Below are 61,912 nucleotides of genomic sequence, written 5' to 3'. Positions count from 1 at the left end.
AGTTTGTTTTTCCTAGTTAGTACACATCTGGAACATGAAATATAGATCCCCTGTTTCAATTACCTTGGCTTACACAAGTTCTAATTTCCAACTCGCCAATTTTGCCCACCGTGAATCCGGTACACATTAGAGCTGTGGCTTCAAGTACTTCCTTCGGGATCCGAACTCGAGATTTTAGAGTTAGCATTTGTTCGCTCTACCATGTAGCCACGCCGTCCCATCTTAATCTAATTAATGGAGTAAAATTAAAATTTCAAATTGATGTCCATAGTTGAAATATTCACAAGCAAGTCGGTTAGCTGTTGTATATTGCAATGCTTAAAGTGACCAGTGACTTTGTAGGCATCGACCTTCAAGCTTGGTTAGTGAAAGAAATCCACTACAAAAATTAAACTTGGAGAGGGGGTCGATTCTTGTGTTTTCCCGGTCGCTTAAAGACAATCAGTCTGCTCAACTGCGTCACAAATTTAGTTAACATACGCGGAGTGCCTTCCCCTTGTCGATAAAGTTTTCGCAAAATTAGAGCTAATTGTCGAGGTTTAACAACAAATGTTTTTTTTCTAATTAGAAATCTGTGCCATAAAATAATTGTTGATGTAGGCCATTCGTTACTAGCTCAAAAATTTGAACTTTTTAAAAATAGTAATGCAATCTGAATCCCAATGTGTGCCAACAGGTGTATAAAAAAACATCATACAACTGATAATAGGCATGGTGTTGACCACACTATCCCTTCAAAGGCCGAGGTCGCTGAAACAGATAAGCTCTACTTCATCTGACCCATGTGTCTTGGGAAAAGATGAGGATGATGATGATACAACTGATGAACGTAACATATTTTAAACAAAAATTATAGTTTTTTATAACGCAAACACTGGTATTTTGTACTACTAAAATTTCTATAGAAATATAGTCATTTTTTTGGGAAATACTAAATGCTAATCTATCAGGATTAAGGCTTCAACATGACTATGTGTGGATAAAAAACTTCAGAGAGTAAAACTGCGATCTTTAAATTCATACTTACCCACCATATCTTCATAGCCTACGTCAATTATGATCAATATATTAATTTATGCTTATTAAATACGTAACACAATGTTAAATATCTATTGGTTGACGATGGGGCTCTGTTAAGGGCCAGACCTTGACGGATATTCATATAGGCCGTAGTATCTGGTAAATAAGTTGATTATGAGTAGATTACTGCGTCGCGATGGATGAGTTTAACTTCGAACTGGAAACTGCGGTTGGTGTATTGGTAGCTGTTGTAGTTAGTTGGTTCATCTATTGCTGGATCTTTGGCAAGGATAGCTGGGACCAATATGGCGTCAAGCAGGTTAGCCTGGGTAGGCTTGCATTTTCTGATTTTAGGTAAGTCTTGATCAGGGTTTAATTTCTTTTTTAAGAAAAAAAATATCAATAAATATGAAATCATTAGGTTCTTAGTTAATTTATTGGCGATTAACGAATGCTCTGGTTTTTCCCTAAAGTTTAATAAATAATCGCATGGGACAGGTGTAATTTGTTGGAAATTGCATCTCTAAAATCCACTTTAATTTAAAACACACATTTTAGTTTTAGTAGTATTTTCAAATCATTGTCGGATAAGTCAATATGGATGTTTTTAAGAAAAACAAAGCGACCGTACATTTATGCAGTATCGTAAGGAGTTGTTTCTTTCTGTCACTATCGCAAATATAACCATTGGTAGTAATAATAGTATTTATACTTTTCAAAAATTCCACTTTCGAACTTTGTTATGAAATGTGCAGACGAAGTAGAGTTAACCTGTTTCTATGACCTCGGCATTTGAAAGAATAGTGTGGTCGGTTCTATAGTTGTATTTTTCATTCACATGAGAAAAGTATACATTGGGGCTGAATGGATTCAGGAACATCTAACGAACTTAAGCTCGGGTTGATATTAAGTTATAGATTTATGTTATTGTCAAGACTAGCGTAGCCATGGTTTGTTTTGCTGGGTCGGGCCTTTGTTCGGACGGTGAAAGTCATACAAATATTCTTTTAAAACCCAATACCTTCCTGCTATATCTAGTGCCACCTTAGTTGAAGTAAGTATATTGCAGCAAAGAAGCCAAAGGGAAATATAGGAACCGATATAACGTTATATTTTAACAATGTATTCATCTAATGGCTGCTCACATGTTCATCTTTTATGTGAGTATAATACAATATCACATTTCACCGTTGTACATCAATGATTTTTTTTTCTTAGGGCCATCTCCTCAGCTTTGGTGGCCAAACACGGCGACACCGTTGGCCTCAAATTTGGCCGGATGGTGCTGGTGACGCGTGACCTTGATCTCTTGAGACACGTCATGTCCAAGGACTTCAACAACTTCGTGGACCGGATGGGCGTGCTGACCACCACCAGCGTGAAGGAGGACGGCCTGTTTTTCACACACGCCAAAAACTGGAAGCGGATCCGTCACGTGATGTCACCGTCCTTCAGGTAAAGACCTCAGCGGTTTTCATACCTGTATTCAGGTAAATACCACAGCGGCTTTCATACCTGTGTTCAGGTAAATACCACAGCGGCTTTCATACCTGTACTCAGGTAAAAACCTCAGTTGCTTTCATACCTATATTCAGGTAAAGACTTCAGCGGCTTTCATACCTGTATTCAGGTAAAAACCTCAGTTGCTTTCATACCTGTATTCAGGTAAATAGCTCGGCGGTTTTCATACCTGTATTCAGGTAAATAGCTCAGCGGTTTTCATACCAGTATTCAGGTAAAAACCTCAGCGGTTTTCATACCTGTATTCAGGTAAATACCTCGGCGGTTTTCTTACCTGTATTCAGCATTGGCTTTCATACCTGTATGCAGGTAGATGCTTTCATACATGTATTCATGTAAAGACCTAAGCAGCTTTCATACATGTATTCATGTAAAGACCTCTAGACTTTCACACACGTATTCATGTAAAAACCTCTAGACTCACTCACATGTATTCAAGTAAAGCCCTAACGACGATTAAAGCTTAGTCACTTGGCACATTTATTATAGTAATACTGTATCCTTTTTTTTTTACAAAATCTTCAGACACAAATTAATTTAACTCAAATATTACACCGTATAATCAAGCGTAAACTATTGTTGTCCATTTATCTAAGTCATCCAATGTTTTTATTTTAGTACAGGGAAATTAAAGCAAGCTTGCTCAAACATCGAAGAGTCGGCCCAAAAATTGGCCACAGTTTTGGAGGAGTTTGCCAGGAACCAGACGCTGTTGCCAGTAAAGCACATCACGTCCCAGTACACGAGTGAGATCATTGCCAGGTCCGCTTTTGGTTTGAGGACAGACTGTCTGGGGAAGGACGACGACGAGTTCACTTACTACGCCAAGAATATTTTTACAGTCCGTAGCAAACTCCAGGACGTGATGCTACAGGTTGTTGTACGCTGGAAGCGGCTCCATGTTTACCTGGTCAAGGTGAGGATAGACCCAGTGGCGTAGCTACCGTAAAGCTAGCGTAAGCAAGGCATAGGGGCCCAAGGCAAATAGGGGCCTTTTTTCGAAAGTTTGAGGAGGGTGGGTGCAAATCGAAAGTCTGAGGGGGGGGGGGGTGTGCAAATCGAAAGTCTGAGGGGGAGGGGGTGCAAATCGAAAGTCTGGGGGGTGGGGTGCAAATCGAAAGTTTGTCCCCGGTCGCCGGGAAGGGTCGCTACGCCTCTGAGGGGCCCATTACACTTTTTGCATAGGGGCCCAAAAATCCTAGCTACGCCACTGGACAGAACCCGTCTGACGCAGGTAAAAAAATTAGGTAAAAACCCGCACAGCAGCTTCACTGACTCCAGGCTGGACTTAATGTCTACGTGGTCAAAATGAGGATATCCCACGTCTCTTGTAGACAAGGTGTCTGTTAATGTGCAGGTAAATTCCTCCTAGAGTATTCGATAGCACTGTCTCGTGTCCCAGCTCCAAGATTACTTTTTGCAAGGTGACGACAGCCTATGTGTATTGTAGACAAAAGTATGTCAAATTACAGGTAAAGACCACCTAGGGTGGTCCATAATAGCAGTCTGTAGACCTGGAAGACAGCATTTAAATACCAAACATCTTAAAGGTATATTGAGAAAAAAGTTTCCCATTTAACTATCAAAAAACCAAGCACATAAAGAAGGTAAAAACAATAGAGTATCCGGTTCTCTGTCCAATGTTTTTTTTTATTGATTAACTTATAAAGATATCAAAGCTGTAGTCAGTGTACAAGTCAGGATTAGCAAGCTAATGAATAGAATTGTACATTTTATCACACTACACATTCAAATTTTGGATAGTAATAAAAATGACGTGTTAGTATTTAATAATCCACAGCATACATACAATGGTCTTTTGCTTACTATTGTAAACAAAGTATCCGTGAGATAGAGAGAGCGAGAGAGAGAGCGATAGAGAGAGAGAGAAAGAGAGAGAATTATTTTTTATAACTGGAATTGTAATGCACTGATTCAAATAGTCCATCTTTAATTAACTGACAAGCTTTGAACAGCAACTTCATCACTATAACTAATGTCAGTTATGCTATCCATAAATCTCTTATTCTGTTGACTCCCAGACCCTAGGTATCAGCTGTCTTGATATCATCAACAAAAAAACAGACAAGTACTTCCGCACTGTGTTATCGCCTATCGTGGCACAAAGGATCGTAATGGAGAAACAAGGGGCCAGGAAACCAACGGATCTGCTACAGAGTCTTGTGGCTGCTAAACTTGCGGGGGATGAAGAGGCAGCCACTTTTAAACGTACGACACCTGATTGCATTGAGGGGGAGGGGGTGCGTGACAGTGGCGTAGTTAGGGGGTGGTATGCTGGGGTAGAGATTTTAGAGATCCCCAAAATAAGGGTTTCCGTACACTAAGTTATATTAATGAAGTTCCCTTTTAAAAAATGACGGTCCATGGGGCAAGTTCGTGTGACCTCTGCATATGAAGGGATAGTGTGTGGTGAGGAATCAGAGACGCTCTACCGACTCGGAATTTAACTCGAGAATTTAGGGTTAGCAGGCTAACAAAGTTATATTAAGTTACGCTTTGTATTTACAAATTCCGAATGTCATAAAAACAGCAACAAACATATTATGTTATATATATACGAGCCGACCCGCGGTGTATCATACGCCGCTATTTAGTTGTTGTTTTTTCTACTTTTCAGGGTTGCGAGGGGTGGGGGGGGGGTAGCGATAGAGAGACAGAGAAGGGACTGCAAGACACGCTTGCAGCTTGTTTTCTAACGTCTCCCAGAAGAGAATTATATATATATATATATATATATATATATATATATATATATATATATATATATATATATATATATATATATGGCCTGTATTACAATGAACAATAATGCTTAGTCTTTCCCAAGAACAAAAACCTGCCTACGTCATTGATGCTTGAAAATAGGTTTTCACAAAATTTTTGACATAAAAGTAACTTACTAATTTCGTTACATCATTAGTACTTAATAGCCAAACAACAGCATGACACAGAATTTTGAAACGTTTTCACCAGCCGATATGACAGAGCACCAGACTTGGGAAAAACTCCCCAAAACGTTGTCGGAACGAGAACTACTGGGACAAGCACTTTTAATTATATTTGCGGGGTTTGAAACTACATCGATGACATTAAAGATGTGTCTCTATCTGTTGGCCAAACATCCAGACATACAGGTAAATAGCTAACAAACCTTTATTAAATTAAACACATTTACTGGTTTTAGATTAGTATTTATTTTGAAAAAAAAAGAATCAATTTTGTTGGATAAACTTATGTACGCTTTTATGACAATACTATGAATGGTAGAAATGTGTTTTTACAAAAGTAGAACACGAGTTTGCTAGCCCGAAATGTAAAGTCTTGGTACCTTGGTGTGGTATCATAGAAATTAACCGTCCACGGTCATTTATGACATCCAGGTATGAGATGTACCTGCGGAGGTAGGTAAGACAGGTTGGCCTGAAACACTGCTAGTGGGTACCAGCTTGGGTGCTTCTAATGTTATATTGAAAGCATTGCTTAAGATAAGAGAGAGAGAGAGAGAGAGAGAGAGAGAGAGAGAGAGAGAGAGAGAGAATGAGATATGCACAGAAATAAAAGTAATATAATTTAACAATTTCCGATACTTATTTAAACTTCGAAAATACACAAAACATTTCACCACAGGAGAAACTTTACGCAGAGATCTGCTCCGTCGTGACCTCAAATTCCCCGACCTACGAAGAACTGAGTCAGCTGACCTACATGGAACAGGTCATCAACGAGACTCTCAGACTTTTCCCTCCGGTTCTCATCATCAACAGAACGGCAGCGGAAACTAGAACATACGGTCACGTGACAATCCCCAAGAACGCCGTTGTGATGATTTTGATCGAAGAGATCATGAAAGACCCCAGAAATTACCCCGACCCCGAAAGATTTGATCCCGACAGATTTTCACCAGAGAACAGCAAACACCGTGACCCCATGACCTTTCTACCGTTTGGTTACGGCCCTCGTCTATGTATCGGCATGAGGCTGGCGTACCTCGAGCTCAAAATTGGACTCGTCCATGTGTTGAGGAAGGTCAAGGTTGAGCTCAATGAAAAAACTGTACCGCCGATTGGAGGAGATGTCATCACGAAATTTCAGTTTTTCATCGTCGTTGAGACGCCTATTCAACTGGAAGTAAAACTAAGAAACAAACAGAAATAAATGAATAGGCCAATTATGTTTATTTACGATAAAAATAATTTAACTTTGATACCCAAAATCACATCAATATTCACATTTAACTATAATGTATTTCAATATACATTTGAAAACTACAACATCGACAGAATGTGTCTTTGAAATTGTTGGCTCATCCCGAAGATCACTTGTATGTTTGTACGAGTATTTCGTAGGTATCTATTTTTTCCTTCCATCCACGATCCCTATTTAGTTACAACTATATTAGCATTTTGTTTTCTTTATTAAAACACCTAAATGCACCGCTGTATAACTTTCATGTATTTAAAAATTATAAGTCTAGTCCTACACGATTATACATTCAAGTTTTGGTGATATGTAGCACCAATATAGTTTTGTGATTTTAAACTAATTATCGCATTTTTAAGGTAATGCTAGCCTAATGAGTAGTTTTTGTTTAGTGTGATTTAGTTAGACTTAAGAAATTGTTACTTTTTAAAGTTTAGATAGCGATTATATTATTGTTCCATCGATTTATGTTCAATGCGTGTCAAATTGCCTAGAATTCATAAAAGGAAATAAACAATAATACTCATTTAGACTTTGATCTACTAACTATCTAATTAATCATATTTAAGAAATTCACATTAATGCTAGTGTTTCTTCCAGACGTTTTTCTCCCGGGGGGGGGGCACTTGATATTTTCGGGGGGGGGGGGGGCGGACAACAATTTTCCAGGCGGGGGGAGGGAGGGAGCGGGCACTGGTAAAAGTATATGTTTTCAATATAAATTCCATTTCGATGTGTGTGTGTGTGGGGGGGGGGGGTGGTAGAATTTCTCCGGGGGGTGAGGGAGCTTCCCCGAAGAGATGCCTGGAAGAAACTCAAACTGATTAATGCATTAAAGTGGATATTGTGAATTACCCAAGTCAACGTTTTTGTTTCACAACTGACGAGGAATTCCTTGACCCACTATTTACATAAACGATAACGTGAACCCCACACTCGACAGACTTGGGTAACCTTGATACACACGTCCCAGCACAGTAGCAGCACAGGTCACGGTACAACTGTGTAGTGTGTCACACGGGAATCAGGCCGACTATTTATATAGGAGTCTTGTTGAATGTAAACATAATGTTTTAAAATGGCGCCTACGTTTTTATTTAAGTAACGTTGTTAGATCTGTATCTAGTAAATTTATCGGGATATATCAAACGTTCTTTCTAAATCATTACACTGCAACAACTAGAGGTAAGATTATATTTCATTGTGTGCTGGGAGCTACTGAATTGTGAAAGTAGTCCAATTACTGGGTTATTGCTTGTTAATGCTTAAAAACTTCAACATGTTCGTCTACATGTTGACTAGTAGGCATAACCTTCGGGGGAGAGATCGTTCTTGATTTGACAGTTTTAGCTGTGTTTTCAAGCTTGAAGTAATGGTTAGATAAAGGATTATTACTAGGAATAATATAAATGGATATTTAGATAGGTACATTGTTAACAATATAACTAATAGACAATTTGGACATCGCCTTTAGTAGTCTAAGACGTATTCATTCCACCATCTTCAAACAACTTCTGTTGTCACCATCAAAACGATTAACGATTAACTTTTCTAACCCTGTTAACACTTCTCAAAGTCATTCAAGTTCCCAACACAATTTTCAGGCCTCAGAGAATTGATAATGATTGCCACTTCAGTTTATCACAAACTGCAATACTTTAAGTTGATTTATTAAAAGAAACCTCGGCTATGACCTCATCGTTCAAATCTGTACATCCACTTCCAGTCATCTAAACTTCCACCACTCCACCCAACAATCTAAGCCTCTACCACTCCACCAAAGCTAAGCCTCCACTAACCCACCCACCACACCACCAATCTAAGACTCCAACACTCCACCCAGAAATCTCAGCTTTCACTACTCCATCAAACAACCAAAACCTCCTCCACTCCACGCTTCAATCTAAGCATCCACCACTCCACTCAGAAATCTCAGCCTAAACACCTCCACCCAACAATCTAAGCATCCACCACTCCACCCAACAATCTAAGCCTCCACCACTCCACCCAACAATCTAAACCCCACCTACGAATTAAATAAACACCAATACCCCACCCAACAGAATATACACCACCACCACCCCACCCAGCAATATATACAACCACCACCACACCTACGAATTAAATATAACACCAATACCCCACCCAACAGAATATACACCATCACCACCCCACCCAGCAATATATACAACCACCACCACACCTACGAATTAAATAAACACCAATACCCCACCCAACAGAATATACACCATCACCACCCCACCCAGCAATATATACAACCACCACCACACCTACGAATTAAATATAACACCAATACCCCACCCAACAGAATATACACCATCACCACCCCACCCAGCAATATATACAACCACCACCACACCTACGAATTAAATATAACACCAATACCCCACCCAACAGAATATACACCATCACCACCCCACCCAGCAATATATACAACCACCACCACACCTACGAATTAAATATAACACCAATACCCCACCCAACAGAATATACACCATCACCACCCCACCCAGCAATATATACAACCACCACCACACCTACGAATTAAATATAACACCAATACCCCACCCAACAGAATATACACCATCACCACCCACCCATACATCTAAGCCTCTCCACCAGCAATCAAGCACGCATCCTATATGACCATGGACCAAAATGTACTCACCTACACCGTGGCTGTGCTCATCATCGTACTCACTCTCATCTACTTCAAGCTGAGAAAGACATTTTCCTGGGAGCAACATGGGGTCAAAGAGGTCAAGCTAGGGTCACAGGCGTTTACGGACTTCAGGTGACCTTGAACTGTTGTGGTCATTGTGTTTTACAACTGTATGCTGTGACGTGAAATTTTGATGTATGTTTGTGAGTGTATGTAATTGTGCGCTTGTATGCATTTTAAAGATATGTGCTTGTAAGCCGAGTACGTGTAGATAAAATATAGTTTACGAGCCGACCCGCGGCGTATCATACGCCGCTATTTAGTTGTTTTATTTTCTACTTTTCAGTAATTCATAATTTGTGAATTCGACAGTACCAATGCTGTCACTGAAAATATTTGCTTTAAAACACTAACCCCCCTTTCCCCTAACCCCGACCCTACACCCCCCCCCCCCCCGTGAAAGCAGCCTCCTCTAAGTTACCTCCTGTAAGTTTAACATCGTTTCAAACTAAATTATCTGCCCCTAATAGCTGTCACTAAACCCGGCTCTACGATCTGTAAACATTTAGTGTGACCACAACTCACCAGACCATGTGGGGGTGGGGTGGGGGTGGTAGTGATAGAGAGGGAGAGAGGGGACTGTAAGGAGGCGCTTGCAGCTTGTTTTCTAACGGCTCCCAGAAGAGAATTATATATATAGATTTTGCCATTAGGCTTCGAACTTTGGCCTTCATTAGAATTAATGACAAGAACAAATATTAAATAAACTTAATAAATCAATATCTCCAAAACCTAGGTCTACATAATGACTTTTCTTTTCAACTTTCTATGAATAGGTTTTAAAGATATAACCTGATAATTGAAACGACGTTTAAGGGGTCGGCGTGGTCGAGTCGGTAAAGCTCATGGTTGCTAAACCGTAAAGTCTCGAGTTCGAACCCTCGGGCAGATGAGGCTCGTTAGCTGGGGACAGCCACTCTTCTAGGAGAAACAATTCCAAAAATTAAACAACTGCTGCCTTGTAGTTTGTTCTTGGTTGGACAAAGGCTATGGAAGCAAATCCAAAAAGAAAAGCAGGCTGAAATCGGAGTCAATGGCCTCAATGGCGCATAACCAGTTGACACGTACCGCTTAATTGTGTTGGAGGCGTGGTCGAGTCGGCAAAAAGCTCATGGTTAAATCCGAACAAAGTCTCGAGTTCAAACCCACTGGCAGATAAATCTCGATCCCCTTCAACACTAATAATTAAGAACGAAGAAGAAGAAGAAGAAGAAACGACGTTTTAAATATTTTAAATAAAATTTCATTTGAATATGTAATAAAAGTATGGTGACGCTCATTGTATCGTATTGTAAGAAAGTCTTGCAAGACAGTTCTGTAAGATTTACCTGTAAGACAGTTTTTCTAAGATGGTCTTGTAAGCCTGGTGTGTAAGGGAGTGGAGTAAGGTAGTCGTATACATGTAAGACACCAATGTACCTGTAATTCAGTTTTGAAAGACAGCTTTGTTAGATAGATGTGTAAGGAATTAGTGAAACGTGGCCATTAACCTGTGAGACAATCGTGTAAGATAGTCTTTGTAAGACAGTCTTTGTAAGACCCTCGTGTAAGATAGTGGTGTAAGACGGACAGTAAGACAGTCGTGTAAGACAGCTCTATAAGACAGCCGTTGTAAAACAGTCAAATTAGAAAATCGTGTAATAGTAAGAAAGTCGTGTACACATAAGACATCTATGTAAGACAGCTTTACCTGTCTCCTCTCACAGAGCGGCGTGTAGACAGGTGATCGACGAGCATGGCGACACCGTGGGGGTGGCGGGGGGCGACAACATCCTCATCACGCGGGACCTGGACATACTACGTCACGTCCTGGTCAAAGACTTCAACAACTTCACTGACCGGGCTGTGGGGGTCATCACCAGGAGCCTGCTAGATAAAGGTGCCTTCTTCCTTAATGGACAGGACTGGAGGAGGATCCGTCACATTATCACACCGTCGTTTAGGTAAGTTACTTTATTACCTTATACAACCTCTGACAAGTACCCAAGTCATTTTTTTGAATTTTGTCAGGGATGGGGGGGGGGGGGGGGGTGGGAGCACGTGAGGCTTTCGGGGGTGAAGACGTGCACTTCAAATTTCCAGGTGGGGGTGCGTACACCCGGGGGCGGGGGTAGGTGGATGTACCCTGAGGCGGTAGCAGTGTCTCCCCCCCATCCCTCCGCCATCCTGGCAGAAATTCTGGGAGAGATCTGTTGGAATCTTCGTCTCTATCAGTGAATCGTTCCTACATTTGTGAAGATGACAAATGCCTTACTTGAAATAAAAACAAAGATTGTATTGATGTTTTACCGGCTATTAAACCTAACAATAATTTCATCTTTTAATTCTCACGCTTACCTATAAACATTTTTTTGTGATTTTTATTTCGATGTTTCACCCAGCTCGGGTAAGCTCAAACAAATGACCGCCCCCATCAACGAGTCGGCACAGAAGCTGACCGCCGTCCTAGAGAAGCTGGCCGTGAAGAAAGAACTGGTCCCCATCAAGTACCTGACGGGCCAGTACACGAGTGAGATCATCGCCAGGTCCGCCTTTGGTCTGGTCACCGACTGTCTGGGGAAAGAGGACGACGAGTTCACCCGCTTCTCCAAGGGCATCATCAAGTTGAGGAGTAAGGCGATGAACATGGTGATGTTGGTCTTCCTCAGGTTCCCTGGGTTCCATAGGTTCCTTGTGAAGGTACGAACACATGGTAGCTACAGTGAGATATATTGAATTAGTAATAAAACAGATAGTGTTAGTTACCTCACAAGTTCAAGACAGTTACACGTACTATGGACGTTTTGACCCAAGGTCTTCGTTAGCACACAACAGTGTGGTTACATATTAGACAGAAAAGAATAAAAGTAACACAATTTTGGACTTAGCTCGACAGTGAAAACACGTCTTGACTAAATGCCACGGTATCCTAAAGAAAAGACACGTGAAAAAGGACGCATCGACACCGTATACTGGTGGGTTTGGGGGCGTGATGTATGGGGGGGGGGGGGGGGGGTTGGTTATGTGAAAGATACCTGTTAGTTTAAACCATTCGGGGTGCCCGTGTGCCAAATTTAAGTATAAGTCGCGTTTCAGTGTTTAGGCGGTTTCTAAAATTATGTAAAGGTACGTGACCGAAACCTGACTTAGTGGTGCAGCGAGGGTTTGGTTAAAGGAGGTTCAACTGGAACATTATTTACAATGAAAATTGGGAGCCTATTCATAAAATGTGTAACAGTTAATATTGATAACAATAAAAATGTTGGATAAGGAAGTCGACAGATGTATTTACAAAAAAAAAATGTTGATATCTGTTTAAATTATGGGACATTGCGTGGCCTTGCGATAGAGAGCTAACTCGAAAGTCTTCAGTTCGAATCCGGGTTAAAGTCAGAAGAAAATCCCTTATGGGTACCTAACTTACGTGAAGGAAAACAAAGGCGTCTGGTCATTGTGCTGACCACACTATACCTTCAAATGCCGAGGTCCTGAAACAGATGCACTCTACTTCGTCTGCCCCATTTGCTTTGTGCACGAGCGGTAAAAGATAATGAGTTATTTACAAAAGACGAGAGAAAGTAGTTGATGTCTACGATAAAGCGCCAGCGAACATTTCATTTTTTGAAATATTCAGTAGTTCTTAATCGCTAATAAATGAAGCGGGTCAGGTGACATTGAACTTTGCCTATAAACACATTGTTTATTAGGTTTTTTGAATGTGGCTAATTGAGCTTCACCTTGTGTAGCGTTCGGATCATCTATTAAGTAACTAGTAATCTGTTATATTACATTAAATACGTTGAGACATGACTATACGAGTATTTTTAAAAGTTTTACCACAAAAGTGTTTACAATTAAGAGCTACATTTGATGAAGCGAAGATCTTACGAAATATTTTATGTTTAAAATGTCCAGACCCTAGGCATTGAACCGTTCGATCAGGCCAACTTTGAGGCCGACAGTTACTTCAGATCTGTGCTGCACAGGACCATTGCAGAACGTGAGGCGATGGAGCGTAACGGCCAGAAGACTCCAGCAGATCTCTTGCAGAGTTTGATCAACGCCAAGAAAGCTGGGGACAAGGAGGCGGCGTCTTTTGTTGGTAGGTGGAGTTGTCTTTGTTTCGTAGGTGTTGTTTTGTGTTGGTAGGTGGTGTTGTCTTTTGTTGGTAGGTGGTGTTGTCTTTTGTTGGTAGGTGGTGTTGTGTTTTGTTGGTAGGTGAAGTTGTTGTTTTTTGTTAGTAGGTGAAGTTGTATTTAGTTGGTAGGTGGAGTTGTATTTTGTTGGTAGGTGAAGTTGTATTTAGTTGATAGGTGGAGTTGTATTTTGTTGGTAGGTGAAGTTGTATTTTGTTGGTAGGTGAAGTTGTATTTTGTTGGTAGGTTGAGTTGTGTTTTGTTGGTAGGTGAAGTTGTATTTTGTTGGTAGGTGAAGTTGTATTTTGTTGGTAGGTGAAGTTGTATTTTGTTGGTAGGTTGAGTTGTGTTTTGTTGGTAGGTGAAGTTGTATTTTGTTGGTAGGTGAAGTTGTATTTTGTTGGTAGGTTGAGTTGTATTTAGTTGGTAGGTGAAGTTGTATTTTGTTGGTAGGTGAAGTTGTATTTTGTTGGTAGGTTGAGTTGTGTTTTGCTCGTACGCGGAGTTGTCTTTTGTTTGTAGGTGGAGTTTTTCTTTATTTGAAATGTTGGGAGGGGGTTGAGTTTAAAGCGATTAACTATTTGCCATTTTAATAAAGATGGAAGTGGGTGTATGTATTGGAGCAATAAACTATTTCTGTTCGAAAGATCAGTATTTGTAACGGTTGGTACTGTTGCATGTTCTAGTCGCAAAAGTCGATATTCTAATATACCTATAGTTTTACTGAAAATGACAGAACTTTAGAGCTTCTTGATGGTTTAGTTACGGTATTAATTTTATTTACCTATTTTGTAAATATCCAACTTACAAAAACCTTGTTTCAATGTGCGACGTTATTATGTTGCTTTGTTAAAAAGTTCGACTTTCTGTTGATGTGTTGTTTGAATGTTCATTATTCTTTATATGTTATGAACAAATTCAAACGATATTGAGACTTTACTAAAAATTGTCCAAATTATTTCCTGAAGGTTCGACTGAAGGAGTCACGTGGGACAAGCTACCAAAAACCATGTCAGATGACGAGCTACTCGGCCAGTCCATCCTCATCATCTTCGCTGGGTTCGAAACCACGTCGACCACATTACAGATGTGCCTGTATCTACTGGCCCAGCACCCAGACATCCAGGTAAAAGTTAACATGATACAATAACATACAGCTACTTTATTTTTCGTGATGACCATTGACGTTTATAACAACTATCACGTTTAAATACCGATTTTGTCAGCAAGTCTTAATTGAAATGTTACACGTTAAAAAATAAACGTATCGACAAAAGATATTTTGGGTTAATTAATTGTTAAATATAACACCAATGCCTAATCCTTTCTTAACAGGCAAAAATTTAAATGAAGTTTATTTTAGCTATAATTATCTCTTACAATCAATTGAAGAAATTGAATTTCGGCTTTCTATTCAAAAGAAAGTCTTAAATATGTGTTATCCAGAACAGAATAATATACCATTTACAATTTGACGCTATAAAGTTTTGAATTTTAGGAAAAATACTGAAGTTGAAAATCTATCTATAGATCTATATATAATTCTCTTCTGGGAGATGTTAGAAAACAAGCTGCAAGCGCGCCTTGCATTCCCCTCTCTTCCTCTCTATCACTACCACCCCACCCCTAGATGGTCTGGTGAGCTGTGGTTCACTCTAAATGTTTACATTCGTGGAGCTGGGTTTAGTGACGGCTATTAGGGGCAGATACTTTATTTTGAAACGATTTTAAACTTAGGGTAGGTAACTAAGAGGAGGCTGCTTTCACGGGGGGGGGGGTATAGGGTAGGGGTTGGGGGAAAGGGGGGGGTAGTGTTTTAAAGCAAATATTTTCAGTGGCAGCATTGGTACTGTCGAATTTATAAATTATAAATTACTGAAAAGTAGATAATAAAACAACTAAATAGCGGCTTCACGCCGCGGGTCGGCTCTTATAAATTAATTACTAGACTGAAAGTTGAAATAATAAAAAATTCAAATAATTTCAGCTTTTAATTAAACAATATTTTCACCTTTTAATTGAAGTTACTGAAAGCTTTTTCACATGAATAATATGTTGCTTGTGTCAACTATTTAAAAATATTTACACATTTAAATGAAACGTTTCAGGAGAAAGCCTACCAGGAGATTGTGAATGTGATCCACTCGGGCAAGCCGACCTACGAGGAGCTGTCACAGCTCCGCTACCTGGAGCAGGTGCTCCAAGAAACCTTACGGCTGTACCCGCCCCTCCCCCTCATCACACGCAAGGCCCTCAATACTTGCACCTACGGCGCAGTGACCATCCCAAAAGGGGCATGGGTCATCGCCGTGCTGGACGGTGTCATGCTTGACCCTAAAAACTACCCCGACCCGGAAAAATTTGATCCCGATAGATTCTCTGAAGAAAATTCTTCCGCACGAGATCCCATGACCTGGTTACCATTTGGATGGGGACCTCGCCTATGTATCGGTCAGCGGTTGGCCATGTTAGAGCTTAAACTGGGCTTAGTTCAAGTGTTGAGAAAATTAAAAGTAGAGCTTAACCAGAGAACAGAGCCGAAGAAGGGGGAAACGCCCAAGATGTCTTATCAAGGAATAATTGTGGTAGATAAACCAATCCAGTTGGAGCTGACAGCCAGAGAGGACTAGAGAAAATGTATAACCTGTTGTGATTGGTTGATAATAAACATGTGACAATGTTTGTAAACAAACTAGTAAAATTACCTCCTTTTTAGGAAAACAATTGAGGTAGGCTAAAAAAAAGAAAAACCCATAAAATTAGTTTCATTGAAACAAGCATCACTATAGTCAGCTGTATTTTAGTTTTACGTAGGGCTATGTTTTTTTTATATTCCAGTTAAACATCTTTTAAAATACAAAACAAGCAAGTTACTTGACATGTATGCTTAAAACCACTATATGTTTATGTTTGTTTATACTTTGAAATAGCATCCATTTTTAATTAATTTTTAAACAGTTTTAATTTTGATTATTGCAATATCGAATAAATATTGTAGAAATCCACTTAATCTTTTACAATAGCCTTTTTAGCACTTTATAATTTCATTTTTAATTAATTAATAAAGCAATGTCAAATACACAAAGTATTATTCAATTTGATATATTATAAAAAGATTAATATTCTGATATTTGATACATTGTGAGTATACAATCATTGTGTTTTATTAAGTTCCGAGTTTTTAAAGTAATATTTACCAAGAATGATCTGCTCATATGAAAGCAACTTCTTCAAGCATTGAAACGAAAAAAATTAAAACGTCAATAGGATTTGTTCCACTTGTACAGTTTGATTCTCTTGTTACATTTGGCACATAACATGCAGCGGTCTGTTGTGGATATCCATTATTTATTTTCTAGAGTTTTTATCCAGATATATATATATATATATATATATATATATATATATATATATATATATATGTATGTATGTATGTATATATATATATCTGGATAAAAACTCTAGAAAATAAATAATGGATATCCACAACAGACCGCTGCATGTAATATATATATATATATATATTTATATATATATATATATATATATATATATATATATATATATATATATATATATATATATATATATATAATTGGAGCCTCAAATCCAAACATCCTTTTCCCATAGTAAAAGTCTACAATCTGGTATTTTTATGTCAAGGCTTAATTGTACTCTCTGTTGAATGTCGTAATAAGTTAAGTTCTCTTTCAAAACAGTATATGCTGCAAGTGAAGTAGAGTTCACCTGTTTCTGTGACCTCGGCATATGAAGGATAGTGTTACCAGCACTTCGTCCAACCGCATAATTTGTGTCAGATACCCATCAATGCTAGGTAGACTAGAGTCAGGTACCCATCAGAGCTAGGTGGACTAGAGTCAGGTACCCATCAAAGCTGGGTGGACTAGAGTCAGGTACCCCTCAGAGCTGGGCGGACTAGAGTCAGGTACCCATCAGAGCAGGGTGGACTAGAGTCAGGTACCCATCAGAGCTGGTTGGACTAGAGTCAGGTACCCGTCAGAAGTGGGTGGACGTCAACAGATCTTTAGATTTTCTGGTTGATAGTATGTTTTACAGTTTGACTAAGAATGTGGTAGGCTTAGATTTTATACAGCACTAACAGGCGACATCGTGCTCATAGGATAACCCAGAGTGCCAAATAGCATCCTGTAAACAAGGTGCATATTTCGTCATTTGCTAAAGTGACACAAATGAACAGGATTTTTTTTCTTTAACACGTAAAAAAATTATTTGACGTGTTTTAAACATCAGTGTGACTGATGCAACATGCTAGCGTTACTAATGGTCTATTATTAGATGCTCGATCTCAATTTCTGACTGGATCGCCCAATAATAGATGCTTATTGCATCATTCGCATATATACTTGAAAACTGTGTTGTCATTATTGTTTTATTGCCAGCTGTGTAAGTACGCATATCGACCACTTATTCATAAATCAAACCAACAAAGATAAAAATGTAGTCTGCGGTTTTTTACAGTAATAATGCGATAAGTTACATTTAAACCTTAACACAGCTGTATAACAGGAGATATCGCTGGAAACTCCAGTCAACGCTGTTGTTTTTAACGACCATGTGTTATATGACCCACTTTAAAAAAAAACAACAACAACAACTGTGGAATAGTACGAATGATGACACAATAAAAGCCTGCCACAGACCAGGTCCAACTCAGTGTGTAGTGTAACTTTCACTCGGAACATTGTGGTTTTACTTGGGTTGGTAGAGAATGTATATAACTTTTTAAGATAGAGCTTATGTTTATTTAGAATACTTTTTTTTCTAATATAGGGTTACGTTTAATAAATTATTAATAGTATACATACATATAGTGTTGATAGTATTGTTCTAGTGTCTGCTGTTCAATGCCTGCAAATCTTACTATAAGATTTTATTGAGTTCTCACGATAACTTAACATTAGATCCGAAAAAGGTAATGTTATATTTACATAGTGTGCCCTCGCTTTCAGAAAGTTCTCAAGTTACTGACAGCTATTGCATCCTGTATGACCATGGACCAAAATGTACTCACCTATACCGTGGCTGTGCTCATCATCGTACTCACTCTCATCTACTTCAAGCTGAGGAAGACATTTTCCTGGGAGCAACATGGGGTCAAGGAGGTCAAGCTAGGGTCACAGGCGTTCACGGACTTCAGGTGATTTTGAACTGTCGACGTCATTTAGTTTTGCAGTGTATTTTGCGTTTTGCGGTTTTAATTTTGCTAATGTGTTCATACGTGAATTCTCAGAAGATATCAGGTGAGTGATAGTTGGTGCATTATACTAGAATTACATTTGCAAATAAGCCCTCCATTGAACGATAAAAAGCAAATTATAAAACGAAACGATAAAAATATGAATGACAACTGAGTACTGTAAGACAGTCGTGTATAAGCAAGCCGTGAATTTGTGTTAAAGTCATGCAAAAATAAAACAGTCGTGTACGTAAGTTGTCTTGAATGTGCTAGACAGTTATGTAAGAAAGTAGTGTAGCAAAGACATGTACTGGTGAAATTGACAGGTAAGACAGTCGTGTAGGACAGATATGTATTAGAGTCGTGTAAGACAGTCGTGTAAGACAGATATTTGTAAGAGTCGTGTAGGACAGACGTGTAAAACAGTCGTGAAATATGGTCTTGTAAGACAATCTTGTAAGACATCTATGTAAGACAGCTTTACCTGTCTCCTCTCACAGAGCGGCGTGTAGACAGGTGATCGACGAGCATGGCGACACCGTGGGGGTGGTGGGGGGCGACAACATCCTCATCACGCGGGACCTGGACATACTACGTCACGTCCTGGTCAAAGACTTCAACAACTTTACTGACCGGGCTGTGGGGGTCATCACCAGAACTCTCCTAGACAAAGGCGTCTTCTTCCTAAACGGCCATGACTGGAGGCGTGTCCGTCACATTGTCACGCCGTCATTTAGGTAAGTTACTTTCCGTAATTTCCATACACAAGTATTGACAATACTCTTCTATCGATAAGAAAAGCGTGCGGGGCCTGACCAACAAAGAACCAACGACGGGGGGGGGGGGGGGGGGGGGGGGTGAGGGGATACAAATAATTTACAACAACATCGGTTTCGAAACCCCAATCTATGGTTAACATAATAATTTAATTTGAATACATTTAGTAGTTTGTATTTCTTGTATTTCCTGAAGCGACAAGACAAGTATCCCGCGTCTTGGGACCTTACACTACTGATCAATTCCTGGCTATAAACTGTAACTTTAAAAGTGCCCTCCTGTCATTTATGAAAATAAACATTTTTTACATTAAAAAAAAATCTTTGATACCACCAGGTTTAGTTTGTTTGTTCTTTTCATGTGTATGCTCAACTAGACATAACTATCAATGTTTTTGTTTCTATCTTTCATCCAGTTCGGGTAAGCTAAAACAAATGACCGCCCCCATCAACGAGTCGGCACAGAAGCTGACCGCCGTCCTAGAGAAGCTGGCCGTGAAGAAAGAACTGGCCCCCATCAAGCACCTGACGGGCCAGTACACGAGTGAGATCATCGCCAGGTCCGCCTTTGGTCTGGTCACCGACTGTCTGGGGAAGGAGGACGACGAGTTCACCCGCTTCTCCAAGAGCATCATCAAGTTGAGGAGTAAGGCGATGAACATGGTGATGCTGGTCTTCTTGTGGTTCCCCGGGGTTCACAAGTTCCTCGTTCAGGTAGACTACATGGTTGAAACCTGATTTTCTGTTCAGTTGTGTTTAAAGTGGGTTGAGAAGATGTCGTCAATCACAAACAGGTTTTTACACACATAGGTGGGTGATAACATTCGAAAATTTGTTACCAGTAGTGTAGAATGAAAAGAAAGATTCTTTTTCGAACCTCATGAGAGCAAGATTAGTAGAGTTTGCTTGTTTCTGTGATCTCGGTATTTGAAGGGATTGTGGTCAGCACTATGCCCAGCCGCCGTGTTTATTTTCTCTATCATGAGTTAGTTCGCTTCAGAGCTGGGTGGACTCAGGGATTTATTCTGACTTGAGCCCCGATGAGAACTTGAGACTTTCGGGTTAGCTGTCTAGCTCTCTACCTCTAGACCACACCATTTCTAGTTTATCTAAAAAAATGAAATAAAAATTTGTTTAACACCATTTAATTATGTGCAATTCTAGGTCCATATAAGACGAGAAAGGGGGTAAGGAGTAGAGAATATATTTTCAAATTCACTTAATAACAGCTAAATGGTGAAGCAATTGAGTCAGCATTCTCTAAAACATTTGTTGTATTCTTCTTAATGAGTTTTATTGTGTGTATTCTTTTGGTATTCTAGTAAATAACTAGTAATCTGTTATACTACTGTAGTTACATCTAATCGTGACAATTCAAGTATTTGTAATCGTGTTATTAAAACTCTCAACAAATTGAAATTTTTTTTTGGGCCCAGATCGCACTTTGGCATAGTATTGTAAACTTACAATACAAAAATAAAGACGCGTTAACCTTTAAATCTGAACCGTCCAGACTCTAGGTATCGAACCGTTGGACGCGGCAAGTATAGATGCTGACAGTTACTTCAGATCTGTACTACACAGGACCATTGCAGAACGAGAGGCGATGGAGCGTAACGGCCAGAAGACTCCAGCAGATCTCTTGCAGAGTTTGATCAACGCCAAGAAAGCTGGGGACAAGGAGGCGGCGTCTTTTGTTGGTAGGTGGTGTTGTCTTTTGTTGGTAGGTTGAGTTGTCTTTTGTTGGTAGGTTGAGTTGTCTTTGTTTGGTAGGTGTTGTCTTGTGTTGGTAGGTAGAGTTGTTTTTTGTTAGTAAGTGGAGTTGTGTTGTATTTGTAATTTATGGTAAGTCGAGAGGGTATATTAAAGCCAATAACTGTTTTACTGTTATACAGATGTATATTATTACATACGAAACGACCGTGGCGTGGCATACGCCGTTTTTTGTGTGTTTTATTTTCTACTTTTCAGTATGGGGAGGAAGGAGATACTACCCCCCCCCCCCCCACACCCCCTGTGAAAAACAGCCGTCGTTTCCGATAGTTTACAGATAACTATGAAAAGATCAATCAGAGCTTGTTATCTCCCCTTAGTTTCAAATAGTTTTGAAAACTAAATTATCTGCCCCTAATAGCCGTTACTAATTCGACCCGCTCTACAATTGTAAACATTCAGCGTGAAACATAGCTCACCAGTCTGTGGGGGTGATTGCGATATGGTCTATGGCACATGCCTGGAGATCGAGGGAGGGCGCGGGAGGATGATAATATAGTCGGCTTGAGTCGTGGTGGTGTCCAAATTAGTTTTACTTTAAAATTTGACAGATTCTTAGGCCTTCTGAACCGTTTAGAATCGTTACTATAGGGTTTAACCTATCTTGATTCTTTACTAGAAAGTTATATCTATTTCAAGTTATTACTAGAAAGTTTTGTTAAAAAAACCTTCCGACCTAATTTCCAAAGGTTCGACTGAAGGCGTGACGTGGGACAAGCTACCAAAAACCATGTCAGATGATGAGCTACTCGGTCAGTCACAGGTCATCATCTTCGCTGGGTTCGAAACCACATCGACCACACTACAGATGTGCCTGTATCTACTGGCCCAGCACCCAAATATTCAGGTAATGTCATACGTCTGTTTACACATTTCTGTACTTGGAAATTTTACATTGTATGCTGTTAATAGTATGGTGGTGTTCATGACGACCAATGACGCTTACAATAGCTATTTTAGAATCTGGATAAATATATCAATAAACTATCCTTAATTTAAGTAAGTATTTTCAACAATTTTATAGTAATCCTCATGTTGTCCTTGCTTACTATTAAAGAGGGCGATTTTTAAAAAAAAATGAATATTATCGTTTGTACATTAATGAATCCTACACTATCTACTGCTTTAAAACGTACATATGAAGAAAATGTACCGTTCTCATTTAGAAGTCTTTAAAAACTGAATGATCGACAAAAACATTTTAAAATGTAAATGATATTTTCTTACGACTTTATGTTTGTTCTTAATGTAATTTATAGACTTGGTTTTAAATGTATATTAAGCCGCTTGTGCCAAATAGGTTATTAATTTTTTTCAATGAAATGTTTAGGAAAAAGTCTACCAAGAGATTGTGAATGTGATCCACTCGGACAAGCCGACCTACGAGGAGCTGTCACAGCTCCGCTATCTCGAGCAGGTGCTCCAAGAAACCTTACGGTTGTACCCGCCCCTCCCCCTGACCACTCGCAAGGCACTCACCACCTGCACCTACGGCAAAGTGACCATCCCAAAAGGGACATGGGTCATCGCCATGCTGGACGGTATCATGCTTGACCCTAAAAACTACCCCGACCCAGAAAAATACGACCCCGATAGATTCTCCGAAGAAAATTCATTACCCAGAGATCCCATGACCTATATACCTTTCGGAGCTGGCCCTCGCTTGTGTATTGGTCAGCGGTTGGCCATGTTAGAGCTTAAACTGGGCTTAGTTCAAGTGTTGAGAAAATTAAAGGTGGAGCTTAACCAGAGAACAGAGCCAAAGAAAGGGGAGACGCCAAAAATGTCGTTCCAAGGAATCATCGTGGTAGATCAACCAATCCAGCTGGAGATGACAGCAAGACACGCCTAGAGGAAATGTATTAGCTGTTCTGATTGGGTGATAGTAAAATCTATTCATGTTTATAAACAAATCGAATATAAATGACGTTTTCGGTTAGGCAAACTTTAGAGGTTAATTTTAAAAAAAAAAGTTTTTTTTTAGTTTTTTCAATCAATTTTTTCAGATAGTCATGTACTTAATTCTTCTGTACAATTTGATCTATCTCAAAGCTGTATCTACATGCATTGATGTATTTTTATGTTCTACTATTAAATATCTTTTATTAATAAACATGTGGCGTTACTTTACAAATATATCGAAAACTTCTTTAGGTTCGTGTGCCTTTATTTTAAAATAGTATCTATTTTCAAGTTGTTGACGGAGCATTATTTTATTTTCAAATTAAGTTTCTGTGAAAGCGCGTACACATCTGTTTGTTAGTTTATAACAGAGGAGTAGCGACCCTCTCCGGCGCCCGGGGACAAACATTCAATTCGCCCCTCCCCCCCCCCCCCCCGATGACAAACTTTCAATTTGGCGCCCCCCCCCCTATATATTTCATATATTTTTTTATATTTATAATGCAAAACTGCAGCTAAAATAACCTTTTAATTTTTTTTTCAACTCATTTTGGCGCCCTCTAGGGTCGGCGCCCGGGGACATATGTACCCCTGCCCCCCTCGCTACGCCTCTGGTTTATAATAAAGATTCCATGCTCCTGTGATTGATCATGCATGTATACCCATGACTTAAACATGTTACAGTAATCACAGTTAAGCATATTTTTCTTCTTTGTTCGTAAAACGTCACTAACTATACTAGAGACTTATTAAGCAAGAATGAAGAATGAGTGTTGAGATTTCATTTCACATAGTTCACACGAAAATAACTATCCAAACGGTCAACTTTCGCCAGAGATCGTCCCCGCATCAAGTGATCGTTTAGCAGAACCATTCGGTCAACTTAACACAGCGGTTCTCAACCATTCAGCTAACAATGGCCCCAATGTTTGAACCACGTCAGCCCTCGACCGTCGCTGTTATCGGTCGCTGACCAGTGGCCAATCTGCCTGACACGGACAATGGTCGACATCGTTGAGAGATGATGAGGCCACTTAACTGACCACTGGTCACTCAAGCTATTACCATCAATCAGATACCGTTTAGAGAGCATGTCATAGCAATGGGGTTAAAAATTTGCCAAATCTCTTAGCGGGGTTAAAGGTTAGTTGATGTGCGATGTCAAAAAAGAAGCAATCCATAACAAAACTCACAACATGATGGTCCAATCTATAAATATTTTCTCCATAAGAGCTGTTTCATCTCAAGAAAATAGTTAAACTGCATTGATAATGATACTAGGTTACGAAAACAATAACACTAAATATAGAAGAAAAACGTAAACAGAAATCAAGTCAATCATTAGGTGATAGCAGTTTAATCAACAGTGTCGATACAGTCAAGACTAAAGCTTAAAAAATTATCTTACTCAATGGTGAAATACTCATTGCTAGTTTTATATAAATCCTTAAGCGTATAGATATGTGTATTTGCATACAGTAAGGTCCCCATTCGAACCTGCCGGTCCATGAGGTAAATCAATTAGAGTAGACCTATTTATGTGACCTCGGCAAATGAAATAATATCAGAGACAGTACTATGCACAGCTTTCTTTGATTTCCCTAACGTGACAGGTAATGATCAGAGCTGGGTGGACTCAGGGACGTTCTATGTCTTGAACACAGATTCGAACTCAAGACTTTCTGGTTAGCAGTCAAACGCTCTACCATTTGTCCACTCCATATATGTATAGACATGCTTTTAATAATACTTTTATAGATACAGTTATATAAACACTTTCACTATATATATATATATAATGTATAACTGTTAATTTAAAAGAAAATTATAAGTTATTAAAGAAATTAGAGAATTGGGAAGTTATTTCTGCAATGGAATAAAAACAAGTAAAATCATTATTTTTCCTCGAACTAAACTCCATAACCGCTTTTAACATTCTGGCTTTCTAAAAATGCGTCTGTTCTAAATTAATAGTATTTAACCCCTGCATTTTCCCAGCCGTCTGCAAGCTCACCCAACATGCATGTGAACCTCCCCAGCTGGTGAGTACTTCAAATAAATGTCACGGTGACACGGGACATGCGCGAACCGTGGATAAAAGTAAACCTCGATAAGGCAGATACCCCGGCACAATACCCCGACTCAGCAGGAGTGGGGGGGGGGAGCTTTGTGTGAGGGCACTTTGTGTGGGGCGCTTTGTGTGGGGGGTAATCCGGGGCCCGTGGTTAAAGATGCGTGCGTGTGTGGTTGTGTGGGGGAGGAGGCGCTCCTTGGAATAACATGCGCCAGGCAGAGCCGTCGCGCTTGGTTGAACCCCGTGTGGGCGAGGTGAAGAGAAAGAATTCACGGACAGGACTTTAGCCAAGTGTGTCGGTGCGTGGAGACGGTTTAGATTCGGCTCAATGTCAATATTTTGTAAACGTTGGGTGCTTAATTAATTTTTTTACCAGTGGAAATGGAGGGTTTTTGTATTTTATATAGATAGCATCTGAGTGCTAATTTCTTCTTTTTTTTTTATAATTCTTTTTTTTGGAAATAATCTTAAAATCTCTAAATTAAAATCAGTACACTAAGTTCAATTTAACGAATTATTAAAATTATTTTTTTTGGCTTCAATAACTACTTTTTGTCTAGAGATTTTTATTCACATTTTTAAAAATTTAATTTTCTTTTTTTTTTACAAGACAACCCATTACCCGTAATATTTGTGTATAGAAGTAAGGGTGGGGTCGGGGTGTGGTTGATGGGACGTGCGGCTAACGTTTAGGCTTAAGGTTTTGTCTGATAGGGTTGATCAACGCGGACGTAAGGATTAACGTCATGTCCTTACATCTTTGTCGACAGAGGCGTGTTCAGGTCATCTAATCAGGTCATCTAATCAGGGGCGTAGACACGGACATTGTTGCCCTAAGACCAAGTTCCCGCGTATTTAGTCGTTTGTTAAATCATCGAGGGCACATGTAGGAGGGCTTTACAAGTCACACTGCTGTCCCCGTAAACGTGGCAAGCCTAGCGGTAGAGAGCTAGACTGGTAACACAAAAGTTTCGAGTTCGAATCCGGGTTCAAATAAGTAGAACGTCCATGGGTCCATATAGCTCTGATGGGTACCTAACTCACGTTAGGGAAACAATGGCGTCTGGGCACAGTGATGACCACTTAAGCCCCTTGTATGCTGCCGTCATTAAAACAGATTAACTCTACTTCATCTGCCCCATGTGTCTTTGGCACAAACGGGAAAAAAGGATGATACACACAAGCACACACAAAATAGTTACTCGTAATCATACAGACTCAAACAAATATGTACTAGTTTACATATACATATATATATATATATATATATATATATATATATATATATATATATATATATATATATATATATATATATATATATATACAGACAAGCTATATGACTAATTCGCCACGTGTATGTATATAAATATCCAGCACCCCCCCCCCACCCCCACCAGTGCCCTCAAAGACCACATAAGCACTCGTCCACCCGACAGACCACAGCGTCTCAAAAACCGTACCCCGCAGACGACATCTACCTCTCCCCTCGTCCCGCCCTCGACTCACCACAAAACCTTACCCCGCAGACGACATCTACCTCTCCCCTCGTCCCCTCGTCCCGCCCTCGACTCACCACAAAACCTTGCAGCAGACGCATAATAAAAGCAACACAAAAAATCCTTCCGTCACGCTTGAGTGGGTATAGAGTGAGTACGTGATAGCCCCGGGGTCCTTCTCTTTAAACACGACTCACACTGAAAGCGTAAAACAAAAGGGATTTTTTTTTATTTAAACCGAGACTTTCCCCACGTAATAGGCAGCTAATTGACCTAATGTTGTGACGATTTGCGTGCTTTAAACTATATTTTTTTGCCGTGAAACTATTTATAAATCTCGGTGACGAAATAGACCCAACTACTCAACCGAATTTTTTTTTAAAATCGATCTTGAATCATAATAATTTTTTTTTTTATAACTGTTCTAATAATTTGTTTAAAGGCCCTATAATTCAATCCATTAGACACAAAAATGAGAATTGTTTTAGTGCAAGCTGACTCAGTTGAGTTCATCTTTAGTGGTCCTACAATTATTTCGTTTCCTTAGAAATTTTCAGCAAAGAAATTATTTTTTGGGGGCAGAAGTTGGGTTTAACCGAGGTAATCGTGCAATTGATTTCACACAGGTAATCGTCCCATCGATTTCACACAGGTAATCGTCACAGACAGGATCTCATGATAGACATCGAAAAAATCGATTATGACTATAATTCTACGTCTAAATCGCCCATTTAAAAATTAAAACTGTTATTTTTAACAAGAAAAAAAAAACAAATTTTAACATAAAAAATCAATATAAAACTTAAGAACTGTTTTTTATTTTATATAATGATACATTTCCGTTGTTTTAAATACTTTACTTTGGGTTCTTAGAGTTATTTGTGGTCTCATTCGTTATTTTAAAAACTTCACTTCGGTTCTTTGAATAAAAGGTAAAAATTCCTCTCAAACGTGACGGTCTGTGGGACTGATAATGTTGAAATGTTAAGCGATGATGTAATTCAGTGACCGCTGAAGAGGAACATAATTGACTCACTTTTGGTATAATCATATCTTTTTGTAATCAGATCCTTGTAAAATCTCATAGTTGTGTAACCACATCTTTGTGTAATCACGCCTTTGTGTAATCACATCTTTGTGTAATCACGTCTTTGTGTAATCACATCTTTGTGTAATCACGTCTTTGTGTAATCACATCTTTGTGTAAGCCCATCTTTCTGTTATCACATCAAATTATGTGCATTAATGGACTTGAAGTGGTGGAGTTCTTATATATGTCCCCAAAACATAAAAAGACCTATACATCTCACAGTATGCGCACTCTACTGCATCTACGTTTGTACACAAACTGTAAAACTCTACTGCATCTACGTTTGTACACAAGCTGCAAAATTCTACTGCATCTACGTTTGTACACCTGCTGTTAAACTCTACTACACCTACGCGTTGACTGTCCTTTAAAACTCTACTGCACCTACGTGTTGACTGTCTGAAAAACTGTACTGCATCTACGTGTATACAGTCCTTATAGCTCTACTGCATCTACGTTTGTACATCTACTGTTCGTACATATTCTTCGGTATATTTAAACAGTGTGTGTAGGTGATTCCAATCCCCGCAATCTTCGCCGTCGTATTCTTGAAATGTGCAACTTCAAAAACAAAAGAAACACCTTTCCAGTCTTTTTAGTAAATTCCTTTTTAAATTCATCGTTTGTATTCAGTTCTATGATAAGTATCCAAATCTATTTTTTAATTACAATGTGTTCAATTAAATCAATGAGATTCCTTTGAACCGATTTTTTATCATTCGATTTTTTTTTAATTAGCCTATAAATAAAATATATTACCTGTAGCGCTTACAACTGCTAACCCGTAAGTCAAACTTGGATCCCGGGCTCCAGTCTATAGAACGCCCCCTGAGTCCACCTAGCTCTGATGGGTACCTGACTCACTATACTAAACCAAAGCGACTAGGCATAGTGCTGACCGCACTATTCCTTCGTATGCCAAGGTTACTGAAGCATATACACTCTACTTCATCTGCCTTACGTATCTTAGGCTTAAACTAAAAGATAGTATGATGAGCATATTATAGTTTGAATTCCATTATATGATTCGTTTTAATTCTAAATATTTGTATTCAATACTGTTGTTTTTTTCATTGACTCTATGATTTGTATTGCATAGCACTGCTTCATTGCCGTGTGTGCTATGTTCTTTTTGTTTACCCAGAGCGCCTTACATCCCCAGCTATTTTACAGTGTGTGATACGGGGCAGGGAGAGATCAAAGGTCACTCAAGACGCCGGGCGTGGCATGGCCTGTAATGACCCGCGGGAGTGGACCCTGGGACGGTCGCCCGCTGACCCGCGACGACAAGGTGAAATGAATTGTGCGACCTTGAGATCCTTCCGCGGATAATTTTCTGCCAGTGACCAGTGTCAAATCTGCCATTGACCGGTGTCAACCTGTCATGATCAGTGTCAATTACTGGACACACGTCAATATCGTCCATCCAGCCCCACACTATATTTTTTTTTATTATTGTTAACATCTGTGAAGAATAACTGAATATGTTCAGGGATTCGGAATTTACGCTTAAGGTTATTATCTGTGTTATTTCGCGATCTTTTCGGTGCTTAGTATAGCCTTGTAGGACTGCATATGACGACAATAGTGAGGGGACTACAACTGAATATTGAAATCCGATTCTTAAACTAGTGTTATACACAACCACAGCTTATAAGACTGGTTAGCTTAACAGATACATTGAAAAACATACGAAACCATAATCATACCATAATCATAGTATAATCATACCATAATCATACCATAATCATACCATAATCATACAATAATGATATCATAATCATACCATAATCATACCATAATGATTCTATAATGATACCATAATTCTAATACTAATCGTACAATAATCATACCTTAATCATTGCATAATTAAACCATATTCGTACCATAATCACACCATCATCAAACCCTTATCACACCATAATCATACCATAAATATACCATAATCTTACTATAACCCTACCACAGCACATTGTATAACTAGCTAGTCCAAGAAGAAGGTTTAATGGCTCAGGAAATGTTGGACTAAACTCAGGTGATTTTAACATTGAAATTAAACAACACTTTGTGCTTTAGTTGTATCCGTAAATTTTAATATCGATCAACATCTCTGGAAGGTCATGTTTTAAAAAAAAATAATTCTAGAAATTTGCTCTAAGTAAATATTTACCTAATTTAGTTACTCTGAAATATAACAAAACTTTTTAAACGTGTGTTCTATTACGAACAAAATTAGATTTGGAGAGCAAACAGTATTGTGTATAAAAAAAACGTATTGACATTAATTATTTTGATGAAATTTAAAAAAAAAAACGTGATTACAATATTTCTTGGCATGAGCCAGCCTTGATTATTATGATGGCCCTTTATGGCTCTCGTCATGTCAGTAAACAAATCCAACAAAAAAAAACTTGTCTTTTCATTAAGTCAAGTGTTTTAGGACTAAATCGTGACGTTTGTGTTTGGGGAGGGGGAGAGGGGGGAGAAATATCCAAGCCCGTTATCTCTGACACCTCCTTAAGTATGACGCGCGGCGTCGCCGGAGTCATGGAAGTTCCTTGAGAGTTGATGAAGACGGTTGTCTCAGACACCGTGACGCACGCGTTAAGAAAATCTGACCCACCGGGGGCAGAGACCCCTGGGTCAAAACGATCCGGGAACGATCGTCTTCGCGGAGCGTGGAGATGATGACTGGGGACGGTTATCGCTCCAGGGCACGAGACTTCACGATAGTTGGAGCCGCACGAGTTCGAACCCGGGCCAATCGGGTTATTGCCATATTCATGGCTATTGCTTTTATTGTCCCCACCGTGGGACAATAGCCCCTGGACTGCGCATGCCCGGGCGGGGGGGTCAAAGGGGTCGCGCACGTGATACCGCCCCATCAAAACACAATCAAACATGGCGGCAGGCCGGGGTAGAGGGGAGGGGCCGGGTCTATTGTTAGGTCCACGTGCCGATGACGTCGGAAAACCATCGATCTCACACAGGTGGGCGAGGAAGGCGGGGGGAGGCACGCGACCCGCCCGGGGCAGACGTCGGCCCGGGATCCCGTCAAGCCCAAACGTGTCCGGGCGCGCGCTCCTGTCTTTCACCCCCGCGCCCACTCCCCCGTCCCCCGTCCGCGTATTTTTTAAGAGCTGTGAGTAGAAATAATCCCCGGAGCCGCTCACTCTACTGTTTTCACGCGCACTTGTCAGTCGCGGAACGTACCGGGGATATTAGCCAAGAATTAACATTTCCGTTAGAGGGGACTGTCTGGAGCTGTGAGAATCATTACGTCTGCTCGCTCGGAGTGTTACGCCAGTTATCTAAAGATACGCATAATCCCATCGTGTGTTGTGTGAGTACTCACCCAACGCCTCGCCTGTCAAGGCCACGGAGGGAACCTGTGTTTAAGTTATTTGTACCCAAGCGTGGGGGGGGGGGGGGTAGGGCCGGGAAGAAAGGGGAGGCATGAAAGGCGAGGTGTTAATGGACAGGGGGGAGGGGGAGTTTGAACCCACTCCCTTGTGGGAGAAAGATGTCATTTTTTTTTTCGTTGACGTGGTATAATTGAACTGGTTTGTTTAGTCGGTTGCTTTCAAACTTTTTCAGCGTTTATTACTGAGCTTGATTGAGATAAGTCAAGGCTATTGTTAAATCACATTTGAATTTTTATATTTTTCTTTATAAAGAAGAGAAAAAAGTTGACGTCATTCTATTTAAAAATATATGTTTTAATCAATGGAAAATAATTATGAATAAAGAAAGGTCCATTTGTTTTATAACATTTTATTCAAAGTTTTTTTTTTTCATTTTCGTCAATCTGAATATTTTGTAACATGAGAGGCGTGTACCAGGCAATACTAAAGGAATATACTACAGCCTATACCAGCATGTCTACACGATATGTACTCTCTTATAGCCTAACAGAGACAATTATGGCCTAACTTAACATGCAAGTCTGACAGACAAGCGTAAGGTGTACTGACAGACACATGTAAGGTGTACTGACAGACACATGTAAGGTGTACTGACAGACATATGTAAGGTGTACTGACAGACCCATGTAAGGTGTACTGACAGACAAACGTAAGGTGTACTAACAGACCCATGTAAGGTGTACTGACAGACCCATGTAAGGTGTACTGACAGACCCATGTAAGGTGTACTAACAGACCCATGTAAGGTGTACTGACAGACCCATGTAAGGTGTACTGACAGACCCATGTAAGGTGTACTGACAGACCCATGTAAGGTGTACTGACAGATCCATGTAAGGTGTACTGACAGACCCATGTAAGGTGTACTGACAGACCCATGTAAGGTGTACTGACAGACCCATGTAAGGTGTACTGACAGACCCATGTAAGGTGTACTGACAGACCCATGTAAGGTGTACTGACAGACCCATGTAAGGTGTACTGACAGACCCATGTAAGGTGTACTGACAGACCCATGTAAGGTGTACTGACAGACCCATGTAAGGTGTACTGACAGACCCATGTAAGGTGTACTGACAGACCCATGTAAGGTGTACTGACAGACCCATGTAAGGTGTACTGACAGACCCATGTAAGGTGTACTGACAGACCCATGTAAGGTGTACTGACAGACCCATGTAAGGTGTACTGACAGATCCATGTAAGGTGTACTGACAGACAAACGTAAGGTGTACTGACAGACCCATGTAAGGTGTACTGACAGACCCATGTAAGGTGTACTGACAGACCCATGTAAGGTGTACTGACAGACCCATGTAAGGTGTACTGACAGACCCATGTAAGGTGTACTGACAGACCCATGTAAGGTGTACTGACAGACCCATGTAAGGTGTACTGACAGACCCATGTAAGGTGTACTGACAGACCCATGTAAGGTGTACTGACAGACCCATGTAAGGTGTACTGACAGACCCATGTAAGGTGTACTGACAGACCCATGTAAGGTGTACTGACAGACCCATGTAAGGTGTACTGACAGACCCATGTAAGGTGTACTGACAGACAAACGTAAGGTGTACTGACAGATCCATGTAAGGTGTACTGACAGACCCATGTAAGGTGTACTGACAGACCCATGTAAGGTGTACTGACAGACAAACGTAAGGTGTACTGACAGACAAACGTAAGGTGTACTGACAGACCCATGTAAGGTGTACTGACAGACACACGAAAGGTGTACTGACAGACCCATGTAATGTGTACTGACAGACAAACGTAAGGTGTACTGACAGACAAACGTAAGGTGTACTGACAGACCCATGTAAGGTGTACTGACAGACCCATGTAAGGTGTACTGACAGACCCATGTAAGGTGTACTGACAGACCCATGTAAGGTGTACTGACAGACCCATGTAAGGTGTACTGACAGACCCATGTAAGGTGTACTGACAGACCCATGTAAGGTGTACTGACAGACCCATGTAAGGTGTACTGACAGACAAACGTAAGGTGTACTGACAGATCCATGTAAGGTGTACTGACAGACCCATGTAAGGTGTACTGACAGACCCATGTAAGGTGTACTGACAGACAAACGTAAGGTGTACTGACAGACAAACGTAAGGTGTACTGACAGACCCATGTAAGGTGTACTGACAGACACACGAAAGGTGTACTGACAGACCCATGTAATGTGTACTGACAGACAAACGTAAGGTGTACTGACAGACAAACGTAAGGTGTACTGACAGACCCATGTAAGGTGTACTGACAGACCCATGTAAGGTGTACTGACAGACCCATGTAAGGTGTACTGACAGACCCATGTAAGGTGTACTGACAGATCCATGTAAGGTGTACTGACAGACCCATGTAAGGTGTACTGACAGACCCATGTAAGGTGTACTGACAGACAAACGTAAGGTGTACTGACAGACAAACGTAAGGTGTACTGACAGACCCATGTAAGGTGTACTGACAGACACACGAAAGGTGTACTGACAGACCCATGTAATGTGTACTGACAGACAAACGTAAGGTGTACTGACAGACAAACGTAAGGTGTACTGACAGACCCATGTAAGGTGTACTGACAGACCCATGTAAGGTGTACTGACAGACAAACGTAAGGTGTACTAACAGACTTACTGACATCACACTTAAGAAATAGGCCTACTGACTGACACACGTAAGATATACAAAGGCAATGACCTGGAAAATTACAAGTCACAATCTGAGACACCGACCAATACACTGGCCATTGCCTATAGCAATATCATTAAGAATCAGCGACTAGAACAATGGCATTGAGAATGGCGAGGACAATGTTGTTGATAATCATTGACTAGGACTGCCATTAACAACGACGACGACAATGTCACTTGATAATAAGTGAGTGGCTTGAAGAATGACGAAGACAATGTGAGCTTAAACCAGGTTGGACCGGGAGCTAAACCAAGCCCCCCCCCCCCCCCTCCCCACATAATGTGGCTACTGGCCTAAAACCAACAGTGGACAACTTGACCGGTAAATGAGACCGAAATTTTGCTTGTATATTCTGCTTACATCGCTTGTTACTAAGGTCAGACTTACAGTCAGAAATACGACTATGATTAGATTTTCTCTATTAACACAGTATAATGCCTGAATTTACGATTAGGGTTAGGTTATAGATGAAGTTGCTATCTATAGATAGCTCAGACCAGCTATTATACTATAAATTATAGTCACTAAGAAACAAAGCTATTGTATTTTTGATGTAGATCAATATCTAAATCCCCAGTACTGATTTGTTCGCTCTTTACTGCCTCAATGTATTAAAAATATTAGAACTTCATATAAAAACAAAACATTTAAAAATCCAATCTAAAAAAATGAAAAAAAAAAAGATAACATAAAAATGTTAACGATATTTCCTTTCTCTTCATTTTTTTTTTTTTACTTTTTATAAAACTGTTGTCCACGTGAACCTCCCCCCCCCCCACCCTGACACCTTAAAACCCCGTGTGTACGCTCCAAGATGCGTAGGCCATCGGCAATCACAATGATAATTAATCTCTAATCTTAAGGGCTATTAGAAACCAATTCATTCAACCCGAGACGAGCCGTACAAAAATCTACATGTGCACTCACTTCAAGCACGATCTTAGATCTTTTCACCACGCACGTGCGCTGTTCCGATCAGGTTCCGGAGTTGGCCCGGGCGCGCGCGCGCCGGTCGCGTGCGGACGTCGTGTACAAAAAGGGGCTAGGTACTCACCGGTGCACGCGAGCTGACGTTTAACTAACTCGAGTCCATTATCATCCGTCAGGCTAGTTTTACTTAAGTCCCACCCAGGCGTGGAGATCACTGGTTTAATCGTCACCCCCCTCCCCCACCCCTGCTAGCATCCTTGTTACACCCCCTCCCCCCACCCACTAAGCCATTGTTGTTACAGTGCAGGCGCTACCAAAAATTCCCTAGTTTTACTTAAGTCCCACCCAGGCGTGGAGATCACTGGTTTAATCGTCACCCCCCTCCCCCACCCCCCCCCCCCACCCCGCTACCATCCTTGCTGCACCCCCCCCCCCCTTCACTAAATCATTGTTGTTACAGTGCAGGCGCTACCAAAGATTCCCTCGTTGTACTGTGTATAGTCCGGAATAGTCCGCTCATCCTTAAGTCGGCAAACACACGACCCCTCCCCTCCCACCTTCATCCTCCACCTCCCCCGCCCCTTCCACACTCCCCCACCCATTAGCCATTTGTTGTTACAGTATAGTCAAACGATGACTGTCCAAGGGAAAGTGACGTAGAGTTCATCAGTTTCATTGACCTTAGGCAAATAAAGGGATAGAGTGTGAAGAACTATGCTCAGCCGCCTTTACTTTACCTAACTCACGTTAGGTACCCATCAGAGCTGGGTGGACTCAGGGGCATTGTACCGACATGAACTCGGATTCGAACTTTAGAATTTCGGATTCGCAGTCTATCGCTCTACCGGCGTCCCATTGAGCAAAATAAACCTATACAAATAAATTCAACCCCTTCACATTCAATTAGAAAGAAACAACATCCAATTTACAGGCGATCAAAATACACATGCTACGAAATTTTTTTTTTTATTAATTAAACAAACCTTTTGAACGAAGAGGAAAAAGAACTCTCAAAACCAAACAACACCAATGCATAACATCAAGACATTTAGATTAATTAACAGAGGAATCAGCGTGCTCCTAAATGTAAAGTTTTAACCGTGTTGGATACACTTCACTATTTACGTTAAACGGATTTTTCTTCTACACTCGACAGACACATGCTGTGTTTAGTATTCAATCAATCACTGTTCGATACATACGTTTTCTGTGTATGCAAAATTTGTATACTTAAGTCTTAAAAATGTAAATTACACATTTGAACACATTTCACTAATACACAAACATCTTACTGATCTTACCTTAAGATAAACCTGTTTTTTACATGCGTGAAATGTATTAAACTATAAAAGCAAATACATAATAATATGTGTAATTTATTAGCCTACGTTACGTAGCATCACACGTGATTTTATAATACACATCTCGTGGTTTGAATAATACATGTTTCTTTGTTGTATATGTACCGTGTCCGCGTAGTTGTTTTATAAAATACAGAAAAAAATTGTATCCATCTTTTCAGAGCATCATGCACACGAAGTGAATGTTCTACCTGTGATTTTGCTTCTTAGACGGATTGTTGTATTCCTCACTGTTGTAACTGGATTTTTTGTTGGCGGGAGGAAACACATTATAACGCCTTTTCTTAATACGTATTAATTGGTCAACAAGTTGTATTTGAATATGTGTTTGTTTGTTGTGTGTGTATGTGTGTATGTGTGTTTGCACGACTACTATGTTTCTAGAACCTGGCCATTACACTAACCTTAACCTAAAATCTATTCAAACAACCGAAAGTGTTTTGTCAAACGCTTTGGTCAAAGAACGGTAACTCTATATAAACGCTCCCCCAGGCAGGAAAATCACTTTACCACATACATTATTGTCACAACATTCTCTTTAAAACTACCAACGTATGCACAATTTAAAACAAAAGCTTCTCACTTGTTGTTTAAACGTACCAAAACATATTACTTTGGTTGTTATCTGTGTAAAAATAAAATAAAAAATATTAATCAAACCATAACATTGAACAAACCGATCAAGTACTTAGATCAAGAAAATAATAATTCACACAATATTGTTACAATTACAAGTAGCATAACATTTTATTCTCTAAGTTTTCCCGTTTCAAAGCTTTAACATTTTGTTCGATTTAGCTTTAGAAAATATAACTTGACCTGATTACCGTTACTAGAGCCGAATTTAACCAGTCCTTTATTTTACTTTGGGGCAGACCTAGTACAGTCAACATAACAATTTCATATTTTTTTACTAACGCCGATCCTAACTATTGTCCTTAATTAATTGTACTGCAGGGCATAACAATACCATATTTTTTGTTAACGCTGGACTTAACTACCACTCTTAACTTTACTATGGGGCAGCTCTAGTTCAGTCAAGATAACAATACCATATTTTTTATACGCTTCTTCGAAGCATGACGTTTATTCCTTGCCTATCGCACCGTTGGCCATCAGCGTCCGGCCATCCAGCGAGGGGCCATCCAGCGTCCAACAAAGCATACATTTCCACTCGGTTACAGCTTGATAAAGCAAACCCACGACAGACTGACAAAATAAAAGCACCCCCGCACGTCCGCACACACCCCCTCTCCCCCAATCGTTCCCCGGCTGAAAGACCGCCACGGCCGAGGACAACTCCCGTATGAAAAAGTGGACGCGCGTCGCACAAGGCGTTCGCTGGCTGTGGCACGCGTCTCCGCACCGTGTCGCACCATGGTGCGGCCATCCTCTGGCTAATGACCTGTAAGCCGTGTCGCGTCGCATCTACACCGCGGCGTGCCCGCCACAATGGCCCGGCCACCCCGGGGCGAAATCATGTTGGGATATTTTCTTAACGAGCTTCTCTCGAGCGGGGGGAAAGGGAAGGCGGAGGTAGGGCATTCAGGGGAGAGAATCACGATAATGATAGCCTGTTATCTCCCTTCCCCTTAATTTGAATCAATTATTACGTCGATCATGTCCGAGTGTGGATATTTCTTTTTTTTTTTTTTTAAATCCCCGTTTTCTCTTTCGTCCAGTTTGGTTTTTTACACGCATTATAAAAAAAAAAAAAAAACTAACATTAACCAAAACATAACGGTCTATACCTTGAGGCCATTGCCTCTAATGCACACATCAGACGCACGGTTTAAAAAAATCAGAAACAAAAAAAAAATCTCTTTGCTCTAAAAATATAAAAAGAGTTTTAAATTAATAAATTTTACATCCAGTTTAGGAAGATTCTAACATAATGAAGACACAAAAATAAAAAATAAAAAAATCAATAGTACATTATTTATTAAAAAAAAAACAAAAAACGAAATATAGTTTTGTAATATTGCAGCACGTATATGTTTTTACAACGTATTTTTAAAAATAAGGTATGTGTATGTAAGTGTATTCGTGTGTGTGTCTGTGTGTTTGTGTGATTTTGGGAGTGACATTCGGATTTTGTGAAGTATAACACATTCCAGCCAGTAACTACTAAATTAAAGTACCCTTTTTGAACCTGATGGTCCACGGGGCAAAAGAAGCAGAGTTCACCTGTTTCTGTGACCTCGGCTTATAAGGGGATAGTGTGGTCAGCAATATGGCCAATCACATCTAGGGACAACACAGTTAACATGCTGCGGGATTAAATCAGTTCTCTATTAGATATCTTAAATGATTTCATTCCTTAGATAGTCTCTCTAGACACTCCGTGTAACTTATTAGATCGAGCTATAAAACAGTATTAAAAGGTGACCGAATGTCCGTATCACAAGCTAATTACTTAAAGAAACAATCAAACCCCAAAAACAGAAAAATGTAAAGGAAAATATAAGCAAATATGTAATGCTTTTTACTACAGCATCTATTAAAAACACTTATGTGTTTACAGAAATAATGTTTAAACTTATAACTAAATTTGATTTTTAAAAATAAAACAAGTTTGTAGTGTTGTAAGTCATCATTAACTATTTTTTGTGGAATGACTTTTTGTAAAGTATATTCTAAGGGACGCTACAATGAAATAGCAGAGTACAAAACAAAAAATGAATTCTTTCCCCTGGATTAAAAAAAATAGATTTTAGGTGAAAATAAAAAAATAATAAAATATAACGTTAAAATTTACATAAAAAATCAAAATTAATACCAGAAAAAGATATAACATTTATACTGACTGAAATAAACAGTATAAGCAATTTAATTAAAACATTTAAAATATAAATGTGCTAAACTGTAATATTTATAATAGGCTGTCGTAATAATTTACAAACTCAGTCACTTAGGACTCTGAAAAGAACAACTGAAGATGAATCAAAGGATAAGATTGATAATATGGTCTGAGAAAAAGGATGTCGTCTGTAAATCGAGTTTCGCGGGTGCTCCTTCTATCGGTCCCATTCATACATGCGACCGGAAATATAAATAAAAACCTCATACATGTATTACAATACAAACACTCCCTTTAAAAAAAAACATATATTATTATACACTGTAGCTGTTGCGACAGCCCTCGCAGTATTTTCTTTGAGCTGAAATGTTGTGATTTTGCTCTGCAGCAGGTAGTCAACATCACATGACTAAGTAGGCAATATGCTTCAGATATCACATGACTTGGTACACCCCTCAAACATCACGTGACTTGGTACACCCCTGTAACATCACGTGATTGGGTACACCATGTGCACTGTTCTTACCTTTCAAATATTAATTTACAGTTTGTTTTTGTCAATGTTTCTTTGAATCTGTGTATCGATGAAAAAAAAAAGCATAAACTTTATGCAGCTCTTATTTATATGTCACTGTTCCATTTCTTTGTTATTCTTTTAATCCATCGAAATTTTAGATTTTATAAGATTTATTTTTTTCCCGAATCCTAGCTTTTGACCTCTGACCTAGAATCTCGATACGTCATCTGCGTAATAAAAACAGAATTCGGCCTGACACTCCTCGGCCTTGAACCCGCTGACCTCGGCTTGTCCACAGCTCCGGTCACCCCAGCTTTGAGCTGCTGTGCCGTGGGCTTGTGGGAGCTGTAACCGGCTTGCAGCTGGTCAAACTCCTCCTTGGTCAGGCGAGCAGACGGCCTTGACGTGCTGGTGAACTTGGGAGTCTCGTCGATGGCCTCGTCCCAGATGTTCTTCTTCAACTTCCGCTGGACGGTGAAGGCCTCGATGGTGACCAGTGTGGACGGGGTCCTGCTTCTAGACACCAGGGGGCGCATGTACCGGGGTTTGAGAATCGCTTCCGGGTCGAGATGGAACTCACGCATTAATGCTGCTCGGGTCTGGACCTGGTAAGATACACGAACATACTATAGAAAATCTAGATAAAAGTTTAGTGATCAGGGACTAATTATGAAACGTGAAGTGTGGTGGTTTTTTTTTTTTTGGAGGGGTAATGTAGGGATGTTGATGTATGGGGTATATGGGAATATGTTGGAATGCTTGTGAATGTGTAAGAATTTGTGAGAATGTGTGGGAGGGTATAGAGTGATGCGATAAGACCAGAGCCCTGAATTGCGACTATAGTTGAGTGAATTGTTTTTTACCACGGGTATATAACCTCGTGTCAAATGTAAATTGTGATCTTATGCCAGCAGGTTTACCAGCAGTAAGTTAATGTCATCTTTTCCTTGCATTTAGTTGGGCAATTGATTGACAGCTTCACGTAGGCAATTGTTTTTTGTATGTTGACCTATGTTGTATTTTGTTCTTTACAGCATTCCAGTTTACTCTGTATAGCTATAGTGTGGCTGTTTTACATGCTTCTCATGCCCACTGATAACACATAGTATTTACTGTACTAGAGGGTGAGTACTCACACTCTGTGACGGTGCTCTCTCCACCAATATCAGCGGCTCGTGACTGAGACAGTTGGACTTCCTCAAGAACAGTTCCATCGACTGTTCCAGTCCTTGTTCCCGCCTCTTCTGGTTCCTGTGCAAGGGGTAAGAATTCAAGCTTTAATTGATGTTAGGATGTAAGGATTTAATTGTCGAATTAACTTAACTAACGTAAAAGACTTGAAGCTAAACAAAATGTTATATCGCAGTTTGAAATTAGAATGTTGGCACCTACTTAGCAGCGAAAAAAATAAGTATTGAGACTCTACTGACGTTAAGCGCTTTTAAAGCTAATCAAAACATACAATTCTCCAAATATAAAATCACGCTTATAAATCCTCAACACTAAGGACGTTTTTAAACTAAGCCCTTAATTTTTAAGAGAACATTAGAAGGTTAGTCACATACTCATACAATCAAAACCATAACACTAACTTGTACCCGTGAATATTAAACAGTAGACTATAATATTAAGCTGTAAACTTAAGCCTTAATTAACTAAACAGTAGACTATAATCGTAAGATGTAAACATAAGCCTTAATCAACTAAATAGTAAACTATAATCCTAAGCTGTGAACATAAATCTTAATCAACTAAATAGTATATAATCCTAAGCTTCAAACTTACCGTACATCTAGGACCAACCCTAATCTTAAAAAGACTCTCACTTTACATAAAAGCAACATTCCTGTTTATACATGAAACCAACCATCACACAACGTACCTGTTGATCTGGCCAAGGTTTGACCCCAGCAGGGGGTCACCCCTCACGTGATTGTTCAACAGACACTCCCCCATCTTGGAGTCTTTGGGGTTCCTGGCAGTGTGGACGGCGCGGGCCTTGTCTCTGGCGTGTACCTTGGTGGTCGGTCTCAGCGTCATCTCGCTCCTGACGAGATCTCGTCTCTCCCTGGAGAGTGGCGAGATTTAACGTTACACGGAAGTATGGGACAGGGTGGTGGGGCGGAAGAGCACTCGAAAATCTCGAGTTCGGATCCCAGATCCAGAGTTTCTTCCAATTATCTCTTCCGGAAATTAAGTCCGTCCCCCTGAAAATATCAAGTGCCCCCCCCCCCCCCCCCCCCCCGGAGAAAAAAGTCTGGAAGAAACACTGCTCAGATCTCATACGACAATATACGTATTAAGTCATTATTAGTATTGCACTATCCGGTTCAGTGGTAAGGACTTAATTAGGGTTAGTACAATCGGCAGGGTTTGGGTTAAGAACATAAACATTGTCTTTGTATTGACTTCTTTTCAAGTACATCTACAAAGTTGCACTGTAATTGAAATACTAAATTTATCACTTACTTAATCGCACTAATTATACCATCCCCTAATTAACACCCAACCACTAACATCGTCAATTGAAAATAGTAAAATGAAATAATTGAGAATATACAGTAAGACCATTTTATAATAAAAAATAATTTATAATGTCAGCGAATTAATATCTCAAACAATCAAATAGCTAGCTAATCAATCAATAAATCAATCAGCCAATCGAATCAAATTATTGATAAATCAATAAACCCAATCTCTTTATTAATGTACGCAATCAACTAATTGACTCCCGCATCAACCAAACATCATCAATTATCTAAGACGGACAATTAATTAATTAATTAATGAAGTCTAACAACCCATGAACTCACGAATTTGGCAGTCTATGTCTCCAGGGTACGGGCTGTGTATCCCTTTCGTCATTCTTGATAAGGCCCAGTCTGTTGATAGCTAGGATGTCTTTGGGTGAGCAGAACTCAGCCAAAATGGTTTTCACTTTCGTCATGGCCTTCAAGGGTAGACAACCTGGTGTGGAGAAATGTATCGTGTACAGGCGTTGTAATGTAATTTAAAGCGCGGGTAGGCTCCCCTTAACTTAATCGCCTTTTCGTTTAGGTTAAGGTTAGGTTAGTACTTAGAATTCGCTGGTTTATAATGTTATGGCATAAAATTATCAAAATCTTGATGCCTTTAAGAAAATATACCTCCGGTAGGTAGAACACTGTTTTTTTTAGCTAAAACTTATATGTAAAAAATTCCGTCCACCTATCTAAAAAGGTACTCCAATTATCGTATTCACACACACACACATACACGGCAAAACTAGGCTTTCATAACTCTGGGAGTTTTAAACGTCAATTATTTATTAAAATCTCGATATAGATTTTTGCTCGATTACAATACTTCACTTATACTTCGTATACGAGATAGTAAAACTAAAGTCAAACTTGATGAATGTAACCTAACAAGAATATAGAATCATAGTGGGTCGATTTCGGGAAGATTGATTGCATGGGTTACGAAAGGGTTAGTATATCGTTATTATTATCATAATGGGATTCTGTACACTATAATGTAGCCACATTGTGTCCTTGGAGACAATGGAGACAAAAGAAACACCTAGAGAAGTGGAATCCTAAGGACAAAAAACAATAGCTGGTAACCCGTTGGAAAAATGACACAACATTAGTGTTTTTAATAAAGATGACGTTTTATTCGATATATTACATCAAAGAATTTTGATGACAAGACCAGAAAGATATACTAATAGACCAGCAAGATATAATTTCTTATCGAGTAGTTCATACATGTACCAAAACAAGATAACGGGAGGTTGCTGTGTAGCGAGCCACCCTATCTTTAGACCCCCCACCGACTGCTGTATTCCATTGGAAAGAAAAAGATCCATATCAACGTATAGATGCCGTTGTTAGTCTTTAAATATATTTCCTAGAAAAACACAATTTATGTCAAATTATGTAATTTTTTAACGGACCGACATTTAAACTCTGTTACACATTACAATAGATCAGTTTTCAGTTAAATACTAGTAAAATATTATTATTCATTGAAGTACATGGCTTCACTTTTTGCGAACTGAATTCTAGGTAAATCAACAAGACTTAAACAAGAGTAGATAACATTCTATTGAATCCGTCTTATCATATGCGACTCATACTAAAACTGTTACTAATATATGCACAAAGATCACAATCCGAGAAATATACACATCGACACTTCTTTATCCACAAACTATTGGATACCTTAGAAATACACAAATTGATACTTCTATATCCACAAACTATCAATAACCGAGAGATACAAAGTCAAGATTTGTAAACACTCGACTCTACTTCACCCACTCCACACGACAGACACTCACCTGCACTTCCACCTGTATATCACATGACACCTTAACACATCCGTCGTTGGAAATAAAAATGACGTCCACTCCACACAACGACACCCACTTCTAACCTCACTACCACACGTCTCAACCCCACACTACAACAAGACGTCAACTCCACGGTCAGGTTAGGTTACAAGTCGCTAGTACACAATGCTAAGGGGAGCGAACTCTCACGTTACGCTACCAGTTACTAGTACACAAGGTAAGGGGAGAACACTCTTAGCGTCTCGACTCTCGCTGATAAGCCCGGAACACCGCGGCTTCTATAAATAGATTTATATCAACAAAATAGTATTGTTACAGGGGCGTTTCAAGAATGGTTGATTAAGTGGTGTTTACTTTTTTTGCTTTTTTTCTATACTAGCTTTTACAAGATGTGTTGCCCCATTCTTCTCACCACTGCCTCGCACATCAACATCACACAGAAGTATCTGGTACATCAGCATTACACAAAACACTTTAACACAGCGTTGGTAAAGAAATTTGAAGCGTCATGAATAAATGCTGATTATGGTTAGACTAACTTCTAGCTAGCTTTTATAAATATACGTTAGCGAGATATCACATTTTGTGTAAAAAAATATCTTAAATTAACCACCATATTGATATACAAAGCAAAACGTAATGCATTTTTTAATAATCTAAAACTCTTATCAGTGGCGTAGCGAGGTCGGGTGTCACCCGGTGCGGCACTTAATGGTGTCACCCCCAGAGGCGTAGAGACTCTTCCCGGGGACAAACTTTCAATTTTCGATTTGCACCCCCCCCCCCTCAAATTTTTCTCTATATATTTTTACTATTTTTTGCCTTGGTGTCACCCCTCTAAATGGTGTCACCCGGTGCGGTCCGCGACCCACCGCACCCCCCACTACGCCACTGACTGTTATAAACATTACAACAATTATCAAATGCCATCGACTGAAATTCCTGAAAGAAAAATAACAAACGCATTTGAACGAATACACATACCGGAAAATGTGTGTGGGCAAAATAATATTCAATTTCGTGGTTGCGGACACGCCCCTGGAGTTTGCACAGTGTAAATTCTGCTCGAACTCGGCATTAGTTCAACACAAGATCGATGGATCTATTCACAAATCAGCTCTATTGATCGGTTCCAATCAGGTCTATTGATCGGTTCTAGTCAAGCCGTGAAAAAAAAATCGAAGTTCTGGCACCAATCACTCTCTCACCCCCCACCCCGCCCACCCCCGCCCGTTCAAGTATAGTTTGAATACTCTCACCTGTGATCTCTTTGATCACGTGGTACAAGTTAACCTCCCCCCATCCCCTCCCCGTTTTATAGCTCGGTAAGTCTCTGGTAAATCGATAGAAATATATCGGCGATAATCAATGAACTTTCGCTAATCTTTACGACTTAATAAACCTATTGACAATTTTTATGTTCGAACTTTTGAGCTATTAATATATTTCTACGACACGGTGGGCGGGGATTTATACCTTTTTACACATCAAGAAAATTAATGGAATGAAGTATGTCTTAGCAATGAAGAGACTGTGTGTGTGTGTATGTGTATTTACATTGAAGTCTGCATTAGCAATAAAGAGATTGTGTGTGTGTATGTGTATTTACATTGAAGTCTCCATTAGCAATAAAGAGATTGTGTGTGTATGTGTATTTATATTGAATTCTGTCTGAGCAATAAAGAGAATTATTTACAAGGACTAGATAGTTTAAAAGGCGCGTTGGCTGATTCTTCTAAAACCAGCTTTAAAAACTTCTAAAGAACACATTTGTGAACGTGACGTAATTTATACTTACGCATGACAAACTGTTCAAATTTCAAGTGACGTGACTGTGATACATGACATGAGTTTAAAACGTATGTCACGCTGGAGTTAAATGCCACAATTTATTTGATTTAACGCTACATGACATATTATTATTGAAATGACATATTATTTTGGTAAAACCGCGTTATTTTATCGTCAACAACTTTCGTTTTCTAATTTGAGTTTCTTCAAAATTACGAATGCCCGGCACATGTACAAAAAAAAAAAACCAAATAAAACACGGCCTTATATCATTCTTATGGAACGGAGTGGTTTAGCGGTAGAGAGCTGGACTGCTAACCAGTGAGTCTCGAGTTCGAATCCGGGTTCAAGTCTGTAGACCGTCCCTTAGTCTACCCAACTCTGATGGGTACCTAACTCATGTTAGGGTAAGTAAAGGCGGCTCAGCATAGTGCCGACCACACTATCTCTTCATATGCAGAGGTCACAGAAACAAGTGAACTCTACTTTACTTGCCCCATAGACCATCAGGTTTGAAAGGGAAACTTTACTTTACATTATATCATTCTTAGTTACAAAAGCCAATTTGTACATACACAGATAAGATACAACGTCAGTGAACAGCTTCGATGGATATACATAATAAACCGGGAGTGATCTCCCCTTACCTTTCTCGAATATTCTTATATAACACTACGATGGATGGCAACTCCGAGATACATACACAATTTTTAATCAGTTTTTACATACTTAAACTTTTTAATAAACTTTAGATAAAAGTCTCCTATACTCCGTATACGATGAAGTACTGAGGTGTAAAACGATGAAAACTGTCGAAATTTCATGTAGTTTTTTTGCACGATTACAATACTTCCTCCATACTCTGTATACGAGAAAGTAAAAAAAAAAAAGCAAGTTCTTTCAGCGTTCAAAAGGATCCGATTGTAATCGAGCTGCATAATGGTAGTCTGACGTCAGAGCATTAAATAAAGATAAACACATCTACATAACAATCGCCCGTCTTTAGATGTAAAGAGCATTGTGTATGTAGCCGTGGCCACCAGCGTGATCTAATCTACCTCCTAGTTCGACATGAAAGCCTTTAATGACTAATTAACCCCCCTTAGTCTGTTTGATCTGTTTGGTTATCTACCCTTGTCTGGATACCATGACACAGGCAGTACAACCCCCCCCCCCCCCATTCTATCCCCCAACCTATTGTCCGTCACGAATTCGATAATGCGAGTGAACATTTTTTTTAAACAGTAAAGCTTGGTACAGCTATAGCGCTAGGCTGCTAACCCGAAGGTCTTAGTTCGAATCCGGGTTCAAGTCAGTAGAACGTCCCTGAGTCCACCCAGCTCTGGTGGGTATCTAACTCACGTTAGAGAATAAAGGCGCCTGGGCAAAGTGCTGACAACCCCCTTACTTCAAATGCCGAAGTCAAGAAAAATATAAGAACTCTACTTCATCTAGATCGCTAGGTTTATAGAGGATTCTTTATTTTTTACTTTTTTTTTTACAGCTATAGCAACTTAATATTGAACATTTTACAAGGAATGTAATACGTTGACAAGGATTAAAGTATTACTCAATTTATGTTAGAATTTAATACTACACAACCTCTACCCCCCCAAGAATGTTTACTGTGGTATTTAAAATTGGCCCTATCAAACCAGTGTTAAGTTCAGAGTTTTTGAATAGCTTAAACTATGGTCAGTTCGTACCATACACATTAGAAGATCTGCAGCTTCGCAGTTCTAGACTGCTGAACTTAGGGTTTATTGATTTTCTCACGGAAGTGAAGTTTATTGATCTTCATTGTTTACACGAATGTGCAGTGGTAATGCCAGTTGGATGGGTTTTTTTTTAGCTTTTTAGTGTGTAGATCTAGAGATTTTCAAATAATTCTTGTTTTAGTAAAAAAAAAACTGACTTATTTATGAAGTGTGTGTGCTTGAACAACTCGCACGCACCGCCCATATATATGTATAATATGTGTGTATGTATGAATATTTAAGAGCTAGCGTTTATGTTTTAACTTTGTTAAAGTCAGGGCCAGCGCTACCTATAAGGCGAACTAGGCGGTCGCCTTGGGCGCCATCCCTAGGGGGCGCAAAAAGGTTTAATCGCTATTATCAAAAAGTACCTAATAATTAATAACTTTGATTATCTTTTATAAACTATAGACAGGGTAATAAACAAAGGAGTGGCGATCTATTTTGGCGCCCAGGACGAACTATCAATTTTGTACCCCCACCCCAAAATTAGACCTTTATAGGCCTACATTTATTCGCGTTGGTGAAAATGCACCCCACCTCTTTTTACCAGTTACTTTGCCTGTTTATTTTTGTTTCAGATAATTGATGTAGAAAAAGATTAAATAAACTCGTAATTTAAATTTCGAACATTTCAAACGGTTATCTAATTTTAATGTTGATTTAGTGATCGCTCCAGCGCATGACGGGGCGTTCCGAAACACGTGAAATTTTTGTTTTTAATAGGGCTTGTAAGTCTCGTTTTCTCTGACTTTGATTTAGAATTATGTTCTGGTGTATAGAGTTTTGTAATGACGGGGTGTTCAAAGTATTGTACTTTGTTTGGTAAGTTTTGATTAATCGTTAAGATTTAGGAGTAACGGCGGTTAAATATAAAGTGTCGAAGTGTTAAAGTGTCGTATTTTTTATTTGGCTGTTGTGTAGTTGTAGGTCTAGTGGAATCTGATTAGTATTAGAGAAATGAGAATGTAGGTGAGAGGGTATCGTAGTTCTGGAGTGCGGGACTATCGAGTCTTGTGGTATTAAGGTATCGAATTGTGTTGACTGTCAATGTGTAGTAGTAGGTCCAGTGAAATCGTTGTTGAATGGGAGAATCGCTTGTATAGCCTGGTGAAGTTAAGCGAGTTGGTGTCGTAGTTCTTGAGCATCGAGTCTAGTTATGTTTCAATATCGAAGTTGGATATGTGTTGTGAATGTAGTAGAGTATATCGAGTAGTCGAGTTTATCGTTAGTTGGATGATTTCAATTCAGGACGGAACAAACTACAAAGAAGTAGGCGTTCTCTTGCTGAACAATCTTTAGTTTTTTAGGAATCTATATTACCACTCTTAAAGTATTAATATATAAAACATGCCGACCCGCGGCATATCATACGCCGCTATTTAGTTTTATTTTCTACTTTTCAGTAATTCATAATTTGTGAATTCGACAGTACCAATGCTGCCACTGAAAATATTTGCTTTAAAACACTATCAGTAGGTCGGTAAGGACGATACTACCCCCACTCTCCTTTCCCCCAACCCCTACCCTACACCCCCCCCCCCGTGAAAGCAGCCTCCTCTTAGTTACCTCCCCTAAGTTTAAAATCGTTTCAAACTAAATTATCTGCCCCTAATAGCCGTCACTAAACCCGACTCTACGATTGTAAACATTTAGCATGAACCACAGCTCACCAGACCATGTAGGGGTGGGGTGGTAGGGTGCGCGCTTACAGCTTGGTGTTTTCTAGCGTCTCCAAGAAGAGAATTATATATATATATATATATATATATATATATATATATATATATATATATATATATATATATATATATATATATATATATATATATATATAGATTATATAGGCTGGAATTTATGACTAACCATAAACTTTGTTTTTTTCAAATTATAATTTTTTTTAATATTTTATCAATAAATACAGCATGTCTTAAACAGCTTCCCGTATTTGTTTTTTTTAAAGGTGGCCCCTTATTAAGGGGATCCAAAATTTTCTATTTTTATAGTACAACAAACGTCAATAACATGTATGTCAGCAAAATTGGCTAGAAGTATGTTATAATAAAACTAGCGTATTTAGATTTTCAAACAAAACCTACAGTTAAGTAGTTAATAAGTAAAATATATTTTTTTGACATGGTTAGATAGCTAATATAAAATATTTGTTATAATTATTACGTAATGAAATTGTGATCGTTTTATTGTGTTTTTCAAGCATATCTTAGTTACGCTTGGTTAATTTAGCTATTCTTGTGGAAGTTATTTCCCTTGAATTAAATTTTGGTATTCGGGTTTCGAAATGGGAGATAATTTTTTGCTTAACTTTACATTCGTTTCAAATTCCTGCATCTTAGGTTCACCGCTTACAAAAAAATACAAGTTATTATTTGCTTTTGTTAAAATTATATAGAGCAGAAATTCCAAACAAAAAATTTCTGTATGGTTTTTTTTTAGCATTATCCAGTTGAAAAACAAATACATCAGTAGCCGTTGTATATTGAAATACTAAATGTTAGTAGACACACAGCGTGAGATAGTGCAACAAATGCGTCTAAAATCGTCTAAGTCACTAATTAATCATCTAATTAATTGTCTTATTCATATTTCTCACCCTCTTCTAAAGGATTCATCTATAACAATTGTAGGCTGGAATCTATAACATTTATAACCTTTAATTTTTCAAAAAAAAAAAAAAAAAATACAATATAGGCATTTTTCAATTATACCTAAAACGAGTCAAGCATGAAATAGGTAAGTTCCGTCCTGGAACTCACCTTATGAGGTCTGCAGAGAGCCCAACACTACAAAAACTGTGGGTTTTTTCCGTGTTTTTTTCCATACTTTCTTTTCCCGGGAGGGAGGGAGGTGGGGGGGGGGGGGGAAAGCACTTGAAATTTTTCTAAGGGGGAGGGGGGGGGGGGCTATGTCGTAAAGTACAACGTACTCTCGTGGAAAATTTCTATAGAATATGATTATTCTTGCAAACTGGAATTAAAGGAATTAGTGCAACCTTTTGCGACGAAGGAGGCAAGTAAAATTTGATTTTGATGTCTACTTATGAGGTATATGCAACTGATAATAAATTAATATGTCACTTTTAATTTTATTTTTTTCTTTAGTAAGTAATTTAAGTGAAAGGGGGCGTTTTAATAAGTTTTGCCTAGGGCACTAAATAACCTGGCGCCGGCACTGGTTAACCTAGATATAAAGATGAACCGTGTTTTGGTGTTATTTGTTCTGAATGACGTAGGCCTACACGAAACATGCTTTTAGCCCCCCCCCCCCCCCCCACCCACTTATATAATATAGGCCTATAGTTAGATGTCGTCGTAAATATCCTTCCTACCCCCACACCCCCATCCCCACCCCCACCCCTTCCCTCATAAATATAGTCACACAAATTAACCACCAACACATAAAAAAAAACCTATGTAGACCAACATATTTCCACCACCTTTGTTGTGAAAGAAAAAGTCTACGTCTGTACAACACAGTTTATCACAACAAATCTGCCTCTCCCCTCTACGTATATATATATATATATATATATATATATATATATATATATATATATATATATATATATATATATATATATATATATATATATATATATATATATATATATATATATATATATATATATATATATATATATATATAGCTGTAGTTAGTTAGTTTAATTTAGCATTGTTATTATTTATTGGGTCTTAGGTGCTTTGACCACAGCGGAGCTTTGTCCACAGAAGGGGTTAACCATAATATATAGATTTAAAAAAAGAAATTATAAACTGCTTTTTTAAAATTTAAACTTATGATACAATTTCTACGATTTTATACATGTTTCATGAGAGTCAATTAATAGAAATTTACTAAAAAAAAAGTAAAGAATGATATTTTAGTCTCCACATAAAGTCTGGTGCTAGACCTCATAGATTTATTTTAAATATAAATGGAACACATATAATGCCACATATAACAAGTTTCACAAATAAATAATGTAGATGTACTTGAAAATACATAGCATATACAAAGGTTTAAAAAAAACATGACAACAGTATAGTCAAATAAATAATATTTGTATGGTTAACAAAATGACAGATGAATTAACATTTTATTACATCCTGTCGCAATTTAAAACATAATTACACAACATTTGAAATTAATCCTTACCATATGTAAACAAAGCGATTGTTATCAAACGCCAGCATTGGATAAACCACCTGTGGTCAAACAACCTATGTGGACAAAACAAATGTTGTCAAAGTCGGACAAAGCGCTAGTGATCAAACACCCGTTGACGAACCACCTGTGATCAAAGAACCTCTGCTGAGAAAACACCTGTGGTCAAACCACCTATGGTCAAAGGCCCTATAGTCAACGCCCGGTTATGGTCAAAGCGCCGCTGTGATCAAAACCCCTATGGTCAAAGCCCCTCTGTGGTCATACCACCTTTGGTCAAACCCCATATGATCAAACCCCCTATGGTCAAACCACCTTTGGTCAAACCCCCTATGGTCAAAACCCCTATGGTCAAAGCACCTGTGGTCAAATGTCCGTGCACCATTTATTGTTGGTGCATGTCAGAAAGACAAACTCAATTCACAAGTAGTGGTACATATATTGCATGTGTTTTTTATTTTTAATTACAATCTTTGACTGAATCGTTTTAGTGATGATCCTTTGTTACGTTATCAAGAACATCTGTTTCTAAAAATAGACATATCGGCCTTTATCGGTCAGGACAAAGGTCACATTGAAAGTGAGACCGTCAGAGATTCAATTAGCTCCTGTTATCATCTGTGTTATCAATTCCGTTATCGGTCCCTTCCTCACAGTTCAGTACAACATCCATACCTGTACACATTTTTTATGCTTGTGTGTAGTGTAAATTGGATAGGTCTTAACGGCGTTTTATAGAGTTTGTCGACGATTCTTTGACTTCACATAGTGCAGTAAAATGTGAATTTAGTGACGTCATCAAATTGTGTGTACCCGTGTTCACTGTATTTCACTATGGACTACATATTGTGTTTTGCGGTGTTCTTACTCAAACTTAAGGCAACACACGGCTAATTAGTAGATTTAATTAGTGGTTGAAAATAATGTTAATCAAAGTATTTATTCGCCGGCGTTTGGCCCGTTTGGCCATCTTGACGTTAATCTCCATGCTGGCCACGGCCATCTACCTGGCCTACTTCAAGAGGCCACCGACGGACGTGTTGTTGAAGATGAACCGGAAGTCACAGTTTAACCTTGACCCCCGGCCCGATGCTGGGGACAAGGTAGATGTAGACGAGGTTGACAACGCGGATGTGTGGACACGTTTCCTGCATGAGAACCACTTTGTGGCTGTGGGTGCTTTATTTGATCGATGTGGTAATACCATCACCGGGATTTCACTTACCGATTTTAAACCTACTGAACAGTGACATAGCTTTTTAAAACACTTAACACAATCTTAATAATGAATATAAATCCAACTTATAATTTAATTGCTTTTGTAAAAAAATTCCATAATAATTGGTTTTTAAAAATTAATTTAAAAAAAATACAAGTTAAGCCTGTTTTTTTTTTTTTTTTTTTTTGCTTTTGAAAGTACACATATAAATAGTGCCTGTGATTTATAAATAACGGTTGCTAATTAAAATTTTATATTATTAGATTGTTGGAATCTATTTGTACCAACAATATAGTTATTTCATACATGTGGTACGGCTTGGTCGGGGCCTGAGCCAGTGGCGTAGGCAAGGGGGGGGGGTTAGTGGGGCTATAACACCTCCCATGGACCCCCACCCCTATATATATATATAGGATTGTATACATATGGAACAAAGGCGTAGCGACCCGGCGCCCGGGGACAAACTTTCGATTTGCACCCCACCCCCTCAAACTTTCGATTTACACCCCCCACCCCGCCCTCAGGATTTCGATTTGCACCCCCCCCCCCCCACCTCAATCTTTCAATTTATTTTTCCAACCCATTTTGGCGCCCCTAAGGTCGGCGCCCGGGGACATATGTCTCCCCCCCTCGTCCTCTCCCCTCGCTACGCCTCTGATATGGAAACATGTTTGAACCCCTCCCATGACCAATTCCTGGCTACGCCACTTACGTGAGCACACGTCTGTGAACAAGAAAGTTTCAGATCAGATCCAGGACTGGTCCGTAAGACGTCCAAGAGTGTGTCTACCTGGAAATGACATCAGGGAAAGTAAATGACGTCTAGCCATAGAAATTACCACGCTTTCTTTGTATTATGTCGAGGTGACAAAAACTCCATTGGTCCTATTGACCGGATTGTCCGAAAGTGTACTATTTATACCTAGTACTTTAGAGTACATGTGTTTGATGTTTTGATATCTCTGATGTCAGATGGCCAGAGGACACAGCTGGGGACAGTGGTGTTGATGGAGGACAAGGAGAGGGGTGGGGTGATGACCAAAACATTTGTCAACATGACCGTAGGTGAGCAGTGTTTTAGATGAGTTTGCTTGTGTGTATGTTGATGAGAAGGAAGATGTAGGGTTACATGACAACAGTTATCTCACAGGGCTTGTTATTCAGATTAGTATTCACGTGTATTAAATGATGTAGACTATAGTTCTCTATGGAAGTAGATTATTCATAATTTGCTGTGTGATACAGGACCCAGGTTACTCAAACAAATCCCAGTGACATTATTCAATATCCATTTTAGCTACTCCGAATTTTTTCTTCCACTCCCTGCAAGATTTTCAACGTTAGTTTTCTCATTAGTGGAAGTTATGGGTCGTGTTGGAATTATTTATTTGCATTGTACATTCTGATACTACTATACAGGTCACTATACACGGTGCTATACACGGTGCAATACACGGTGCTATACACGGTGCTATACACGGTGCTATACACGGTGCTATACACGGTACTATACACGGTGCTATACACTGTACTATACACGGTGCTATACACTGTACTATACACGGTGCTATACACGGTACTATACACGGTGCTATACACGGTACTATACACGGTACTTTACACTGTACTATACACGGTGCTATACACTGTACTATACACTGTACTATACACAGTACTATACACGGTGCTATACACGGTACTATACACGGTACTATACACTGTTCTAAGCCAGGTAACTCTGATGATACTCAGAGAACTCTACCAATAATAAGGCTTGCTTTTTTCAAGAAATGAACGTTCTCAAGGAGCAAGATATACCCCCCCCCCCCCCCCGAACATTCCTCCTTACCCCGTGCTTTTACCACAGTTATCCGTACCCGCAATGCAATACATTCAGGAGTTTAAGTAACACAGTAATGCAACACATTAAGACGTTAAAGTAACACAATAATGCAACACATGAAGACGTTAAAGTAACACAACAATGCAACACATGAAGACGTTAAAGTAACACAGTAATGCAACACATTAAGGCGTTAAAGTAACACAGTAATGCAACACATTAAAGCGTTAAAGTAACACAGTAATGCAACACATTAAGACGTTAAAGTAACACAATAATGCAACACATTAAGACGTTAAAGTAACACAACAATGCAACACATGAAGACGTTACAGTAACCCAACAATGCAACACATTAAAGCGTTACAGTAACACAACAACTCAACACCTCAAGGCGTTAGAGTAACCCAACTAATCCTGCTGTTACTGTTCCAGAGAAGGACATCAATGGCGGTCAGTTCCACGTGGACATCAAGTACAACGGCCAGGAGCTGTACACCAACTACTGGGAGCTGTGCGAGCTGGAGCAGGAGCTGCCCGAGGCCAACAAGACCTTCACCTGCCCCATCAGGCAAGGGCTCATCAGCAAGGTCAAGGTCAAGCATATCATGGATTATCTCCCCGCAGTGAGTCTAGAATTACTGTTCTTGAATTTTCCTTAAATCCACTTACTTTACAATAATAGGTCTAATAAAGCTACTAAGTTTAACTTTTTAAAATTTTAATGCGAAGGTTGAGCTAGTTATTATTCACGTTCTATAAGTTTGAGTAGTCTATTGACGTAAGTTTGAGTAGTCTATTGACGGACATTTGTATACAGTGCCGGCGCCAGGTTATTTAGCGCCATAGGCAAAACATACTAAAACGCCCCCTTTCACACAAATTGATTACTTATAAAACATATGTATAAGAAAACAATAAATTAAAAGTGACATATTTATTTATTATAAATTGCATACACGTTTTAAGTAGACATCAAAATCAAATTTTACGTGCCTCCTTCGTCTCAAAAGTTTGTACTAATTCCTTCAATTCCAGTTTGCAAGCGTAATCACATTTTATTGAAGTCCGCGAGTCTACTTTGTACTTTACGACTTAGCCGCCACCCTCCCCCCCCTTACAATGAATTAGATGTTTAATTTACGACTAAGACTGTATGTCTACTAACATTAAGTATTGCAATATACAACGGCTACTGATGTATAATTTTTACAATAGCAAATAATAACTTAAAGTTGTATTTATATGTAAGCGGTCAACCTAAGGTACAGGAATTTGAAATGAATGTAAAGTTTAGCAACGAATTATCTCCCGTTTAAAAATCCAAAGACAAAAATTTCATTCAAGGGAAATAACTTTCACAACAATAGCTAAATAATCCAAGTGTAACTAAGGCAAGCTTGAAAAACACAATAAAACGTTCTAATTTCATTATGTAATAATTATAAAAAAATCTTTTATATTAACTATGTAAGATTGTGAAAACACTATATTCTATTTATTGAATACTTAACTGTAGATTTTGTTTGAAAGTCCAAAAATGGTAGCTTTATCATAACATACTTCTATTCAATTTTGATGACATTCAATTTAACGATGTTTCTAGCCTTAAATTCTGCGTATAAATTTTTTGGATCCCCTAATTAAAGGAACGCCTGTTTTAGACAATGCTAGAATTATTGATTAAATATAAAAAAAATAATTTGATTAAAACAAAAGTTTACGTTTAGTTATAAATTTCATACTATTTAATATTATATATTAATACTTTAAGAGAGGTAATGTAGATTCCTAAAAAACTAAAGATTGTTCAACTAGAGAACGCCTACCTTTCTTTGTAGTGTGTTCCGCACTGAATTGAAATCACCTTAAGTACGATAAACTCGACTACTCAATATACTTTACTACATTCACAACACATATCAAGCTTCGATACTTAAACATAACTAGACACGATGCTCCAGAACTACGACACTAAAATCTACAAACAGTACTCCTAATCAACAACGATTTCACTGGACCAACTACTACACTTTAACAGTTAATATAATTCGATACCTTAATACCACAAAAATCAATACTCCCGAACTCCAGAACTTCGATACTTCATCACCTGCATTCCTATTCCTCTAGTACCAATCAGATTCCACTAGACCTTCATCTACAAAACAGACGAATAAAAATTATGACTCTTTAACCCTTCGATACTTTATACCTATGAAACCATATCACAAAACAGCCTTCCGCCGTTACTCCCAAATCTAAACGATTCATCAAAACTTACCAAACAAGTACAATACTTTGAACACCCCGTCATTACAAAACTCTATACACCAGGACAAATTTCTAATTCAAAGTAAGAAAAAACGAGACTTACAAGCCCTATTAAAATTAGATATTCGTTTGAAATGTTCGAAATTTAAATTATGAACTTATTTAATCGTTTTCTACATTAATTATGTGACACCAACATAAAAAGGCAAAGTGACTGGTAAAAAACAACACGACCTTTCCAAATTCTGGAGGTGGGGTTGCATTTTCACGTTAGCGAATAAATATAGGCCTATATAGACCTAATTTTGGGGTGGGGTTGCAAAATTGATAGTTCTTCCTGGGTGCCGAAATAGATCGCTATTATACCTTTATAAAAGTTATTAATTATTAGGTACTTTTTTGATAATAGCCATTTAACATTTTGCGCACTCCCCCCCCCCCCTAGGGATGGCGCCCTAGGCGACCGCCCAGTTCGCCATATAAGTAGCGCCGACCCAGTTTGTATAGTCTATTGACGGACATTTGAATAGTCTATTGACGTAAGTTTGAGTAGTCTATTTGACGTAAGTTTGAGTAGTCTATTTGACGTAAGTTTGAGTAGTCTATTTGACGTAAGTTTGAGTAGTCTATTTGACGTAAGTTTGAGTAGTCTATTTGACGTAAGTTTGAGTAGTCTATTTGACGTAAGGTTGAGCAGTCTATTTGACGTAAGGTTGAGTAGACTATTTGACGTAAGTTTGAGTAGTCTATTTGACGTAAGGTTGAGTAGTCTATTTGACGTAAGGTTGAGTAGTCTATTTGACGTAAGTTTGAGTAGTCTATTTGACGTAAGGTTGAGTAGTCTATTGACGTAAGTTTGAGTAGTCTATTTGACGTAAGTTTGAGTAGTCTATTTGAAGTAAGTTTGAATAGTCTATTGACGTACATTTGAATATTCTATTGACGGACATTTGAATAGTCTATTGACGTATATTAGAGTTGAGCTTTAATGATGCCCCTCTTTGATTATGTTAGTTCAGTCACAATGTATCGTCCTGATTGAATAAATCCCCCCCCCCCTCTCGATGTAACATCCCACTTTGTCTAACAGGGCAGAAATTTGATCTCAATTGGTTTCCTTGGCAGGGCAGATATTTAGTAGGTTTCCTTGAGAGGGCAGATATTTAATCTCAATTGATTTCCTTCACAGGGCAGATATTTGATCTCAGTTGGTTTCCTTCACAGGGCAGATATTAGATCTCACTTGATTTCCTTCACAGGGCAGATATTTGATCTCAATTGATTTGCTTCGCAGGGCAGATATATGATCTCAATTGATTTGCTTAACAGAGCAGATATTTTATCTCAATTGATTTCCTTCGCAGGGCAGATATATGATCTCAATTGATTCCTTCAGAGGGCAGATATTTGATCTCAATTGATTTCCTTCACAGGGCAGATACCAAACAAAAGGCTGGGCGCTGGACGAATCCAATGAAGAAATTATTTGCGGGTTTGCCGACTTCGTGTTGTGATCTTCTGGCGACATGCCAGGGACGGGCTGGGTCAAGACCTGGTCAGCAAGTGGACCTTGACCCCAAGCACACTAAATCAGGGTCATGTATTAGAGGTGGTCAGTGCTCTCACAGACTTTGATAAAGTGGATAAAGAGAAGGCCAAAAACCATAGAATCCCAACTTTGTAGTTTTAAAATGTTTGATGGTAATTTTTATAAACTTGTGGTTTTGTGATATTTTTTTGTAGACTTTTTTTTTCTATTAAATCTCTTTTTGTTAACATTAACTGTATATTTCTAAAACAACAATATGTTATGTTTGATTAATTAATGTTCGGTGCTAGATGGGAGTACGCTTTAGTTATGCTAAATTATGTAAAGAAATGAAATCATTTAAATATCAAATTTCTTGGGAATTCATTTTATACTTGATCAAAGGATAGATAATTTTTTCAACAGAAGAAAGTATATAATGATAATGAACTAACAAGTACGAAAGTATACTTTTTAAGCATGTACGCTTACGTTTAATATGAATGTGATTTGCATACAAAAGTTTGATATTGTAAGTTTATTACGGGTTAAATTGGCAAAATAAAATAAACACGTTTTCTATATCCCTTTGTTTTTTTTGTTTTTTTTTTGTTGTTTTTAGTTTTATAATAAACAAACCTCTTTCTTTACAATGTATTTTACCAACATAATTTGAACTGTTTAACTCGCCCTACAAGAATGCGAGGTAGTCTTGTATCGTAAGGGGAACTAATACAATATTTTCGTGATTTTTATTTTATTATTTGTGTTACCTCCCTTGCAATATTACAGCTTTCACTGCGGATAGGGCTCACCCCCAAGAGTGAAATTTCTTGATTTATAAACTTTTGAGGCTAATATTTTTTACCAGCATACTAGTAAGAAAATATACTTCAAAAGTGTTGTTACCTTGAAAAGACCTTAAAAAATGAGAGCTTTTACTATATTTAGTAACATATTTAAGTGCACGATTATGCAAAGAGTATTGGCGTTTCAGAGCTGAAAATTTTCACTTATGTTCATAATAACTTAAGTCTAACTACCACACTACGACTGCTACACACCTGTATCTGCTACACACCTGTATATAATACACACTTTATCTACTACACACAAGTATCTACTACACACAGGAATCTACTACACACCTACACCTGTATCTAATACACACATGTATCTAATACACACCTGTATCTACTACACACTTGTATCTACTACACACCTGTATCTACTATACACTTGTATCTACTACACACCTGTATCTGCTACACACCTGTATCTACTACACACCTGTATCTGTTACACACCTGTATCTGTTACACACCTGTATCTGCTATCAATACTACGCACCATTTTATGCTCCATGCTTACATCTGCTACCACCACTACCACTTCTACCATCACCTACACCATCAAACACTAGCCCCACACTGATAACGTCACATTACAAATATCACACATCAGTGACTACATCAGAAAAACATCGACTAATATCTTTGGCTGACATCAGACAGTCATTATTTATCTATACCCCCCTTCCTCCCCCACCCCCTTTGAAATTTGGCATCCCCCTCTACAAAATCCAAAACCCGAAGTTTGTTAACATCCTACGGTACTTGTCAGCCTCGTTGATCAATGGCCGATAATTATTTGCCCAGTTTGAGTCTCCCACAGACAAAAGGTTTGGAACTATTTGTTAATCCGCCGCGCCAACACGACAGTCAACAAACACAAGTCCCTTCAGATCAATACGCGCGGGGCTTTTGTCTTTTGTCCTGCACGCAATAACTGATGACGTCATTCCAGTTATTTTTTTTCAGACGGCTTAATCTGTTTACACAAAGTATGACTGGTTTTAATTATTAAAAATAAAATTCTTCACGAAAATAGAATCGACTGGCGCGACTATAAAGGAATGGGTAAGTCACGTGATGAGGGACGTAGCAAATAATTAAAAACCAAACAAGATTCTTATACAATTTATACATCATTAGCTTTGCATGAAAGATGGCGGATTGCCAAAATAAAATCTTTAAAATAAATCTTGTCATCGTTTGCATCATTGCGCGATGTTGATACAAAAGCCGTTACTAGTTAGTTTTAATTGATGGATGTGTAAAAATGTGGACTTCAGCTTAACAATGTTTAGATACATTTATGCTCGAATGGTTTAAATATTTTACTCAAATAATCACAAGTGTAAATTATAACCAGCTAACTAAAACAGGTCTGGGTTAGGTAGAAGAATTACATTTTAAACTGCTCGATCGCTGAGTAGTTAACGAGTTGTCAAATTTTATAAAACACACAATGAAAAACAAGTTAATAAAAAGTCTAGTGACAACTTAAGCGCAATTTCCTTAATTAATTTTTGTGACCGAACGAAAGGATATTTTTGAAAACTTTCTTCGGCAATATTGTTCTAAATTATGACAGGAATCAATTGGTAAATGTTTCAAGTCGCTAAGTGGTCTGGTTGCCGAGGTATGGGCCAGAAACTGCATTTTTTCGAGGTTTTTTGGCTTTTCCTGGAAATCCAGGAAGGCATTCCGGGAATTTTGTTGGCCCACAATCATCCTCGTAACTTGCTTAACATATTTGCTTTTGAAACTAGTCCTCGATATTGCTTCGTTGAGGAGGAGATACGACTTAAAGCTGCGGACACACATCGGACACACATCCATCCAGAACGCATTAATAATCGCAATTGTCCTGTATGGAAATTGCGCTAAAAAGGAGTGGTTTTAAACTTTGATCATAATATATTGAGTTAGAGATTGGTATTTTACATAGTGCGATGTGTTTTTCTAATAAATTAAAATGGTTGATAAAAAAATCTGAAAAATCTTATTTTGTTTTATTGTTCCTTTGACTTATTATGAGATCTCTCGATTGTTTCAAATCGAATCATAGTCAGCAATTTTTTTTCAACTCAACTGTGTTATGGTTTATTGAAGTATGCGTATGTGTGTGTGTATGTGTGTCTGTGGGAGTGCGTGCGCGTGCCTGTGTTTGTGTGTGTGAAGGGTGGGGGGGGGGGGGAGTTTCCAAGAAATGTTACATATTGGGGGAGGAGGGTTCCACGGAAATGATATAAAAACTTTTGTGAATTAAAAACTCGAATAAATGTAATTTGTTTGTATAAAAACGTGTGTCATACATTCGGTCGGAATTACCGTCTACTACATGGTATTGGTTGCAATTCTTTGTTTTTTGTCTCGTTAAATGAAAAGTAACTGGAAAATGCCATTAATATTTCACTGTTTAATATAATTTCCAGCCATTGATTT

At 38.8% G+C, this 61,912-nt stretch overlaps 5 protein-coding genes across 6 annotated transcripts; 4 read left to right on the top strand and 1 right to left on the bottom strand.

Moving 5' to 3' along the window:
* Nucleotides 1-1,216: 1,216 nt before the first annotated feature.
* Nucleotides 1,217-7,238, top strand: LOC131953249 (cytochrome P450 3A24). The gene is made up of 6 exons (XM_059316355.1): nucleotides 1,217-1,374; nucleotides 2,239-2,475; nucleotides 3,160-3,457; nucleotides 4,584-4,770; nucleotides 5,536-5,696; nucleotides 6,190-7,238. Exons 1-6 carry the CDS (start codon nucleotides 1,217-1,219, stop codon nucleotides 6,715-6,717), a joined length of 1,569 nt encoding a protein of 522 aa, XP_059172338.1. The 3' UTR covers nucleotides 6,718-7,238.
* A 484-nt stretch (nucleotides 7,239-7,722) lies between these two features.
* LOC131953252 (cytochrome P450 3A24) lies at nucleotides 7,723-16,823 on the top strand. Of its 2 annotated transcripts, none has more exons than XM_059316358.1 (7): nucleotides 7,723-7,947; nucleotides 9,394-9,577; nucleotides 11,212-11,448; nucleotides 11,887-12,184; nucleotides 13,400-13,586; nucleotides 14,589-14,746; nucleotides 15,729-16,823. In XM_059316358.1, exons 2-7 carry the CDS (start codon nucleotides 9,426-9,428, stop codon nucleotides 16,248-16,250), a joined length of 1,554 nt encoding a protein of 517 aa, XP_059172341.1. In that variant the 5' UTR covers nucleotides 7,723-7,947; nucleotides 9,394-9,425; the 3' UTR covers nucleotides 16,251-16,823. The 2 variants fall into 2 exon arrangements, with proteins under 2 accessions (XP_059172341.1, XP_059172340.1); XM_059316357.1 differs by having other exon boundaries at nucleotides 9,406-9,577; nucleotides 15,729-16,821.
* Nucleotides 16,824-18,301: 1,478 nt separating this feature from the next.
* Nucleotides 18,302-23,332, top strand: LOC131953251 (cytochrome P450 3A24-like). The gene is made up of 7 exons (XM_059316356.1): nucleotides 18,302-18,372; nucleotides 18,612-18,799; nucleotides 19,339-19,575; nucleotides 20,031-20,328; nucleotides 21,128-21,314; nucleotides 22,077-22,234; nucleotides 22,718-23,332. Exons 2-7 carry the CDS (start codon nucleotides 18,648-18,650, stop codon nucleotides 23,237-23,239), a joined length of 1,554 nt encoding a protein of 517 aa, XP_059172339.1. The 5' UTR covers nucleotides 18,302-18,372; nucleotides 18,612-18,647; the 3' UTR covers nucleotides 23,240-23,332.
* A 14,908-nt stretch (nucleotides 23,333-38,240) lies between these two features.
* Nucleotides 38,241-44,234, bottom strand: LOC131953228 (uncharacterized). The gene is made up of 5 exons (XM_059316324.1): nucleotides 44,017-44,234; nucleotides 42,506-42,659; nucleotides 41,575-41,760; nucleotides 40,829-40,943; nucleotides 38,241-40,297 (listed from the first exon to the last, which is right to left on the bottom strand). Exons 2-5 carry the CDS (start codon nucleotides 42,637-42,639, stop codon nucleotides 39,881-39,883), a joined length of 852 nt encoding a protein of 283 aa, XP_059172307.1. The 5' UTR covers nucleotides 42,640-42,659; nucleotides 44,017-44,234; the 3' UTR covers nucleotides 38,241-39,880.
* Nucleotides 44,235-52,426: 8,192 nt separating this feature from the next.
* On the top strand, nucleotides 52,427-59,190 carry LOC131953253 (uncharacterized). Its single transcript, XM_059316360.1, has 4 exons — nucleotides 52,427-52,955; nucleotides 53,950-54,042; nucleotides 55,256-55,446; nucleotides 58,528-59,190. Exons 1-4 carry the CDS (start codon nucleotides 52,682-52,684, stop codon nucleotides 58,606-58,608), a joined length of 639 nt encoding a protein of 212 aa, XP_059172343.1. The 5' UTR covers nucleotides 52,427-52,681; the 3' UTR covers nucleotides 58,609-59,190.
* The last annotated feature ends 2,722 nt before the right edge of the window (nucleotides 59,191-61,912 follow it).

The sequence above is a fragment of the Physella acuta genome, unplaced genomic scaffold (assembly GCF_028476545.2).
Source record: "Physella acuta isolate Inbredline_101_S28 unplaced genomic scaffold, ASM2847654v3 ptg000914l, whole genome shotgun sequence".
NCBI lineage: Eukaryota > Metazoa > Mollusca > Gastropoda > Physidae > Physella > Physella acuta.
The sequence above is the reverse complement of the archived record's forward strand: the minus strand, read 5'-3'. Positions and strand labels throughout refer to the sequence as shown.

Excerpts from the sequence above, each read along its gene's own strand:
- LOC131953252 (XM_059316358.1), top strand. The coding sequence starts at position 9,426 with ATGACCATGGACCAAAATGTACTCACCTACACCGTGGCTGTGCTCATC. Across the intron at positions 11,449-11,886 it reads ATTATCACACCGTCGTTTAG|CTCGGGTAAGCTCAAACAAA; the intron begins GTAAGTTACTTT and ends TGTTTCACCCAG. Across the intron at positions 13,587-14,588 it reads GGAGGCGGCGTCTTTTGTTG|GTTCGACTGAAGGAGTCACG; the intron begins GTAGGTGGAGTT and ends TATTTCCTGAAG.
- LOC131953251 (XM_059316356.1), top strand. The coding sequence starts at position 18,648 with ATGACCATGGACCAAAATGTACTCACCTATACCGTGGCTGTGCTCATC. Across the intron at positions 18,800-19,338 it reads CAGGCGTTCACGGACTTCAG|AGCGGCGTGTAGACAGGTGA; the intron begins GTGATTTTGAAC and ends CTCCTCTCACAG. Across the intron at positions 22,235-22,717 it reads CCCAGCACCCAAATATTCAG|GAAAAAGTCTACCAAGAGAT; the intron begins GTAATGTCATAC and ends TGAAATGTTTAG.
- LOC131953249 (XM_059316355.1), top strand. The coding sequence starts at position 1,217 with ATGGATGAGTTTAACTTCGAACTGGAAACTGCGGTTGGTGTATTGGTA. Across the intron at positions 2,476-3,159 it reads GTGATGTCACCGTCCTTCAG|TACAGGGAAATTAAAGCAAG; the intron begins GTAAAGACCTCA and ends TTTTTATTTTAG. Across the intron at positions 3,458-4,583 it reads TCCATGTTTACCTGGTCAAG|ACCCTAGGTATCAGCTGTCT; the intron begins GTGAGGATAGAC and ends GTTGACTCCCAG.
- LOC131953253 (XM_059316360.1), top strand. The coding sequence starts at position 52,682 with ATGTTAATCAAAGTATTTATTCGCCGGCGTTTGGCCCGTTTGGCCATC. Across the intron at positions 52,956-53,949 it reads TGCTTTATTTGATCGATGTG|ATGGCCAGAGGACACAGCTG; the intron begins GTAATACCATCA and ends CTCTGATGTCAG. Across the intron at positions 54,043-55,255 it reads ATTTGTCAACATGACCGTAG|AGAAGGACATCAATGGCGGT; the intron begins GTGAGCAGTGTT and ends TTACTGTTCCAG.
- LOC131953228 (XM_059316324.1), bottom strand. The coding sequence starts at position 42,639 with ATGACGAAAGTGAAAACCATTTTGGCTGAGTTCTGCTCACCCAAAGAC. Across the intron at positions 41,761-42,505 it reads AGACATAGACTGCCAAATTC|GGAGAGACGAGATCTCGTCA; the intron begins GTGAGTTCATGG and ends GCCACTCTCCAG. Across the intron at positions 40,944-41,574 it reads AACCTTGGCCAGATCAACAG|GAACCAGAAGAGGCGGGAAC; the intron begins GTACGTTGTGTG and ends CCCCTTGCACAG.